The sequence below is a fragment of the Rissa tridactyla genome, chromosome 2 (assembly GCF_028500815.1).
Source record: "Rissa tridactyla isolate bRisTri1 chromosome 2, bRisTri1.patW.cur.20221130, whole genome shotgun sequence".
Lineage (NCBI taxonomy): Eukaryota > Metazoa > Chordata > Aves > Charadriiformes > Laridae > Rissa > Rissa tridactyla.
The window spans coordinates 95,121,091-95,173,837 of record NC_071467.1 but is presented as its reverse complement, the minus strand read 5'-3'; the positions used below and the strand labels follow the sequence as shown (position 1 = coordinate 95,173,837).

General features: G+C 47.2%; 2 protein-coding genes and 1 long non-coding RNA gene across 3 annotated transcripts; 1 reads left to right on the top strand and 2 right to left on the bottom strand.

The window, feature by feature from the left end:
* Positions 1-1,767: 1,767 nt before the first annotated feature.
* LOC128905697 (transmembrane protein 14C-like) lies at positions 1,768-5,669 on the bottom strand. Its single transcript, XM_054192120.1, has 4 exons — positions 5,511-5,669; positions 5,046-5,147; positions 2,817-2,901; positions 1,768-2,584 (listed from the first exon to the last, which is right to left on the bottom strand). Exons 1-4 carry the CDS (start codon positions 5,584-5,586, stop codon positions 2,527-2,529), a joined length of 321 nt encoding a protein of 106 aa, XP_054048095.1. The 5' UTR covers positions 5,587-5,669; the 3' UTR covers positions 1,768-2,526.
* Positions 5,670-5,833: 164 nt separating this feature from the next.
* On the top strand, positions 5,834-10,171 carry LOC128906092 (uncharacterized). The gene is made up of 3 exons (XR_008465065.1): positions 5,834-5,889; positions 6,001-6,049; positions 9,380-10,171. It is a non-coding gene; the product is annotated as an uncharacterized LOC128906092 (long non-coding RNA).
* Positions 10,172-10,413: 242 nt separating this feature from the next.
* On the bottom strand, positions 10,414-32,806 carry GCNT2 (glucosaminyl (N-acetyl) transferase 2 (I blood group)). The gene is made up of 3 exons (XM_054192945.1): positions 31,662-32,806; positions 14,970-15,062; positions 10,414-13,790 (listed from the first exon to the last, which is right to left on the bottom strand). Exons 1-3 carry the CDS (start codon positions 32,581-32,583, stop codon positions 13,600-13,602), a joined length of 1,206 nt encoding a protein of 401 aa, XP_054048920.1. The 5' UTR covers positions 32,584-32,806; the 3' UTR covers positions 10,414-13,599.
* Between the last annotated feature and the right edge of the window lie 19,941 nt (positions 32,807-52,747).

Below are 52,747 nucleotides of genomic sequence, written 5' to 3'. Positions count from 1 at the left end.
ATAACAACCTTGACATGTCCATAATCAAAGCATGACAAGCATTAAGAAATTCTTGCAAACAGCAAGAAAAAACAGTAATAAGAGGCTAATAGGCTTTGTACAGTCATTGTAACTCAGATGCATTGATACACATTGAACTGTTACTGCAGAAATGCCATCTAATGCTTAAGAAATTTAGTATATGCTGATAAAGTTCCAGGGGAGTAAGAGGTATGTAAGGCTCAAGCTTTTCTCTCTCCCATTTGTCTGGATTACTACTGTTTCTCCCGAACATGAAAAGTGATAATCAGAGTTCTACAAGCAGTTCTTAATTCAAGCTACCGCTTTCCTAAAGCAAGGCTTAACACTTTGATCTAAGAGTTTAAAAGCTTATCAGTCCAGTTCCCTGCTTTCTATTGTCTTTATTCCATTAAAGGACAATTGCAGGCCAATTTTGCAAGTTACCTGATTTGAGACTGCCATTACACAATTAGAAAACTGCTGAAGCATCTGCTTATTGCAGGAGATGGATGGATGTTTGCACCTTACTTCCACAGAAAATAACTGCTTCAAAAGCAGTATGAAGAGGCAAATAACCCATACAGTAGTTTAGAGAAATATCTTAAATGCTGATGTGTGGCTTATTAACCTTTTCAAGTGAGAGCAAAGACATTCGGACACCTGCGTGCCAATGCTGGGTCCACAGCCTGTGATTAGGCACTTTAAAAGGACTATTTATAAGCAAACCATCTGCTGTCCTGCTCAGCCCTTGTTTCTATGCAGAGAGGTAGGAGGAAAAAGTAAATACGGTTGAGCACCTGAAGCCAAACTTTGCAGGATGAGGAATAAGAGCTCTAGGAAGGTGCCCCGAGTAGTTTTTCCCAGGAGACCTCATTGCCTGTGCTCAAGCCGGCTCTAACTCAAGCTGTGTGGCCAGGGGCAAGGCTGCCGAGAGCCCTGCCGGAGCTGCGTTGCAGCCGAGTCCCTGCCTGGCCGTGTCCCTGCTGATCTGGAGCCCACCCTGCTTGACTTGGCATCCCGGCTTGACCTCAGCCCTGCCTCACCACTGCACTGCTGGCAGAGCCTAGCCACCGCCACCCCACTGGCTCTGCACTGCCTGTTTTACTGCGACAAGGAAGGAAGGGGAGAAGACCACAAGATGTCACCCTCCTGCGAAGGTACTAGCCTGATTAATTCAGAGAACTCTGACCAACTCCAGAGTCATCACTCTAATGGATCAACCCCACTGCTTCCATCTCTCCCAGTACCAGCCACCAAAGAAGAAAGGCTGAAGAAATCAAAGCTCAGGATCTGTGCAGAAAGGGAAGTAAGTTAAATGAGAGCAGAAAAGGGATACATTACCATCCATGTGCAGCTCCCAGGATTATTTCTGTACGGCAGGTTTATATTTAGAACTATTTCAGGCATCAAGGGAATCAACTGAGGACAAAGACTGATCAACTGAGCCCTTCAGTCTTTAAATAAACTTTCATAGAGCATTTTTCAAATCTGAAATAGATGATTCCTCTCAGAAAAAAAAAAAAAGAAAATAAAATTACTTTAATAGAACACTTGTCTGAATGTGTAGTGTGTAGGCGTTTGTCCTCTACACCTCCCCCCAGTTCATGGGATTTTTATATCTACAAGTCACTAGAGTCAGGGAATGGAATAGAGGTTATTTATACAATTCATGTTTGCCAATATATCCAGACACTGCGGGAAAGGCACCGAACTGTATAAATCCAGATGAACAAGTAAAGTTAAAAACAGTTGTGCAGAACAGAGAAGTTTGTAATAATAATTTGTTCGTTTATTTAGAATAACATATTAATCCTCATGAAATGCAAGACTATGCCTACAATTCAGCATTATCTAATACAGCATATTTTTGATTTATGAGTTACAATCTGTAAAAGTGAAAGAAATGACATTTAGCTGCGCACTTTCGCTTACAAGTGATTGCAAGAACAGGTTTGCGTTCATTGCGTTACAGCAGGACCTCGACAGCCTGCTCCGTGATTGTGTTTTCTGGGACCGGGTTCTAGCACACAGTGCTGGGAGAACAAAGTCCCTGACTGACAAACATCATGATTGGATAAACTGGCAAGGAAAGGGAGAAGTAATGTAATAAGCACGTTTGTTATATTAATTACTAGTGACAAATTGGCAACTCCCCTCCCCTTGTTTTAGCGGTATAGATGATTTTAGAATGACAAGTCCAGATGTACATTTAAGTTTCAATCCTGCAACTGTCCGTGTGCAAGTGCCAAGAGGTCTTTGCCTACAGCAAGTTGCAGGACCAGAAGCTAAGGTAATGCTATACTCATATTTTCTTGCTTCACAGTGCAGAAACTGTTAAGACAAATACCATTTTGGAAGACGTAGCAAGGGATCTCAATGTCAGTCCTTTAAAAACACAACCCACATGTGTTAGGATATGAAAAATACAATGGACAGACAGTGCCTTTTCCACTTTTGTGCAGCACATTTAGGCAGTTGCATTTTCAGGCTTCTCAATCAGGTATCTTCAAGTGACTTGATGCGGACTTAGGGCTTAAGAGGCTTCTCCATGATCTGCAATCCAAGCCGTCCAACCATCAGTAAACTGTTGAACAGAATAGTTGTTATAAAAAAAAAAAAGGGATGGAGGACAAAATCCCATAAAGAACAAGGAGGAAGAAAACACTGACATGATTTCATTTAGCTGAACTCCGCCAGGAGATTTCATCATTCACAGAACTTGCCGCATAACATTTTAATCACAATATAATCCACAAATAAGTTAAATAAAATGCTTATTCAAAAACAGAGAGAAGAACAAAAGAGGGGTGACTTACCTGGCACCAGCAACTATCCCAGGCATTGCTTTTCTGGAGTTATAAAATCTCATTCCCATAACAGCAGACAAGGTTCCAGACGCCACTGTTGAAAAGAAGCCCAGTCAGATCCATTTGAAACAGAAACACCAGCAGAGCACCGCAGTGCTTGGACACCTCGCGGTGCCAACCAAACAGGCATATGTCTACAGACAGGAATGCCTCCCTCCTCGCCGCAGGGAAGTGTATGCAAACAGAAATTTTTCACTATGAGAGTGGTGAGACACTGGAACAGGTTGCCCAGGGAAGTTGCGGATGCCCCATCCCTGGAAGTGTTCAAGGCCAGGCTGGATGGGGCTTTGAGCAGCCTGGTCTAGTGGGAGGTGTCCCTGCCCATGGCAGGGGGTTGGAACTAGATGATCTTTGAGGTCCCTTCCAACCCAAACCATTCTACGATTCTATGATTTTACTTCTTTTTGTTAAACAGTAGAGCTGTTGCAAGCTTCTCAGCAGCTTTGGTAAGCGTGCTCCACTGCTCAGTAGAAGCGAGTAGATCTCACCAGGGTTGAGACTACTGTCTAATCACCCACCACCTCCAATCCTCTGGGCAGGTCACTCTCCCTCCCTCAGCTTCTCCTGATTTGCAGAATGACTATTTACTTTAATACAGATAGGCTCAAAACTGCCAGAAAGCTGGGACAGTGACAAAGTTCACTATGTGGGAGGCAAATATTGTTACAGTTCCTGTTTCTCTGTGACATTCTGATCTGGAAGGTGGCACTAAATTCTACAGCTAGAAATAAAACAACCCCATTTGAAAATACACATTAGTAAACAAAAAGCAACTTAAGGGATCAAACTGAAAAGCAACTAACATTTTAAACATTACTCCAATTTATTTAATCTCTAAGTCTGGGAAAAAAATCCCATCGATATTCACATAAAAGTTACAGGGCCGTTGCTTCTTCTTCGAAGAAAGGCAGGTGGAGGTGTTTTATAACTTTCTCCAAAGCTTCAAGATTGTTTGCATCAGACAGGGCAAAAGGTATTCTAAAGATATTCCATCAAGGTTCTTTTTCTGGATTTCTACCCGTGACGCAGTGTGACCAACCTCAAGCTCAGTGGGAGCCGCAAGGGCACACTGCAGCAGGACTGAGGAGGACTGGATGAATAAAGAGTTGTCCTACACTGGGACGTAACACCGCTTTCAAGAGGTCCACCTGCAAGCGCTACATGCACCACATCAGGGCATAGCGAAACTGCTCACCTTTCTGCCATGACACTGCCTAAAAAACTCACGCTGGAGATGCACAGAGCAGAAGAGACAGTTCACAAATGGAAACTTTGCTCCATGTTGCACTGCGTTTTATGTTTCGTTCCTCACTGAAAAGGCGGTTTGGTCCTCCGCAGTATCTACCACGGGCTTCCTAAAGCCTTTCAGCACATTATGTGATCAAGTCCTATTGGTTTTAAATAGTATTAAATCACTGTAATACTGTAGTATCATAACACTAATAATACTACGGCGTAGTTACAGAACAAGGAACCTCAAGAGGTCATCTAGGCTAACCTAGTGCCCAAAGGCAAGATCAATTCCTGACAGACACTGGTTTAACCAGTTATTAAGGTCCTGCAGTGATGGAAGCCCACCTGATCTCTTCCAGTGCTTCATAATACTTTCAATTGGCATTTTATCCTCCTCTGTCACCTGAAGGGTTAACTGCAAGCTAAACTCACAACTTCTTGTCCCACCTACTGTAAGCAAGCAGAATGTATCATTGCCTCCTTTCTTTTACGTACTGCAGACTGTTTCTTCCACAGCTTATGATGCATTAAAACATACACTGCTCTTCTGAGACGCCTTGCAAGCCAGTATTCCATAAAGCCACACAGCGCTTGTCACAGTGCTGTCACTATTGCAAAAATGCTTATTCCATGGCCACAGGCTAAAAACCCTGCTTCACAACCGAACATTTTTCATGTATGTTTCCTGTGCCTACATTAGTTTAACACGGTATCTCCTCTGGCAGAGGAGACAGGTATTTCTCACCAATGCCGGCTTCAAGGACAATCTACATTTTAGGTTTACACAAATACCTCCGGGCTGTGGGACAGGAGCTCCTGCCACCACCACTTACAACATTTGTACAAATAGAAGGGCACAGATCAGCTGAAACGCGCTAAGAAGAAAAGGTTACTATTCCCACTGCTACCGGTAACGCTCAGTCCTTGGCTGCCCAGCGAACTCACCGAGGGAGAGCCACACATTCTTTGGATCTTTGGACTGCTGGTAAGCGCCTAGTCCCGCCAAGCCACCAAAGAGGAGCCCGGCAGCTAGAGACGGGACGCTGCCTTGGATAGAATGAAAGACACAGCAGTTAGTAACTAAGTATACGCACAAAGCTACCCTGCAAACCAAACAAGTGTCCATCGCTAAAATAATCCACATAAACAATCTAAAAAAAGGATACTGGAGTGGGGTTTCTTATAACTAAGACACTTTGCAGGCCTCGGCACCATTTCCCCACAACCCGGATTCGGGGGATCGGCCGGGGTCACTCCCCGCCGCGGCCCAGGGCCGGCCGACACCCCGCCGCCTCCCGGGGGCCTCAGGTGGGCCCGGCAGCGACACAGACCGCCCTCCCCAACCGCTCGGACACCCGCCGGGCCAGGCCCAGGCCCGGGACACCCGCCGCCGCCGCTACCGGCACCTACCTGCCTTGGCGTAGCCGACGACGCCGCCCGCCGCCACCAGCGCCGCGTAGCCGAAGCCCAGCCAGTCGTACTCCATCTGCGGGCAGCGCCTGGCCTCGCCCCGCCGCCCCCCGGCTCCGACCTTGGGCCGCTCTCCCCGCCGCGGCGCCGCCTTCCCCCGCAGGGCCCGCCCGCTGGGCCGTGACGGGCAGCCGGAGGGAGGCCGATCGACCCGGCGGCCGCGGAGGCCGGGGCCGGGGCCGGGGCGCGGGGTGGAGGCGGGTGCGGGGGCCGTGCCGCCGCGGCCCCTGCGGGGCTGGCGGGGTGGATGAGCCGCAGTGCGTCCCGGGCCTGCGGTTCCGCGGGAGAAAAGGTCTTTAATCACCGGTTACCGACACGGGTAAAACAGGCTCGGCTTGGGGAGGTTAATTTAATTTATTGCCAATTAATAACACACTAGGAAAGTCAGAAATAGAACGAAATAAAACCATCTTGTCCCCTTTTTTTTCAGGCTCACCATCACTCTGGACTCCCCCGGGGGATGGGGAATGGGGGTTGCGGTCAGTACAAAATGCCTCATCTCCCTTGCTCCTTCCAACTTGCTCTCTTCCCCTGCTCCAGCGTGGGGTCTCTCCCGCGGGGGACAGTCCTGCACGAACTTCTCCAACATGGGTCCCTCCCACGGGCTGCAGTTCTTCACGGACTGCTCCAGCGTGGGCCCATTCCACAGGGTGCAGTCCTTCATGGACAGGCTGCTCTAGCGTGGGTCCCCCACGGGGCCACAGGTCCTGCCAGAAAAACCTGCACCTGCTGGGGCTCCTCTCCACGGGCTGCAGCTTCCTTCAGGGCATGTCCACCCGCTGCCGTGTGAGGTCCTCCACGGGATGTGGTGTGAGTATCTGCTCCACTGTCATCCTCCATGAGCTATAGTGTGGGTATCTGCTCCACCGTGGTCCCCCATGGGCTGCAGGGGGACAGCCTGCTTCACCGTGGTCTTCTCCGGGGGATGCAGGGGAATCTCTGCTCCTCCTCCCCTCCTTCTGCTCTGACCTGGGTGTCTGCAGGGCTGTTCTCTCATGTTTTCTCACTCTCTGTCAGCTGCTGCTGTGCAGTGTTTTTACCCTTTCTTAAATATGTTGTCACAGAGGCACTGCCACCATCGCTGACGGGCTCAGCTTTGGCAAGCAGTGGTTCTGTCTTGAAGCCAGCTGGAGATGGCTCTGCCCAACATGAGGGCAGCTCCTGGTGTCTTCCCACAGAAGCCCTCCCTGCAGCCCTCCCGCTACCACAACCTTGCCACGTAAGCCCAATACAGATATCAAAAGAAGGCATCTGGATCGCCCAGAAGCTCTGCTGAGCACAGTGTCACATGCTGAGTGATGGCCGTGATGTGCTACAGGGCACAATCCCTGGCATCACATGGAGCAGCCACCCCAGCACTGCGCTGGATGCAATCCCAGCTCCCGAGGGAGGGTGGAGGGTGTAGCTCTCCCGTTCTGGGGCTGCAGAGGTGCCTGGGACTGGTTGGCTGGAGAGCAGCTTTGGGAGAAAGGCCTGGGGCATCCCAGGGTGTGAAAGAAGTTGCTCATGAGGCAGCAGCATGCCCTTGCAGCAAAGAAGGTAGACGGTTGAGGGAGATGATCCTTCCTCTCTGCTCTGAGGTGAGACGCAGCTGGAGCGCTGGGTCCAGTTCTAGGCTCACCGGTGCAAGGGAGACATGGACATACTGAAGCAGGTCCAGCAAAGGTCTATGAAGATGATTAAGGGCTTAGAGCATCTTTCATACAAGAAAGTGGTTGAGACAGCTGGGACTGTTTAGCCTGGAGGAGAGGAGGCTCAGGGGCATCTTATCGATGCGTATAAATATCTGATGGGGAAGAGTAAAGCAGATGGAGGCAGGGTCTTCTCAGTGGTACCCAGTGATAGGACAAGGGGCAATGGGCATGAGTTGAAATACAGGAAATTTCATTTAAATGTAAGTAAATCATTTTCATTGTGAAGGTGGCCAAACACTGGAAGAGGCACTCAGACAGGCTGTGAAGTCTCCATCCTTGGAGATACTCAACACCCGACTGGACACAGCCCTGAGCAAGTTGACTGTGCTTTGAGAAAGGGAGTTTGGACTTGGTGTACTCTGGAGGTGCCTTCCAACCTCAGCTTGTCCATGATTCTGTGTGACACAAGCTCTGTGAAATTGGTGCAAGTTTCCCAGCTGATCTCTACCTCCTTCCTTCCCAGCCACGCTTTGGGAACTGAGCGCTGAGGTTTGTGCTTGTGACAAGATCTTTTATGTATTTTACAGAAAGGAAAATATCATGAGGCCCACCTGACACAAGAAGCAAATTACCTTCTGACCCCTGGCAGAGCTTGTTCATTAATGTGTACCCAAAGGTTTACCGAACTTGGCAAGTTTCAAGGCCTGCCTGTAGAACAACACAAATGACTTGTCGATCGTGCTTTCTGCTTTGTGGGGTTTTTTTCCCCAACTGTACTACTGATGGTAGCTATTCTTGGGCCTGGATGTATTTGCAAGGAAAAAAAAATCAGAAGAGCTGAAGCTTGCACACTGCAAACTATGGTCAGACCAATTCCTTCACAAGGCAATGAACTTTCCTCCACACTTGCTTCCATAAAAGACTCCGGAGAAGAGGTGTTCAGGCTAGATCTTTGTTCTGTTGTATATGAATGGTTAAAAGACTAGCACAAACATATTTTCACCAAAAGAAAGTTATTCTGACCAAAAGGTCATCAGGCTTTCGCTAAACAAACAAAACAAGATAAAAAAGGGCCACCTATTGCAGTTTTATGAGCTCTATGGCAAACCAGCAGTTTGCCCCTGGTTATCTGGAAAAGAAGGCTTACACTGAACAAATGACGCTTACCGAAACAGTGTTTTTATTCTATTTAGCTCATCAGCTCTTCACATTCTCAGTTCATTCTCTCACGTGCGGTTTTCCTTTTCCCATCTTTTTTTTTCCTTCTCTTGCCTCCTGCCCACTTTTGTCCTCAGGCTTTCTCTGTCTTGTCAGCTGTCCTCCTCTTCCCAGTGTTCTCTGGTCCCCCTTGCTCTGAGCTCTGTCTATCCTCTTAAGACCCCCTCTACTGCCTGTAGTAGTGGGTGCATGGAAAAGACTAAGAATATGGATCACATTTGCTGAAGCTTGCTGTCTTTTGTGGGGGCAACCTGATTTGCATTTTTGTGCCAAATATTTGTGTTTCAGGCACATCATAGGGTTTGCAGTGGAACCTGAAGCATCTAGCCAATATAGTGCTAATGACTGTCCGCAGTGACTTGCTGATCAAAACCAGGCTGGCTCCTTTGTTTAAAGCAGGACCTTTGGTCTTGCTTTGGCATACCTAATCAGATCAGATAGTAAGGTTTACCTGTTACCTACTTGATGCCATTGCTTTGCCTTGAGTACCTATTTCTAGGCCTATTTCTAGTACCTATTTCCCGCCTCTTTCAGGTGCCCCTCCCAAAAATGACATTCACGCACCAGCCAGTTTTTTATCATTCCTAAAGAGTGCCTTCATGCTCACAGAGCAAACCACCACCGTGCCACCTTAAAATACCTGCTGGCAGTCAGCAGCCCTGAGCCAGCAGGATTTGCTAGGCAAAGACCTTTTCTTGGATGGTCCTCTGTTAGCAGAGGTCTGAATCTTCCCTGGCTTCTCTGGCGTGGGGAGAGGAAGGAGATGGCAAGCAAAACCGTAGCTATAGGGTGGCACCATGAATCTGGAGCAATGAAAATCCATCTTCATTCAAATCCATTAAGAATGGACTTATTTGCAGAGGGTCAGCCTCTCTGCTGTGGAGCAAAGCCAGCAAAACATTTTTTTTAAGCCGTATGTCAAGATGTTATGTCCATTAGATATTTGTGTGTTCACAGGCTGGTTCCTGGTGGAAGCGGAGGATGCTATTGTATTGCTGCACGTCACAGCATAACGCGGCATCTTGACCTCTGAATCAGTGTGTGCTAACCGGCAGATCTTGGCACCATCCTCCGTGATGTTTGCAGCACCTGTGGCTTCTACTTAATTCATTGTTTGGCGTTGCTGATGTCACTGCTGACTTCACAGCCCACAGAAGTCAGGTCTGCCAGAGTCTTGAATTAGAAGCCAGCGACTGACTCAGAAGCCAGTCAGAAGGCAGTCCTACCGGCCACTTTAGTTTTATGCCACCTGTGGGTATGCAATGATTCATTCATGTGCATCAAAGCTTCAGTCTGGCACTTGTGGATGCCAGAATGCTGGGTTTGTGGTAGCTGTGGGGCCCATAAATTGAGACAAGGTTTGCAGGACAGGGAGTGGGATGTTGCGAGAGAGCAAAACAAACCAGACCACAAGCCCATTAAAGAGTTCCTGGCTTTTCCTCTGTTCTACAACTTCAGTGTCACCTCTCCTTTCTTTTATACCATTTCTGTTATTCGTCTGGGGAGCATTGATTTTGGACTCATATTAGTTGGCTACTGTATGACCTCTCAGGTGATGCCTGATAGTAGTGGTGAAACTGAAAACATGAATACATCCGCATTACTTTCATTCCTTAAGTGAAGTTAAGAGGATACCCTGGTGAGCCTCTCTTTTTTCCTTTTTTTCTTTTTTCTTTTCTTTTTTTCTTTTTTGTCACTAGATTGACTTGAGCAGCTGCCTGGCTCCTAGTCCTGGGATCATCGCTGCCACCTCTTCTTTTGGGTCGGCAGAAGTACTGCTTGGCCTCTTGGTAGAGGAATTGATATAGCTAGGGTGTGGACAAATATAGCAGGAGGGGGAATGGGAGGGCTGGGAGTCTTGTGGTTTAGGCTGGCTTTTGCAGCACCGCTGCCAGACATCGAGCCACAAGCTAGGCCTCAGACTCGTTCTCCCTTCTCTTCAAGAAATCCTGCTTGGGGACTTTTGTGGAATTTAATTCAGGCCTCTAGACAGGAGCCCTGGAGCAGCATTTGCGCAGATGCCGGGGTTGCGATAGCAGCCTCAAGCCCTGCAGTGAACGCGAGGAGGAGCCACAGTGTTGTATCTTGCTTTTCTTGGACCTGCTCTCACAGCTGTGCTCCCGGGGACTCTTTTGCAATTCCTGCAACCTGGCACGCGCTGACAGACATTTTTGGCTGCTGCGCACAACTCCAATGTTGCAGGCACACGCGGAGCATACATCTTTCTAGGGGCAGGGGATTTTTGGAGGTATTTGGGTGTGTTCAGTTGAAAGGGAAATAGCGTGAAACCTGCAAGTTATTCACAATGGGGAGCAGCAGACCAGCAGCCATGGCCGTTGTGTAAGCCTGAAACCGCAGCTCCTGCTAATGTCGGCTGGCTCTGGGGAATGCATGGCCACGGGGTCTCCATCTGCATCAGCTCTGCTTGTCACCCCACGCTGAGCACTGACTGCACCAGGTCCGCACCTGACCTGCCACCCTTTCTGCTGCCTTGCATCACCCCTGAGAGATAATGAGTGTCTCAATTCTCGTATTAACTTCAAGGTGCTGCACTGTGGGGTGGAAAACGAGCACCTGGCAATGCCTGCTGGACCTGAAGTAATAGTGTGTCTTAGGAAGATGAAAGCTTGGGAAGAAACTCTCAACTCTCACACCCAACAGCGACTTTAAAACCCTGTAGGAGAAAGTTCCACTTAATTTGAGACCTAGCAAGCACCACCCCTGTCAGCTCGTACACCCCATTGCAAGCCCAACTACGATGCTGTACAGCCACAGGGCAAAGTACTCCATGTCTTGCGCAACTACGTACTTGTATTAATAGACCAGTTAAACAAACCCCGATGATAAGTCCAAGATTGGTCCTAGGCTAAGACAACAGCAAGCAAGGCGTGAAGCAATGGTGATGTCTCTTCCCTACTGCTGACAGAAGGTGCAGAAGTGCTCCACCAAACATCCTCTCCTCCCTACCTCACCTATAGAGTGACAAAAGAGGAACGCATGCTCCTTCTCTCGCTCATTTTTAGTATTTTGAATCTCTGAGGTGCTAGGGAATGAAGGAAAAATGTTGCAGTATCTAGAACAGGCACAGAAGTTTGCGGGGTCATGGAGCTGCTCATACATCAGGTTCAGAGTACAATACCCTTTTATATTCGTATTTTCAAACTGCCAAGCTTATTGCTTCTGCTGTTGGGTGATATTTTGCCATTTGCCTGCAGAGTCTGAACAATGAAAAGTAATCTTGTTTGTACTCTGTGCCACTTTAAATATTCACATAAAATGATGAGAATGCCTTTATTTTATTTGGGATATTTCAACCTGCCGAATATTCAGCTTAGTAAAACAAAGTGGGGGCTGATTCCAGACCTCTCAAGTTGGACACCCTAAAACTCCCTCTTTAAAAGAATGACTCCAAAATACTTCTCTCTTCAGCTGCCACCATGGCAGCAAGTTAGCAAAGCCCTCTTCTTCTCCCCTCCCCCCAAAAAAACCAAACAGGTTTTCCACCAAAGTTCTGCTCTGGAGGTAAATTCTCAGTGCCTTTCTGCAGGGATCAGCATTATTAGGTGTTGGCAGCTCTAAATGCAGAATAAGCTGACTGAAGCAGATCCCGCCTGTTCAGACCCTTCCCTGGGGGTTACCAGCTGTGCTTCAGGATGTCTGAATGTGATGTGTTGTCATTTCTGAACTGCTGCAGGTTGCAATCCAGTTTGCTAAAAGACCCTGGAATTAGGAATGGTTTAATAAAGTTGATGGTAAATTGCTGTTATTCAAGAGGTACTCTTTGAGCCATCTTCGCTTGTTCAGAAGAGAGACAGGAGAGCAGCACACACACTCTCCTTAGACTCAGGCATCCCGATTTATACTGCCTCCATGCTGCTAATCAGGTCGCTCAGCAGTGCTGCTAAAACGCCCCATAAATGCAACCGTCATAGCTACAGGAAGAAGTATTCATAGTTTTGCTTCCTTGCTTTGTTTTTTAGAACACAATGACTGATACCCGTAACTTTTGCCTTCCGTTTGCCATACAAAAATATTCCCGAGCACTGATTTTTTTCTCTGCGATATGCCTAGTCTGTTGAGATTTTGTGTGCTTGAAAGTTTTATGTAGACTTGGAAGGGAAAATCTGCTCAGCTATTTGTTGGCCTCCCTCTAGTGGCTGTTATCGGGGAATAAAAATAGGGCTGTGATGAAGTGGGCCCCAAGGTTAAGTATGTGCATTAAACATTGTATGAAGATGAAAGGAAGTATACTTGGGAAGAAGGCTTATGCCATAGCGACATATGACACAGAATTCCTGAGTTACTGCCAAAGCTCAGTTACTGTTCTTTCAGTCCTGAAAATATTTATCTTGCTACTTCCTTCCCTGCTTTCCATCTCTCCCTCTGTGTCCTTACATATAACAATCTAAGAACACTGGTGGCCCACAATCTGCGTGTAGAGAGGTTTGGTGTTTTTTTCCAGTCCTGTTAATCGGCCAAGACAAATATGCAAGCCCCTGTTTTTCAGACATGGAGATGGGCTCCTGTGCCTGAAAGCCTATCTGATTTTTCTAACCACACCCATTGATTTAGTAAAAGATGCTGTTTTCTCTTACAAACCTTGTCCCAACAGGTATATAAATAACAGGTAAGATATGGGAAGTGCAGCGTCTTTATTCCATTTCCAGTGCTTTTCCACCAGTTCTCTGCAGTAAATATCAGTATCTTTGACAAAAGGGCATCTCGTGTATAACCAGCAGTTGTGTTCTTGCTTTTAAGATCTTTCTGACCGTGACTCATTACCTTTTTGCTTACCAAATGTGAACATTTGTCTTTTAGACACAAGAAGTGGTAGGGATGATACAGTCTTATAGAAAAAGATAGCAGTGACAGTGTAGCAAGACAAAAGTTGGGGCTGGAAAACAGCCCATTAAAAATGTCAAAAGTACAAAGATCCTCCAGCTGCAACAGAAGCTTTTCCCTGATGTCTCTTTTTGGATCTTTTGCACTTTGGCCGCCAGGTGTTAAGTGGGAGGTGAGGTTTGCAGGCAGGATGAGACAAGCTGACCCGAGCTGCATCTACAGAACACCCTAAGGAAACCCATCTCATGAGTTCGTGCTTCTGGCACAGCAGAAATTAAGATTGCTGCTGTTCTCTTGACTGCTTCTGTTGGTGTTGTAGCCTGGGGTTTTGCTAGCTAAAAATACCAGTTGGGTTCCACCTGAACCTCACTCTGGGACAAGGTTCTCTGCCGATGTCTCAGCTCCAGGCACTCCACAGTCAGGGGGTATGTTTTAAGCTCAAACTTATTTGCAAACATACAGTTAGAGTTAAAAAGCCACTTGAGGTCACCTGTTCCATATATGCAAATCCCTCTGACATAATGGCCTGCCAAAAGAGAAAGAAAAAAAAACAATGTCAAAATCAAGGATCCAAATCATTCTTTTTTGAGAAGTTTTATCTGCAAAGCCACTGTAAATAATTTCCTACACAAGAAACATGCCAAATGGCCTACAGGACGTGCAATGGGAATAAGTATGAAAAATGGGATGAAATGAAGAAAGTTACTTCAGAATATATAGTGAGCAAAATAAGGAGATAGTTCAGAAAAGAAGTGTTACTACTTGAGACTCTTTCTCAGACAAGGCTGAAACACACCAAAGCGTTCCTTCTGTTAGTGAAGAGAAACTCATACTTCTGCTCGGACTAGATTTCCCACTAACTAATTCCGGCTGATATTGGTGTAATTTCACTGATTTCAATGTAGTTATGCCGATATAAAACTGCTGCAACTGAAGTTGACTGAAGTTCTCAAAAACTTTCCCCTCAACACAAACAACTATGTTATGGATTAAGAATTCTTGAAATAAAATTCGTATCATTAGCATTTTGGCATTCCCTTTCTCATTCCACTTGGATATGTCAGAATTAGTAGCAGTACGCAATGTACAAACAAGTGACTGAAAAATTGAGCGTGCCATACAGAAGATTATCTACTGCTAATGTTACATCATGAAATAACATGACATAGGAAAAGTCAAAGCTCAATCATCATTGCCAGCATGCAGGTCCTTAGGTTCCTCGTCAGCTGTGGCTCTGGCAGGCATCAGTGCCCATTTGAGAGCTGGGATTTATCCGAGTCCACACAGGACACCTTCCATGCACACTGCCGCTGGCTCTAGCTCATCTGTGTCCCAGCGAGAAACATACACGTGGGCTATTCCCACCCACCTGCGAGAAAATTCCCCCAGGGCCTTCAAGAGAATAGTCAGCTAACTCATGTGAGCTCTAAGCGCTGTCAAATATCCACCTTTCCAAGGCTGATATATTCAATAAAATTCCTGATGAAGAAGCAACTGTTCCAGCTTCCTCATTGTTTATGTGGCTACTATCATTCATATATGGACTATGAAGGAGATGACTCCTTTTTAATGTCTTCTCTCCAATCAAGTGCTGTCTAAAAACGGTATCACATTATGATCAGAGGCCATAGGAGTACAGAAACAACAGTCGAGTGTTTTCACTGTATGAACAGGAAGAAGAAATAGAGAAAAAAGTACACATTACCATGACAGCCTCCATGGCTCTCTTCCATATCAATCCACTTCACGGCTTTCAGGTCACCTTCCCATGAAGCGTTGGGCATGGAGCCTGGAACACCTGCAATTAGAGAATAGAAAATCAAATAATTAGTTCTTTTAACAGCTATGTGTTCAGGTTTATGTCCACTCTCTGGGACCTTTCTCCACAGAACTGGGATGTGTATGGAATATGTATCAACAGATGCCTATCTGCTAGCCTTTTTGTCAAGTTTCTTCATTGAAAGCTGCTTTCGTGACATAAACAAGATGTCAGCCCAAGAGACCTAAACATTTCACTTGAGAAATAAAACCCCTCTTTTGCAGCAGCCTCAGTGTGATACTGCATGCATGTACTCATGTCACCTTCCCAACCAGCACTGCCTTCCAAGGGATATTTGAACACTGAGCCACCGACACCTAGTATCTTCACGTGAATTTGGTGGTAAATACTTTCTTTTTTTTTTTTTTTTTTTTTTTCCAAAAAGAGGCTAACAGAACAAATTCAAGCATGATACAACTGGATGGACCTGTTGAAACTCAATTATAGCCTGTAATGTTATATAATTATATATATAAGTCTAGGCAGGTCACAGGACCTATCTAGGAGATAAACCAGTAAGAGGACCTCTCCTCATCAGTAAGTGATCAAGTCCTGCTATAACCTGGCAAACATCCATTTTAAGTAATTAAGGGGGAAATGCTGAAGAGTAAACAGGCAACATGTATGCAATGTGTAGGCAACTGCTGTGAGTCAAGGGGATTTCAGTATCTTCAGCACAAAGCAGTAACTATACCAGACCATTGCCACGGGATGACGTCTTTGCCTCTGAAAGCAAGAGCAGATCAGGTAGGTACAGCGAGGGAAACCTTGTGCCTGGTCTGTACTGCAGTATCGTATTCAATTCAGTGAAAGAAGTTCATTGAAGTATTTTCTAAAACTGTCTTCAGAATACAGAAAAAAAACCAAAGCCCCAAGGTATAAAATAATAAAAGCTTTCTATGAACCCAACCCTTTCAGCAAATTTTATCTTTCTTATTGGCTCAATCAGTCGTTGAAGAACAAAACAATGATATGGACTGTGTAACTGCCACCTGATGTACAAACCGCTTCGCTAAGAAAAGCTGGAAAAGCCACAATTTCTCACTGTAGCACAAACACTTGTATATAACTTATCTGCCTGCTTGGAAAAAACTAATCATCTTTTCTTCTTTCCTGCCCAGCAAGCAATGACGAATGCTGTACCTGAGCTATCAAAAGGCAGAACAGGCAACGTGTGGGGAGCCAGCAGGTACAAAACCACAGATGCTATTTCTGCTTTCTCCAAACGAAGCTGAAAGCAAAGGAGAAGACTGACTTGCTCAAGTGCAAAGAATTACTGCAGGGTTACTGCTGAGGATTACCTGGCACTCAAGCTTTTTAACAAACGCGGCAGAAGTGCCAGCACTGGCTGGTGGCGGTGACCGGGGAGGAGAGGATTTGTACCAACCTGGCTGCTCCTCGCGTGCCCAAGGGGGTGACAAGGCAAGCTGGGCATCGCCGCTCTGTGCCGCTCACGCACCGCTGAAGCTCAGCCCCTACCCCACAGCCCCCCGTAGCAGATAGCCCTCCTCACTAGCAAAACTGCGATTTTCGTTGATCTGTGTTGTACACATAGGGGCTGGGGAGTTCAATAGTGATGCCAGTATTAAGTATTATTACTATTAATAATTACTATTAACCCTGCTACTACCCTAATCATAGCTGATGCAAAAGTTAATCTGGTTTAACAGATAAACATGTTCAAATGTTTTTCTTCCAGATTTTTAATAGGGATGTTTAAAACCTGTTATTCCTACTTACTCCTGTTTTCTTTTTAAAGGAAACACGTGTATGAGTGTCAGGGAGGGAACCATGCAGCTTTTTATGAAAACATCTTCATGACATTTGTATTATTATCTGTCATTTGTACTAACTCTGTATATTGAAAGACAGCCATTTTCCTCGATTTACAGTGAGATGAGAATGAAGCCTTTTAGAGCTTATACCGAATGCATAATAGCACTGGTTTGCAGTTGTGGGACCTGTGCAAAGACAGGGAACCTAGGCCCTTCAAATACGATTTTTAACTAAAATAAAATTGACGTTTTAATCTCCAGTTCTGACCTCTCTCTTTCTTTAAGGGTAATTAGCCCATCTTCCTGGTTTTCCTAACTTCATTTAAAATGTGTATTAATATAGGTTATTTACTTTGCTGGTTAGCTACAATCCTAAACAGGGTGATTTGCCAGCGGTTCTGTAAAGCACAATTTCAACTGGTGACTGCAGCACACGCAAGAAGCCCTCTGTGCCGAAACGGTAGCTGAGAATGTGTCATCATCCTAACTTTGGTGATTTCTAAAAAATAAAGGCGAAAGCAAAGTAAGATTTTGTTACTACTTTGGTTTTTTCTGTTCCTTTCCTAGATGGCAACAAGTACAATACATGGTTTTTTTCTGTTCCTTCCTTAGATGGCAACAAGTAGAGTCACCATAACGCAACAACTGTTTTACTTGTGAGCTTGTAAGAGAAGTGCAGGGAAGGAGAAACGAGATCCTAAAGGCACTGGATAATGTCAGGGGCGGTTGAGTTTGGAGTTGGGTTTTTTTGAGAAATTGGATGGGAGAAAGGTTAAACATCAGGGTTGGTTTTTCTTCTGTTTGCTTGCTTTGCTCTGTGTTTTTAAGGATAGCTTGTTCCTGGTAAGTAAGGGTGGTGGTTTGCAAATAGCGAGTCATGACTTTTGTATCTGATGCAAAAAAACTGTATGATCCAACAGCAGAACCACCATAGCACTTTGCCATAAACAGAGATATATGTGGCAGCTATAACCAGAACTTTGTGACATTATTTCTCTCCCTCTGTATATTGGGCTGTTATCAAATAAAATAACATGCAAAAAAATGTGGGTTTGTCCTGGGGAAAATTCGGAAAATATTACTCCTCCGCAGAAAGCATTAAGCTAAGATAACACTTTATAAAAAGACAAAAAGAGGCAGTGATGGCAGGGGATAAACACTTTAAATGGCCTGGGATGTGCATTACTATCCCAAATTAAAAACCTGTTCATAACAGATGGCAGTAAATGTGGTGGTGTGCAGAAAGACTTGGAAAATGCTGACACGGTGGGAAAGCAGAAAAATGACGGACAAAACAGGAACAATCCCAGGACATCCACAAAAACACTGGAAGGCACTGCCTTCCAGGAATACAAAACTACTGACTTCACATTATTCACCATCTCCCAAATTGAGTAAACTAGGCATTTTTGTAAGTTAATTAAAGAGTGGAGGAATGTGTAGCTCAGCACTGGGAAAAAAAAAAATGGATTTACCATATTTTCCTTTAAATATTTGTTTGAGCGACTGATTTCAGATTCAGAAGATGTTCGGGGGTCCTATTCTTATAAATACAGCTTGTCTGAAAAGTGGTGCTGATGGTAAAAGTTAATATAAACTTCATCATGAGTTGCTCACTCTACTTTTGTCCAGCTCTCGTTCTCCCACTCCATCAAGGTTAGTGGAGTTTTCTCCCCAAAAACAGGGAGGAGGGAAGGGAAGAGCCACCTCACAGGCAGCGGTACTGAGCACTGCCCTGGAAACAAGTTTGCCACCACCAGGTCTTAGAAAGAGCCACCAGCAGAACTGCAGTGCTCGCGTGTGAAGACAGACACGAGTGACTAGAAAGATGTGCCAGCCCCTCCGATGCCTTTAATTTCATGTCTTCCCACGGTGGCGGAAGTTTGGAGGCAGGAAAAACACTGCTTCAGAGCCTGGACCTCACTCACAGCACAAAGGCAGCAGAGCCTGCTTCTCTGCAAAGCTCTTCCTGGTTTTTTGCCAGTGCAATTCCATTGAGAGCTGATCTGTATGTGTTGGCTCCAAGAGACAGCCCACTCCCTTTCCTCCTTGCTACTGTGTATTAAGACAAACATAGGCAGCTTACACAAAACGAGTCACTGCGTTGGCATTTCGGTAACACACACATAAACCGACATTGGGCTGGGAATCTTGCAGCATAAAAGGCTGCCTGATTTGCCTTGACCTTCCAATCCTGTACCTGTGATTCCAGGATCAAACCCACACATCAGTTCAAACCTAGCTGCCCATGGGCTAATCTCCGACAGTCCACTGAAGCAGCCTCGTTGGCATCTCTCTCTAGGGAAAGGGACAACTTCTTTACACTTACGTGCCACCAACTGATCCAAGCTTTTCTCCTGCACTTTATAAGCTGGTGCACAGGAATTTGTACTTCAGAAATCTGCCTGGAATGGTGTACATATCACCCTCGGGAATATTATTCTGCAAGACCTGTTTGAAATCAACTACAACTTTTGCTGGACTTCGGGGCCATGTATTTATGTTTGGGAAACATGCAGGACTTGGGGTGGGCCATGTATAGGGGGGCAAGTGCATACCCTCTCCCCTACATGTGAAGGCATGCAGCCCACTAGTGTGTGAGAGGGATCTGGAAACAAATCCCTTTGATGGCTTTTGGAGAAGCAAGATGGTACAAGGAAGTACATATGGGACTAGTAAGACAGTGTGGCCAAAGACGATGGAAGCCAAGTGGATGCCAAGCTGTGTCCCTAGGTCTTCATGGACCAGGGCAGCTGCTCCTAAGCATGAAGACGTGCGGTGTCCTTGAACCCAACACACTGCAAAGCCCACCATCCCTGGGACCTCCCTTACCCTGTTCTCCCTAGAAGACAGGTCAGCCAAGTGGATAAACGTCCGGGACACTAAACGCAAGGAGGCTCATTGCTTACCACTAGTGCTGACAACACAGGCTGTCACCTGCATGGGTGTTTCTGCATGTGAAACAACAGGAGTGGCGACAACCTGTTGGTGGGCACCAGCAAGAGCCACAGCTGGAAACACCTCCATGGAGAAGAAAGCCATGGTGGCCACCACAAAGGGCTGGCACCATGCAATGGCCAAGTGGCGGCAAGTGCTGGGGCAGGGAACTCCATGCCCTCCCTGGACCTGATGCCCTACCTGGGATCCTGTTCAGCGTCACCCAGAAGTGCTCGTCAGGGCTGTAGGTGTCCTCAGACCATGCCAGCAGATCGATGGCATGCTGGTCCCGCAGCACAAATTCCACGAAGGGTCGGGTGACGGCCACGTACGCAGAGCCAAAGTAAATGGTCAGGTTGTGGGGGGGGGGCGCCTTGCGCAGCTGGGGGGTGACCAGCCTTGAGGTTTTGTGCCCGGTTCCCTCCCTGTGGACGTATTTGGTGCGTGCAGTAACATGGGGTGGTGGCAGCACCCCGGGGGTGATGTTCTTGCCCCCAAAGCTCTTCAGCAGCCGGACGATCTCCCGGTTGGTCTTCAAGGGGAAGTCCTGGCCACAGGTGTTGAGGAGGTAGCGCCAGGGCACGGCCGAGGCCAGCAGGTCCCTCATGCAGTGGAGGTCAGCCCGCAGGCGGGAGATGCCGCCGTAGACCACCTGCTCCGCCCGGGAGGCGAGGAAGGCGTTGGGGAAGCAGCCCACCAGGTGCCGCACCGCCTGCTGGAAGGGGGCCGGCGCCTTGGCATCCACGTGGACACAGTAGACATTTTGGGGCATGTACACCGCCCTGAAGAGCCGCTCGAATGTCTCAAACTCCTTGTGCACGGTCATGACATAGGCGAGGGGGAAGGCGGCCTCCTCAGCCGAGAGGGCGCGGGTGATGTAGTGGCTGCGGGACACGTAGGTGCTGCAGGGGGCTGCCCCCAACCATGGCTGCAGCTGTGGGCCCCTCAGGCAGGGGGCCCGGCCGGCCAGCAGCGTGCCGCACGCCCGCTCCAGTGCCATGGCTGCCTGGGAGCCCCTTCCACCCATCCCTCGCCACCCGCCATGCCACAGCAACATGGCAGTGCCCAGCAGCCCCACGGTGGCCACCAGCAGCCCCACCACCACCACCACCACCCGCCGCCACCGCATGGCCCACGCTGCCAGTCTCGGCCCACCCCTGGCCTGGCCAGCTGTCCCGGTTTGAGCAACACAGGACTAATTCCTCTTCTAATGCTTGGGAAAACTGCGCTTTTAGAAGACTCGGGTGTCTGTGAAATATTGAATTTGTGAAAATATTTACTTTGTAGCCAGCTATGGTACGCGGGTTTCAAGGTCTCAGTGTTTCTGAGTTAGCCAGGTGCGGGGATGAGGAGGAGCAAGACCCGGGCACTTGACCCAAGCTGGCCAACAGGAGTATTTCATACCACGAACATCACATTCTATATAAATAGAAAGTTTTCTGAGGAGTTTTCTCTCTCTTCCTTAACGGCAGTGATCCTGAGAAGTCCTCGCCCCAGTGCCAGACCTCAGAGGCCTTCCCTTCCTCCAAAAGCCATAGCGCTCGTGGCGTCCGACATTTGCTGTCCCCTGCTGGGAGTGCACAACTTCCTGCTCATATATTTGTCTCACTATAATCCTTGTATATTTTATATTGGTACCAGTATCACTACTGGTTCTTTAGTATTATTAATGTTGATTATTTAGTCTTACTCTATTAAATGTGTTTATATTTCAACCCTCGTGTTTCCTTGTTTTTCCCAATTCCCCTTCCCAGATGGGGAGGGGTCATCGGGTGAGAGAATCGTTGTCTAAACAACCATAAATTGCCCTAGGTTCCTCAAACCATAACACCGGCACCTCCTGAGCGGTCCCACACCAAGAGGAAACAAAGCAAGGCCGACCCATGAGATGCACCCCCGCCAGACGCCTCCCACGCTGGGGAAGGGCAGCCTTGCCACCACCCATGGCTGGCCCAGCACCCTGGGGTGCTCCCTGCATCTGACACGTTTCCAGACTGAGCCCCCAGGCTGGCACGGGCACTGCTGGGGACAAGGGGATGCACACCCCATGGGGCCCACCATGCCCTCACGGCCCTCCTGGCTGCATGAGAAGTCCCACTCTTGGACACAGGGCTTCATTCCCAGGCTCACTCACAATCTATTTTTAGGCTTTCCAGAAGTAAATTAGGTTTGTTTTCGAGTGGGTTTTTTTTTCAGCTTTTGTCATTTTACAGAGCTGCTCAAGGGAGAAATTAGGGTTAAACTGTCAGTGTTAGGAGGATGGAGAAAAGCTGATGAGCAAATGTAGGTACAATGGAAACGATCGCCTCCTAACCCTGTACAGCAACAAAAATTTGTCTGACTGGGCTCATGAGACAGCATACAAGAACAATCTGCTCTGAAATCCTGGTTTGTCTGTTTTCTTGTTTGTCCTGCGAGACAAGCTCTCCCACCTGTCCATGGGAGGGAGGTGGCTAGTAAAGATATGGGGGAGTCCTCAGAAGAAGAGATTTTTCTTTTAAGATCAAGTTGAAACAATGGACAAAAAAACGCCACCACCCCTCCTTAAAAATGTACAAAGGCTCAATTTTGTATTTTGCCACCATAAATTTTCATTTCATTGGGATATGCAAATGCGAAAATGTGTGTGTGGAGGGGTGAGGGGTTAACTAAAATAAACTCAAGACTGTCAAGCTTTAAAGCAGACCTCAGAACCTGGAGAGAATGAAATAAAACTCAGGAAAAACAGAAGCTTATTTGAAACTACTTCTTTCAAGACAGCAGTCTGAATTAAGGCAATGCATGTCCTCTCCTTGAGCTGTGAGGCTGTTGACAGTCATAACAGAGCTAAACTGCACCTACTGTGTTGAATCACCTGATGGATAATAAGGAAAGCTTCTCATTTCTGGTAGCTTCATTTGATTATATGTTTTGAATTAAGTTTTTCTGAGCTGTTATTGACCCATAAACTAACTCTAGTGTCTTTGGTAGGGTTAGGGGCAGTCCTGCATCAGAGGAGCTGAACTCTATGGGGCTGTTCAGGAAACACCTGCTTCCTGGAGTGGGAGTGAGCTGGACCTGTAGGGACACGCTGGGCATCGAGGACAGCCAACAGGAGAGCCGCTCTGCAGGAACTGCTGGTGCCCACCCTGGCACCCGTTCAGGCATGGCTCTTCCAACTTCCACCCAAGCTGCCCAGGTGGGTGCTGGCATCGGGGTTTGTCTCTCAACACACATAACACAGCTGTAGGCGTGGTCAGATGAATTTGCTCGTAGGTGAAAGGAAGGGACAGGTTCAGGTAGCCTGACTGGAGTTCCCCTCTAACAAAACCAAGGGCTGTTGGCAACTCAGCATCTGGGAACGTCAAGAAAAGTCTCTGTTACTGCAGCTGAGCTGGAGTTTAGCTGCTTACATGCATGAGTTGTGACAGACATTACCTGATGACAGAATTTAGAAAGAAAAAAGTTCTTCCTTAAATTACTGTCATCTGATTCTGTTATTCAAGGAGTTTTTCTGTTCGAAGCCTATTACACCAATGTCAGATAGTTGTAAAGACAGAGAAGCAAGGGAAGGAACACAAGCCCATTTACTAGCTGTGGCTTTTCAAAAAGACTTCTTGAAGACATATCCTTCCTTATCCTGTTGTCACTGAGTAGTGTTTTAGTGAGAAGCAAACGATTGGTTGAGAAGCAAGGTATTGTTCCTATTGAAAGCAGTACTTAAATTCCAATGACTGCGGATTGCACAGAGACCAAACCCTATTTTAAGTTATATCTTCTCAGATTAACTACAATATCTGAATGGTGGATAGAGCACAAGAGTAATTGTTGAGGAAATTCTGCCACAAAGTGATTGCTGTGAGTGTGTTGCAACACCTTCCCTTAAGCAGGTTTTTCAAAAGAGGAAGGTTTTGATGATGAGATTACGACAGCTTTGCAAGCATGAGACTCAATAACAGTCACAGGAAAATCCCTATATTTTTGTGCCTTATTGCTATGAGAAGTTCTTGCTCAATCAGGAAGTCTCATTAAAATAATGGAGAACATGAACAAGAGAGCAAGGATTAGTTATATGAGTAATGCTGCAGACATAGGTACAAAATACTTTCTGGAACACGGCTTATTCAACCAGCATCACTGTCTGGAATCATATCAAAAAACTTCTGCGTCTGTCTGTCTGTCTTTTGAAGGATGGGCACTAAGCTAAGGAAAAGGAACAATTTTAACAGGCAGAAAATAACCGCAATATTGCATATTAGTATGATGCATGTGTAGTGGAGAAGGTTGTTCCAAGAGCCTGTCTACAAACTACAGTGGGAGGGAGAGGTACCAAAGTAGTTTTGAGTGATTAAGTTGCTGTAGTGAGAAGCTCAGTGCAAACTTAATTGTCTGGAAAAAACACAGGTCTGTGTGTTTGTACAAGGAAACAGCCATATAAAACCTTAAAGATAAGGAGCTGGATAACGTGATTTATTAATTTGCTAGCAATGCTACTCAGAATTTTCTGGTATTACTCTTGTATCTCACACCCATATCCAAGGGAGGTGAATGAGATGTTCCTTGAGAGCCACCAGCTCTCATTTGGATGTAAAGCTACTACTTCAGATAAACTGCAGTGAAATTTTAACAAGGACAACTTCCATCTCTCTTGAGAACGTACTAGCTTGACTCACAGCATTACCTGCTACATGCCTGCCATTACCTGAGACATACCGTCTGCCAACTATTTTCCTTATTTTTCTGTCTACCATTCAGCTCCCAACCGTGGAGCTGACATCAGGATGGTGCAGACATATTTTCAAAGTTTTGGGGGTGGTTTAGCACTCCACTCACAGACAAAACTATCCAGCATTTTCATTTCTTCCCGATCATTGGTAAAATGAATGAATATGTTAGCAACCTTCATCCTGCCTGGAGAGAGCTGGGGTGAGTCTGATTCTTTGCACTTAGATAGACACAGTATGCAAATGTGTCAAAAACACTTAAAATTGTGCTTGGCACACAGCTGGAAAAGTTCGCACAAGCTGGAATGCAACATCATCTTCCACAGATTCCCAATTTCTGTGTCAGATTGTCAGCAACAGGAGAAAAAACCTCAAAGATACCAGGCTGAGGTTGCGGATGTCCCCAGATGCCTGTGCTTGACAGGAAGCTGCTGGAGGCCTGGTGGTTCTGGGATCTGTGCATTCAGATCAGAGTGCGGTCTGGGTTTGTGGGCTTGCACAGGACACTGTGGGCTAGCCCCTCTAGTAATTGGCTACCTCCTATTCACGCTGATGCAAAGTTTGTCTAGTTTTGCAGCAGGCAGCAATGGCATGCTGTGTACCCAATGTCCCTTTTGGGCTGGCACAAGAGCAAAAGTGTGCTTTTTTTACCCCCCGTCTCTGGGACATATGACCCACAGCAGGTCCCCATTCTGCAGGCTTCTTGCAGAAACCAGGAATAAAAGTGGTTCTGCCCCGGCACTTTCCTTGCAGAACCCCAGCTTGACTTAAACCAAGTGACTGCCAAGCGCCACTCGTGATCTCTGTGGAGGGATGTGCGTGACCAAGGCGCATCCCAGAGGTGGGACCATACTGTCCATGGGTGGCTGGGTGAATTTTGTGCCAGCCAGCCAGAGAGCAGGGAAGAGGGGCGCATTACTGTGGCTAACGGCTGGCATGGCTGCTAACCATCTTGCACTCCATGTAAGGGCAGATGTCCCCCGAACTAGTTGCTGTTGCTCTCTGCAGTGACAGGAAACAAAACATTGCTGAGCATGGCACCATTGCTGCATCGCCAGCGTTTTCGGGGAGAGAAAGGAACCACATGTTAGGAGTCTTATCATGGGAGCTTAGAAGGGCCGCTCTCGCAGGGCAGGACACATCTGCAGCCTTGCTCAGTTGCCGGAACATAACTAGGCACAGGACAGGAAATGAGTGGGTGATTTCTCTACCAGACACTTGCTACGTGCAAAATTTGCCTCGCAGCTCACAGCCTGAGGGGATTGCTAAGGATTTAACAGCCCTTATATTGGGACTGGCAACACTCGTTGCATCTCTGCAAAACTGAGATCAATGCCCCTGGCAAGTGATCCCCCCAGAGCCTGGTGTCCCCCCAATACTTCCCTGCCATACGTGCACCTGAGTTGGAGACATGCGTACTGGGATGGGGTTATCGACGCTGGACTTGGGGTAAGGTCAAAAAAGCAGTGTGTCTGGATATGAATGCTCTCATGCAGGGATTTTTTGTGGCATCCAGGAACAAGGATCCTGGATGACAGTAATGTTGGTAGCACGTTGATATTTTTGGTTGTTGCTGAGCAATCAAGGCCTTTTCTGCTCCTCACACTGCCCCACCAGTGAGTAGACTGGGAGTGCACAAAAAGTTAGGACAGCTGACCCCGATTGACCAAAGGGATATTCCATGCCATATGACATCATGCTCAGCCTATAAAGCTGGGGGAAGAAGGAGGAAGGGGAGAAATGTTCAGTGTTACGGCCTTTTGTCTTCCCAAGTAACCGTTACATGTGATGGAACCCTGCATTCCTGAAGATGGCTGAACGCCTGCCTCCCAGTGGGAAGTAGTGAATGAATTCCTTATTTTGCTTTGCTTGCATGCGTGGCTTTTGCTTTACTTGTTAAACTGCCTTTACTTCAACGCAGGAGTTTTTTCTCACTTCTACTCTTCTGATTCTCTCCCCCATCCCAACTGGGGAAAGTGAGCAAGTGACTCTGTGAGGCTTAGTTGCCAGCTGGGGTTAAACTACGACACAACTAAAACGTTAATTGTGTAACCACAATCAGCAAAGCAAATGTATCTGTGCAAAGCCTGCATCCAGAGCGCTGTGCTCTGTCTGTGCAACACAGTGCCTTTTGCAGACACACCGGCTAGTTGTGTGGCAGCGATTCCCCAACCGATTCCCTCAGTGACAATGCGATGTGAAGCGTATTCCTGAAGTTCTTGCTCCTCTTGTTCATAGCCCTCAGTTGTGCTGATGCAGTTTCTGTGGAGCCACACAGTGAAGCCTGGGGGAACGGTACCTTGCTAGGAATAATCCTTCCCCAAAAGCATCAGAGTGGAGACGCAAAACCCAGTTTCTCCTGGTGGTAGCTGGGTTTCTTGTTATGCCTAGATTGCTTGTAGTATTTGGCCTGCTTGGATATCGTGGTACAACACTCCACTGCGCCTGTGTGCTCCCAGAAGAGTCATTCCCAAACTTCTCTGCTTCTCCACCCGATTTCTTGAGTCTTGACTGCAATTCATTTCTAAATCCAGCTGTAGCAACTCCTGCCCCTAGGAATGGAGAGGTCCTTCATATCCGCTAGTGAACAGAGTGGAGGACACCTCAGGGCTGGCTCTGGTCAGAAGCCCTGTGGAGTAGAGGATGCTCTGCCAACATCTCTTCGTGATTAAATAGCTAAGACCTCATTTGCTTTTTCAATGGTATGGCACCTTGATGCATGTTGGTTAAGTTTTGAAGCTAAAGACAGCAACTATTAAAATGCTGCTGCCCCACCACAACAACAGAAGCTGTTGCACATATTCTGGTAAAGCAGGTAAGAGGCAGCACCTCGGGTATGTTTCCCAGGCTGCAGTAACAGTTCTGGTCTCTTTGCAACAGGGCAGAGAGGACAGAGCCCAACTAGGCAAGAAGCTGTCAAGAGGGACTCGGAAAGAGTCTGTATAAAACAGGACATTCTTGGCATGCCTGAATTTGGGAGAAATTCCATAAAATGAAACCTGAACAAGAAACTTGGAAAACAGCTGCAGGAGACTAGGAAAGAGACTTTGCACGTGCACAAGTGTGTTCAATCACAGCTTTGATAGAAGGGGTGAGGATGGTGGTTAATGTACTCTGGGAGATGAGCCTCTTACCTAAATAAATACTGCCGGCCCTGGTGATTTATTCACTGTCCCTGAACGTCCTGGTTGTTCATTCCCACTAAGCCCCTCTGGTCCTGCCAGCAGAGCCATTTATAGGACTGTGTATTAATCCAGGGCAAGGATCGATTACAAATAAACTCTTTTACATTTTCGAGGCTGGCGTTAACCTAGGTCATTTAAGACAGAAAGACCATCTGTATAGATGAACCTGGTGCCAGCAGCACCTAGTAGAAAGGCCAAAGTAGAAAACAGATGCTATTTTTGCAGGATATTGCAGTAAACTACCCGTGGCACGCAGATGACATTTGTTCATCAGACTATGGGCTAGCCCTTTTAACATGTTTATTTTGGCTGTGAGGATGCACTCTTGAATATTTCCTTATAGCTTACTTGTCAGTTGGAAGGTGTGCACGGTATAATTTTTAAAATTAAAGCAGACAAAGTTACGATTTTTTTCATTGAGATCAACATGAGAGAACTTCCTATAAGTAAAAGCTTTAGCACAAAGACTTGAGCACGTGAGTTTTAAACAGGCAAAGTTTGTAAGAGTGATATAACCCATGGGACTTTTAAGTTAAAGCTTCTATCTCATATCCTCATTTCCTACAAATATGTCTTAAATGCAATAACAAAAATTTGTTTGACTAGCAGTGTTGTATTTCCCAAATACATCTTGTCTGCATTGGAATGAAAATTGTACAGAAACTGTTGATACTGATAAAATACATGCAATGCCTTTAAATATTTCTGCCCTATCCTTCCAAGCTCGGATGTTAAAAAATGCCTGTATGCAAGTGGCATTGTAGAAGGTGGGTCGAGCCAGGCTTTGACTGAAAGGGGAAGGGCTGGTTCCTGTTCCTCCTCTCCTTCCCATTTTCCTCTCCTTTTTGCTCATATCTGCATGTTCACCCCCATCTTTAATTTGTGCTGACTCCAGTGCTGACCAGATTCTACACCAAGTCAATTCAATTCAGAGACTTAGAAAAAAAGTAGATTGTTTTTCTTTAGATCTAGTGTGTTGAAATGGCAAAAGTCCCGGAACAGGACTGCTGGGCAGAAAGCAGTGGGAAGGGATGAGCAGGAGAAAATCCCCTATTTTGGCAACAATAAGGTTTTAGCACTGAGCCGTCTTGTGCAACCTCACCCGTAGTACAGAAATGGGGCTGACGCAGAAGCGACAGTGCAACCACGCTCAGTTATTCTGCAGGTGAGACAATTCTGAAAAAGCAGTTTAATCCACTGCATTAGACTGGAAGTCAGGTGTCAGTGCTCCAGTGCTGCTTTTGCCCACGGCCTGGTTAAAGACACTGGGAATATCATTTTGCTCCTTTCTGCCTGCTTCTATGAATGGGGAATAATAGCACCGATCTCCCTTGTAAAAGCGTGTTGGTGTCTCTAAATGAGAAGTGCTGCTGTTACTCATCCTGACCTTTATTTTCGCACTTGAGCAATGTGTAAGTTACTAGTGTGTGTATGTAAGTTACCAGCATACGTCAATGTACATAGTGCGTACCCTTGAGGGATTATCACCTGAGACTGCCTGCATCCCAAATCATGCATATGCTGTGACCATATCACATGATAGCAGGGACAGGACCTTGGCTTGGAAGAGGATTCAGTAAACATACCCTAGGACTCAGTAGCATGGACTGTGGATGCACGCCTCTCCCCACCTCAGCCATGGTGACCAGAACCTACTTTCTGCTCTATGTGAGCAGAGAGGAGAAAGGTGGCCCAGTGGTTACGCTGCTGGGCTGGGACATGGCTGTTAACCTGCACTGCAGTGGTATGTGCTTCTTGTGAGAGCTGGGGGAAATGATTTAGGGCCAGTCACTTCAGGCCTAGATACTTTGCAAATACTTTCCCCTAATTCCCCCATGCTTCTTTTCCTTATCTCAGAAGTGACTTTCAAGAATTCTCTGTCACACAGGAGCCACGTGGGAGAAAAGTGGCCTGACAGAAATACCAAAGGTAACTTAAGACTTATTTGAAAACCAACAGAATGGGAACTGAAAGTCTTTAGCCTTTAGGTGGGGCTAAAAAAAAAAGTAAATCTTGGTCTTTGTTGCATGACTCCGGTTAATAAGCATGCTACTTTAAGATTCAGGGACCAAACAATCTTTTTTTATCTTTTATCTGAACTGAGATTATCATGGCTATCTGAAATCACAAATATCTATTTGGTTTAGTTCTTTCATGATATGCTGTACATCCAAACTGGTCCTTAAATGATGTCTCCACTTGCCTGGAGGCCTCCAACTATTTGTACTAACACCTGGACCACTGCCTGACACCATTATCTCCCTTTGATATGCCTGAAAAGCTAAAAGGAAGTGGCTTGGTCAAACTTGGACGTGAGGTTTTTGTTAGAGCTGGGAACTGAGTCCCAGGCTAACATTCCATGCACTGATAGAGACGACTTCTCATCCCAGCTCTGGATCTGACTTGGATACGTTCAGGTGCACGTCTGACACCCTATGCTATGCTTACAAGTTTGGATTCAAAATCCTGGACACATCAGCCCCTGAGTACATCTGTCAGATCTGCATGGCCACTTTTGGCCAGGTACCCTAAAGTGATGGCAGGGAAAACAAGGAAGAGGAAGAAAACATATCTGTTGTGGAAATGTTTCATCTTTTTCGGATTCCTCTTTTGGATGCAAAGAGAACACACACAGAAAAGTGTTACGCCAACGTGCAACACTGGAAAGCATATGGTGATGATCATGGAAATAAACAATGAAATACGCAGCCTATGTAAACTACACAGTGCAGTACAACAAATGGCAACCAGCTAAAGCTTTCTGAATGTGGAGAACATATCTGGTCCCAGGTTGCTTTTGAGGCAATAAGCTATAATAAGATCACAGCAACCGGCTTCCTGGAAAAGTCAGCTAGCTACAAATAATATATGCTGATGATTATACCGTAAATATCTCAATCAGTAATCGTTTGTGCATCATGTGCATGCCAGTTGTAAAATACAATTATCGGAAGATCAAGCGCTATTCTCAGAGAGTTATGTGATCATTTGAAAGCAGGCTGGCCTTGCAAGATGGACCCACAGTCTGCTGCTTAAGCTGAAGTAGACATGCTCTGCCTCTCTGTTACTGCTACCTGTTCTCGTTTCCCACAAGTTTACAGGAGGGAGAGGGTGGAAAGGAAAAAAAAAAAGACAAGAGAAGAAATTCATCCTTGCTTCCATTCCTTATATCCTTGCCTAGGGCTGCTGTGAAGCTCTAGGGAGTCAGGAGCAGTAAAGTCCTACCCAGGTACTTCTAAAAGCAATGTGCATGGGGGAGAAGTCCTGTGCATCTTCTGACCCTTTCCCAGTTGTATGAACAAGGTAAAACTAATTGTAAATATATAAGGTAAAGATGAAAATACTGGTTCTGATTCTGTTTCTCTGAACAAATCGTTGACTATGTACAATGGAATTAAGGCAATAGTTATGAGTACAGGGATTTTTTGCAGGTGTTACTGGAGAGCTGGTGTGTGTGCACATGTGTGTGCCCGCAGAAAAGCACATGATGACTAAAAGCAGATTCAAGCCTGAACTCAGATTTTCTGGCTCTGGAATAATAGATAGAGAGGGAGGAACTGACTTCTATTTGTGGAAGAATAAAATTCCCCCCAGCAAAATTAAGATCTTCTCTATAATGCTTACATAGCTTACATATTTTAATCTTTGTTCCTTCTCTTTTCTTCACCTCAGTTTTTACAGGTAAAAGGCTTAAATCAGCTGAAATGTCCAAGGATTTAAATTTGCACTTAGATCCCCTGGGCTTCTTCCTGCTCAGATGCAGAATGGTAACGCACATCCTGCACGGCACAGTCACCTCTCCCCCAATGGTTAAAAAGGGCAAGTAAGCTTATTTGATAGATCAGCCTTTTATATCCATTATGATCAATTTATATCAATTAAACTTTGCATCTAGGCTTTGTCAAAATCATCCTCAGATGTATGTCTCTCTGTGTGCACGTGTGTATCTACAGAAAACAAAAGTGAAGGCACACTCACCCGGGATCCTGTTCAGCGTCACCCAGAAGTGCTCGTCAGGGCTGTAGGTGTCCTCGGACCACGCCAGCAGATCGATGGCACGCTGGTCCTGCAGCACAAACTCCACGAAGGGTCGGGTGACGGCCACGTACGCAGAGCCAAAGTAGATGGTCAGGTTGTGGGGGGGGGGCACCTTATGCACAAGTGTCCTCAACATGAAAGAAAAGAAAGAGTATAATTGCTCCCTGTGGACGTATTTGGTGCGTGCGGTGATGTGGGGGGGTTGCAGCACCCCGGGGGTGATGTTCTTGCCCCCAAAGCTCTTCAGCAGCCGGACGATCTCCCGGTTGGTCTTCAAGGGGAAGTCCTGGCCACAGGTGTTGAGCAGGTAGCGCCAGGGCACGGCCGAGGCCAGCAGGTCCCTCATGCAGTGGAGGTCAGCCCGCAGGCGGGAGATGCCGCCGTAGACCACCTGCTCCGCCCGGGAGGCGAGGAAGGCATTGCGGAAGCAGCCCACCAGGTGCCGCACCGCCTGCTGGAAGGGGGCCGGCGCCTTGGCATCCACGTGGACACAGTAGACATTTTGGGGCATGTACACCGCCCTGAAGAGCCGCTCGAAGGTCTCAAACTCCTTGTGCACGGTCATGACATAGGCGACAGGGAAGGCGGCCTCCTCAGCCGAGAGGGTGCGGGTGATGTAGTGGTTCTGCGTGATGTACTCCGTGCAACTGGATTCGCTGAATGATGTTTTTAAAGCATTTTCCTTCAGAAAGGGTGCCTTATCTTCAATAAGTGCATTACAGGCTTCTGCTAAAGTTGAATTCACAGAGAGGTTCAGCCTCTGAAGAGATTTTTGTGCATGCAAATCAACAGCGTAGAAAACAAATGGAAGCGAAACACTTAGAACCAAAACAGCAACGAAGCAGTACCTGAGAATATTCATTGCTGCTCAGAAAGAGAGTCTCACTTGAAATATTGCAAAGAGGTCAGATCAGACACCACAAAGAGCTTGTTTGCTGGCTGCGCTTGCTTCCTGCCGGAGAACGCATGCGTCCACCTGATGCATAGTATGCAGCTGCCCGGCCTTACTTTCAATATTAATAGTTTCATAGACATTGTTGCTGTGGAAGCAGCACAAGTAACGAACAACTTGCAGACAGAAGCTGCTTCATGGCACCCTGAGGATTAAACAGACACATTGCATAATTACTACCTTGGCAACGAACAGACGGCACTACATATTTCACAGTGTCCCTGAATTGAATTTATGGGTATGTTCTTAACTGCACCCTCCCCACTCTCCTTGCATATAGCTGTAAAACTTCCTGTGCGTGCACCCTGTGGCAGGAAAACCTCATATTTACCTCTTGCATTATTCTATTTTTTTACTTATAGGAAGTATTTTTTTGAACCACCCAAGTGTATCAGTCATCGCTGCTTCAGAATTACGAAAGGCTTGTTCAGCATACCATGCTACTGTGTAAGGCCACCAACACTCACGTATTAGAAGCAGGACAGTCTTTTTTCCTCTGTGTAGAGTTATATCAGAGCCATTGGGTTTTTTCAGCAATGTTTTCTTCATTTGTAAATTTGAAATCTGCCAAATAGTTTCAGCTAAGGATGAGTTGTGATGAGCTCTGGGCTTACATCCATCAGAAGGAGCTGGGTTAGCGAAACCTGCTATTTAAACTACTTAAGCTAACCTTAGGCTTTCTGATGAGACATTCTTGTTTCTAAAAGTCTTGCATGCATTTGGTATAACAACATGTTTATACAATGAGCTTCTGGCATGGCTCTGACTGAAGTGAAATACTTGGTAACTCTCCCTCTTCTAACTCCGAGTCTGTTCATGTGGATCTGCTGCCATGAGACAGCATGACTGGACCTTATTAACTTTTTTCAACATCACATTATTTTGATGCAACATGAAGTAATGCTGAGGAAATATCAGATGATCTGAGATTACACCGATAAATGTTTTGACTGGGTAGTCCAGCATGCTACAAAAGCAGAAATACTATCACCAACCTTCCAGCTCATGCAGACAAGCCACCTCAGGCGCTGGCAGGTCCCTCACAGAAGCTGCGCTTTCCTCCCATCCTGGCCCCAAACACTGCTGGGAGTCTCCGTTCAAACAGATTGAAGGCTGCAAGCAGGAGTTTCAACCCATCAGGTACAGTCACAAGCTGTAATGAGGAGAGGAGCAGTCGAGAAACTTTGTAAGGACTTGTGGCTAGATTGTCCCCCAAGAGGCTCACCGGTGCAGGACAGACCTGTCAGTCAAGCTTACCCGCTGATGGCAAGCAGCAGAGCAGCTTCTCACCAGGGTGTCAGCAGGGACAGGTAGGGACAGCCGTGGTCACACTGGAGATCCAGTGCAGCCTTCTTTGTGGACACCAGCACCTTTGGAAGGAGGACGGCTCCGACGGAGCTGAGGGGCTGGAACAGAGATGTGCAAAGTCCCAGGAGGTAACGGAGACTTGCCTGATGAGAAATCATCTGGAAAATGCTGCCACAGCCCAACGGTACAGCTTGTAGTGTTGTACTGTACTGTACTGTACTGTTGGGGATTCAGAGAGATGAGCAGATGCTGAGACCACTGTCCAAGTCCAGCAAAGAAATGTACAGCAAACACCACCGTGAAGGGACAACATATCCCAGTGCAGTGACTGGTGAATGCTGTCCTGATGTGCACAGACCTGCCTGGAGCGCTTCAAGCCACTGCTCATTCCTAATTTGATTGTTACAGTGAGTTAGGAGTGAACTAGGAGTGAACAACACTCACCTGTTTAACACTTTAGTAGCACAAACTGCCATGACCACCAGTGACTATAAGGCCAGCAGCCCCTTGCTCTCCTCTGTGCACTCCATGGACCATCGAGTTCAATGTCTTCCCAACTGCTCAAGTGAGCCAGCTAGCTACAAGAACCATTTCTTCCCCTGTGCCATGGTCTTAACATGAGACCTCCATCCAGCTGGAGTTAGGAAAATGTGGAAGGAGGAAAAGGGGGGGCAGGTGCCAACATTCCTGCAGGAGCCACAATTTTCTTGGAGAAGTCTCAGCTGGGGGCAGAAAACACAGGTAGCTTTTCTAAAGTATCAAAGGCTGAGGTCTTCCAAGGCATTTAGATGCCTTTGAAACTGATGGCTCAGGTGCTTTTAAAACTCTGTTTTAGGCACTGTGTAACCTACTACACAGCTAGGAAGACTTTTAAGAACTTAAAATATATATATTTATACATGCGTGTGTGTATACGGAGACTGTTTTTCTCTTAGGTGTTGAAGTTTGCAGTACTGCTATGGTCTGTAGCAAACAAGTAAGCTACATGCAGAAAACAAGAGATAGTCCTGCTCATCATAGGAGTGAAATGCAAGATTTAGCTTTTCCTTGGTGGTGGTGTTTTTCTTGCACAGACGTTGCTGCCAACACCGTTGCGGCAATCCAGGCTAACCATGATCGTTTGGTACTACGAGCTTTCAGGGAAGGAAGGCTGCATGCGTGGTTCTACTTCTTAATCCTGGTACCTCAATTCTCCAGCACAGTTAGTATCAAAAAACCTGAAAACATGCATGCAAATGATTGCGGTGGAAAACCAAGCTTTCAAAACTTTTTTTTTTTTTCACTAGTTCTACCTTGTGGTGATCTTTGTGAAGTAAGATCCACACCTGCAATTATAGGCAGAAATCACACATAACACACACACACAAAAAGGGCAGGGAAACAAAGAAATAGAGTGTGCAAGTCACATGAGCCACCTCGATGGAAACACTCTTTCTCAGGTATTAGTGAGTTGTTAATTTTACAGGCTCATCATAAGTTCAGATGAAAGAGAAGCCAAATCTAGATGCAAATCTGAACCATATCATGGCAAACGTCAGTGAAAGAGCAGCAAAGTGGCAGTGGACTTCATGATGCCCATGGCTTCTCCTGTTGTGGATTGTATTGGGCCTCTGCATATTTTGGGTGCAAAAACAGAGTTACTGGCCAAAATGATAATAGAAGATCAAATACACCATGCTATTTGACAGAGGCTGCATAAAAGGGGTCTGCGCTAGTAAAAATAAAACTGTTGCTGACTGAGACTTGCAGTGTAGCTCCTCTTTATTGTTCCCTGGACCTGCATTGTAGCAATTCTCATTGTAGCATGAAAGGAACTTTTGGTGTGGCTCCTGTAGCGGAAACACACTCCCCAGTAGGATTAGCAATTGAAATGGCTTCCCTGTGGATGCATGGGAACCGACCTTTCCTGATAATGAGGATATTATCTTCGGAATATAGTTAGTACTCAGTAAACTGCTCCTGGCCCTAATCAATATAGGTAATTGGTTTCAGCTAATTTGCCAGCTAATTAAAAAGCAAGATGCACAGGCTTTACACATTGGTTTCGAGTTCCTGTTTGGCCTCGGTTAGTAGTGACAAACATTATACATTTCATGTCTATTTGGAGTCACTTGGTATTTTCTATTCTATTGTTAGGACAAAACCATCTGTATCATGACATTCCTTTTCATGACCCTCGCATGCAAAGCTGTCAGTTTGAATTGGCACCGTTGCTAAAATCACAGCGAGGCCATTGTGAGCAAACAACTTCTCCTCAGTGTGGTTTTTCTGGTTAGGAAATGCAGGTAGTCACGGTGCGCTGTTTTGTGCCTAAGTAAAGGATCTCCTCATCCATCACACCTTCTTGCACTAAGATGAAACTTGGTGTTGTGCTGCTCTGTGCTGAGTCTTGTACTGCTCTGGGATGCCATGCAGTGTGCACGGTCTCCCCAAAACTCTCCTCTTGGAGCAACCCTGCCTGGAAGCAATCTTCTCTAACACGTGCCTTACACACACGCCCTGCCTGAGCTAGAAGGTATATACATACCGTATAACACAGGGAAAGAGAAAGCAGTCTTAGCACAAGAGCAGTTAAAGTTTATTTCTATCTCTTTTCTTCTGCCCTCTCTTTTTTTCCTGTTCAGAGCAGCCCCTGGCATTCCTGCACTTCCCAGTCAGCCATGATCTGGTGATTCGAAGAGAAAAAAATACGAGCCTACCTGAAACAGGAGCTTCCAGGCAGACGCACTGACACCGGACAGTCACAACGCAGCAGCACTCGCAGCAAATGGGAGGAGAGATGCAATGACACATCAAGGTAAACAGTAGCTCAGCTCACATGGTCCGGTAAAATCATCGAGTAATCTAATCGTACACAGTCAGTGAACACATCTGTCTGCGCAAACAGCACGGGCCAGACAGTACACCATCCCATCCGCTTTTGTCTTGCCGTGCTCCCAAGCTCCAGACGCAGAGCCTCTTACACTGTGGGAACTTCGCTGCTTGTCTGAATTTGCAGTAGACTTTTAAGATATAAAGGTTTCAGGAACAGGTAAGCTGCCTAGTCTCTAGCAGAGCGCATTTTGCAAGTCAGACTTGCTACTGGTCTGAAGCAGAGCACTCTACTGCTCCCTTCTCCAATTAATTTCCAGCGGGGACACGTACTCGCCTCTGTGCAAACTACTCCTCATCAGCTGCTCAGGAGCAACAGCACGGCATTCTCTTCCCTGCTCAGTTATCTTGCTGCGCAGAGAAAGCAAGACGTAATTAAACATGTCCTAATAGAGGACAGGCAGGCTGTGGTGGGGAAGTTAGTTTTCTTCTGTTAAATATGACTGGATTTTATAGGTGACGCTAGTGTAGTCAAGGCATGGGGAGAGATCTATTTTGTTACTGCAGATTAATATATGCATTAATGTACAGTAAAGTACAAATGTACACATGCAGCTATTATTTGCGCTGGAGGAGTGTCCAAAGGTAGCTTACACTGGAGTTTGCAAATATTTGGGCACTTGCTAGCTTTATGAACACAAACTCGAGGTGTTCCCTCAGTGGGTGAAGTGGGGCAGCTGGTGCCAGACCCTTAGGGAGGTGCCAGGTCAGGGCAGTGTCCCTGCAGCCCGGCCTCTGCATGGCCAAGGGCCGGTTCCCAGCTGCAGGTGCCTTAGCAGCTAGAGGAGTAAAGCAACTCCATCTGCAGGTTGGGATTGATCTCCTCTGCCAAACAAGGCGAACCACAGCCTTGCCTGCTGGTTCATGTGTCTGGCTGTGCCAGTGAGAGAGCAGCTACACGGGTCACTCCTTTTATTTATTTCTAATGGCTCCACTAAACGTTTAGCGTTATCATGCTCTTTATTCTGGCAATATAATTTGCTACCAGATACGAAATGGGCAGAGAGTCCATAGGGATCTAGGGACCTGTCAGGAATGACAGAATAGATATGGTTGTCATTTTAAAAAAGGAAGTAGCCAGAAAGTTTTCAAATATGTAAAAAAGGCAAAACCAGAAGCAAATCCTGATGCAAATAGAAAGGGAGTAGCCGATTCTTCATGTTCTCTGTGCATAGGACAAGAACTAATCATCTGAGATAACATCAGGAGAGGTGAAGATCAGACATTAGGAAAGCTTTGTAGTGATAAACAGTTAAATGTGGATTACATTGTCTGGAGAGGCTGGAATTTTCCTGCTGATGGTTTTCAGGAGCAGGTTAGGCGTAGCTTTTTCAGCAGTTTTGCAGGTCATACTGGTCCAGACCTGGTAATTTTCTAGGTCTTTCCCAGCTCTCTTCCCTATGATTGTCTGTATTACAGTATCTCTTAGCTTGGCTGTAGCCGGGCTGGGGATCCTATTACATCTAGGAACTGTTAACAGAAGGACTTTGTCATCACTTAGAAATATACTCGTCATCTCTACTACTTACCATTAGCATTGCAATTTTGATAAGCTCAGGGTAGTCCTGGACCATTCTAGAAGGAAAAGCATTTGTATGAAAATTCTGTGATTCATCCTAAGCACAAAGAAAAATAATGTAATAAATGATAAATCTGTAACTGTTTACCTATTGACAGGTATTTCACCTCTCATGTCTTTTCTCATCAGAACACAAATTAGCTTGATGCCTGTCCTATCTCTTTTCTTAGTTTTCTTTCAGTGAATTATCAAGATCCTCTTCCAGAGGGCTGCGGTAGTTATCTGTTGTCCTTAAAGTCTTCCTGGCTGGGACAGACTTTTTGTTAGGTTTAGGTAGAATCGAGACAGGACTTGCCTTGAAAAAGTCTCTTTCCCACCCCACCACGCTGGTGAGCAGCAGTGAGTTACCACCTGGTTTGTAAGGGCTCCAGAGTCTCCCACAGGGCTTTAGTATTGAAAGCGTCCCCATCACGCTGCACTCCAGGTCTGCTCAGGAGGTAATACTAGACATCCATGACCATTAGAGCTTGCAGGGTTCTTAGTGAGTAACGACAAGTCACAAGTAACTTGTGACTAGTGACAAACGCTGGCTGCCAAACTGGGAAAGAAGTGGGCCAGTGCTGTGCAGCTGCAGTTTTCTTCCCTCCAGCAGAAGTGCTGCGTTTTGTAACCCAAAGTACAACATTTTTCTTAAGGCTTAGCCTAAGATTAGCTTCCATTGCCTCCTTTTCCCTCTGGAGACTTTACTGTGTGCCAAGGTCTCCTCTTCGTATAACCAAAAGTCTGGGCAAAGCAAGTTGATGTATCTGCCTCACACTATGTAAGACTCAAACTTGCACTTAAAATTGCCACTGTCCTGCTGTGAAGACAGTCTTTTTCCACTGTCCTTGCCATCTACACCAATTAACCAGTATTACCCTTTTCAGAACCAGCCCCGCTTCAGGCTCTATTAAGTTTCCCCATCCATCTCCATGTCTTTTTCCTGATTATCTCCTAGAGATGCTGATGTACACACACCCAAAACAGCGCTCAGCAGAAGCCCCAGACTCCACTCCTGGGTGTTTCAAATTGCCAAGCACCTTCCTGTTTGCTTTTGGTTTGGGTGGAGGCTCATGCTTATGTTTTGGTCCCTTGTTCTACTGCTTCTGCAAAAACTTTTTATGGCTCTCTTATGGGAAGGGCAGTTGCTGCAATCACCAATCACCGTGAGGTTGAAGACAGACCCTGATGGCATTACTGAAGCTGGGACAATCTAGTCTCCCCATATTGGGTCACTGGAAGGCTGTAAAGAGGCTAGAAAACTACTGGAAATCTCCTGCCTTGCACAACAGCACATTCCTCAGTTCCTGCAGCCAGCCTCTTCTTGTCTGGTCCCTTCCTCCTCAACTGCCTCTCCCAGGCCAGAGTTTTCTTATTGGGTTCCCCAGTTACCATACATACCTGGCATGGGTTTTATGTCCTGTGACTGGTTATTTCACAGTGCTTTCTGGGACCTTCCTTTTGCAGCATACCTGGACCCTGCCTTGAACTGCAATTCCACTCCACAGTCTCAAAGTTTTGCAAGTGTCTGTTTCTTTTCTTCCAGTTTGGCTCAATTTCTCTGTTTGGGAGCTACTTACAGCTTCTTGCCTGTTGCTCACACTGATAATGCTCCCTGGCCTGAAACCCAAGCCTATATTTAGGTTAGTTTTTGCTATACTCCTTTTTATTTGCAATGAATGTGCACAAAGGCTTCTTTCCCCTCACCTACAGCAAGCAGAAGAAAACAGGCTGCTTTACTCCTAAATCCCTGCTCACACCATCTCCCTGTGGTCTCTGTTCAAGAAGTGGCTGGGTAAGTTCATGAGAGAGAGGACCATTCTTGAATACACAGCAACCATCTCCATCTTGGGAAGACCCTGGTCTGCAAATGGTTGGAGCTGGCCTGGAAGGCCGTCAGGAGAAGTACCACATTTCCTTGCCTTTCTCCTTTGCTCTTCCATAGGCCTCAACTTCTGGCACCTGCTGGGGACATAATACTGGGCTGGGATGTTATGATCCTCCTAAGTTCCTGCTCTCTCTCAAGAAGTGCACAGACAGTTGCTTTTCTCACTCTCAGGTCCTTTTCATATACATGCATATAGCTCAAGACAGCTGCAAACACTGCCCTGCTCCAGGCCGGTTGTTGTCAGTGGATACTGAAGTTTCTCCAAGTTAGGTCTTGCTCAGGACATTACATGCAGTCATTGTCTCAGACAGCAGCTTCTGTTGTTTCGGTGGTGACTAAACGGTATGGGAGTTCAAGTTGTTCCTGGTGGTTAGCCTGAAGAGACCGCAGAAAGGCACACTGCATCCCTCAGCAGGCTCTGAGTTTTCTTACATACCCAGCTTGCCGTGGCCAGCATGAGGCCACCATGTCCTCTGTTCAATGCAGCAGTTCTTGAGTGACTTGGCTTCTCTGTCAGAAAACAGTGGGTGAATTCATGTGCCTTGTGTTCAGACAGCCCCATCTCAAAAATTTCAGCTGGGCCATCTCATAGTGGAAGTAAGACTTTTTCCAGGGGCGTTAGCTGTGGGATCTCTGGAGTTATAGCCACATTAATCGTGAATTCCCCAAGAAACTGCCCTACCCCATTAAATACACTGGCATATTTTTTAATAAGGTCACCTGCCTTGTGTCGAATGAGATGGAGTAATTCCCACTTTCATTACCAGTTTGATCAATTTAATATCCAGCCTGCTCGGGGACTGAGCTCTAGTGATGCTGCTCTGTGTACAGCATAAAATTCGTGGTGGTTTGCATCTTATTTGATTGGGTCTAAAAGCACACCATGTTTGTCGGCGTTCCCCTGCTTTACCTTTCTCTTGCAAAGGTGGGTTCTTGCTCTCTCTTCCTTCAACCAGTCCTGTTGTTGTTGCCACACCAATGTGGAAAACTACACAGCCAGTTGGGGAGCTATGGATGAAGCCTCTGCATGTTCTCGCTTTCTGCTAGGACCTGACTGCTTCCACAGGGGCACCAGGAGGGTGGTCTTCTTCCTGATGGCTGCCTGGTCTTAAGTATCACATATTCCACCCTGGTTTCAGCTGCATAGGCACTGGTGTCATATATCAGCTCTCTGTGGCAAAACCGTTGCAGGCCACCATACTGTCCCCAAGCAGTCTGTCCTTGGCATTCACCAGGAAGCACCTTCTGTCCTGTGGTGAGAATCTCTGCTGTGGCAGCAGGACCAGCAGTTGTACTGGGGCTTGCAGAGTAACCTCTGTGCTATTCCATCTATCTGGCTTTTGCAAAAAGAAAAACAGTCCTTCTGACTATTCTTAATGCAAGCACTTAAACCCAAGCAGTTGGTTTTGGGGATTTTTGTCCAATTAGTATTGGAAAATGACGGTCATTCATTGGCTTCTTTGGGTTGGGCTTTGGTCCTTTGCGACCCAGCTGATTCAGAGGATTTCCCGCTGGGCAATAAGAAATGGCTGCACGGCCAAGCCATGAAAGTGGGTGGGTGATAGATGTGTTCCAAAGGCCAGACCAGACCAGACCAACGTAAATATTGCAAGTTTTCTTGGGAAAAGAATGACCCTATATTTTTGCCGATTATTTTTGCCAGTACTCTTCTGCACTGGCTACTTAATGCTTGAGGTTTTGGGGAGCACCCTGGCTAGCAGCATCTCAGGAAAAAATTCTAGGGCCAGGCGAATGCATTAGAGAGTTCATTTTGTAATTTACTCAGCTCTGCAATCTATAAATCAATAATAAAGCAAACTTCTACTAAAGCACCAAATACCTATACCAGAAAAACAAACAAACAAAAAAACCCCAAACACCTCCAAATACAAGTAGGATTTAGGATCCACTGCCAGACATTCTCTGAAACAGGGTGGGTGCCCTTCAGTTAGCGCGCCATCCCCAGATTACTTTAAAAGTTCACCTCCTTCTCCACAACATCCCGGGTACCAGCAAACTGGTGCTAAACTGTAGTGATGCCGCAAGCTATCAATAAATGACGTATTACATCCAACCACTAGGTCGCTGCCCAAGTTTGGGCCAACTGTCGAGCCGCATCATCAGCGGGTATAGAGACCAAACAAACTAACGAAGGTGCCCCCCTCCTCCGGCCGGCAAGCTTTTCCGCTGTCACTTGTCCCCTCTGCCACTGGGTGGCAATGCTGACTAAAGTATCGACGAGGTTTCGCGACCGGTAGCGGAGGCCGGGAGGAGGTGGTGGAGGAGGAGGAGGAGGAAGAGGAAGAGGGGGAGGAGAGGGCAGCGTCGTGCCGAGCGCGTGGGAAACGCGTCCCGCTGGGACATCGCACCCTTTGCTGTTACTTCCAACCTGACAGGAGATGCGGGGTTCACAGGGAATGACTTCTCAGGACCCTCGGATATGGAGGACTTGAATCATGGGAAACTAATACTTGGTGTCGAGGTTTTAAGTGTAGGAAGGGCTTGCCGGGCAAGAGCGACTAGGAGTCACGCATTGTCACGGCTTGCCAGAAATTGCCCAATTTTTATACTTAAAAAACTGTACTTAGACTTTGTAAAAACGACTTTGTAAGCGTGGCATTGCTGAGCTCAATGACTATTCAGTGAACTCATTTGAATGTGCATAGACAGGGCTTGCTTGAACTGCTGCATCAAAGAGAAATGCTGAAATGAGTCATTTGTGAATCACAGCTTATTTTCTGTTGTTAACTCATCTGGAATCCCATGGTGATCAAACAGCCTTTTACAATGTGTTAATACATCGCTACTCCATGTGTTTAGCAACAGCTCAGTTCCAATAAATTGTAGGTAGTCACCCATTATAAAGAGGTAGTGTTTTCTGCTGCGTGTAAACCAGCTGGGACGAACTTGGAGGTGAAAACGCATGCGAAAATTCGTGCTGTTCCAAACACTCTTTTCCATGCTGTTTCCACTCTGATTTCCTACTTGCTTTCTGTCTCCCTGCTTGGACAGGCCAGCCAGAAGAGACTGCCTCGAGGACGAGCCCTCCTGTCCTGCAGCAGGAGCCAAGCCACTATCCAGGCACAGGAATGGAAGGGAGGCAGGAGAAAAACACCCTCGACAGCAGTTTAAGGTAAGGCCCTGGTTTCCAAATTGGTGGCAGTCCCCATCCTACACCTTCAGCTCCATGGGCTTGAGGGCTTAGGCCGGACTATAATCAGGAACTGATCTGCGTAAATTTGGAGGAGAGTGAATCAGTCCAGCAGGTCTGCAAAAAGTTGACAGGAGGCTGAGGAAGACTGTGTGAATCCCTCAAGGCTACTATTGTCATTGAACTCTCCATGGTGTGAAACCACAGCCTGAGGTGCTGAGCTTTTCCCAGGAGCAACTGAGGCTCAGGAACCAATTCCCTTCCGCCAGCTCTTTTATTGGAGTGAGCGGCTGGCGATGGAAACATCTTCAACCAGCACAGCAAGCTTCACCACAACCCGTCTGTCAGTGCCCTAAGCCCTGTCTGCTTGTATATGAGTTACATGGCCGTAAAGGCCAAATTCTCTCTGCCATCAGCTACTTAGGCTTCTTCTGTCACACATAATTGTAGCTCAAAGGTCCTGAATAATTGCATTCATATTGGGCCTGATCCAGCCCCCAATAATAATCTTAATAATGCTGCTCTTAACCAGCCACATGAATCCCTTTCAATCCCCAACGCAGGCTCAGTCATGCTGTAATTCAGTAGAGGAGGCCATTCACTGAAGGGCTAATTTAGTTTAAAATGCAGACAGCCTATTTATGGGACAATTTTTTGTTCCTGCTCTAAATTCTTATGCTCAATCAACAGCCTGTAAACCGGGTCAAGCCAACACATGACCCATTAGTGTAGGCAGTTGGGGCTTACAGCCCTTAGGACCTCTATTTGTGCTTTGCTCCCTCACAAGCAGGATAGATCCCTTCTTTAGCTAACGGGCCCTGTCGTAGGGGAAAAATATAGAAACCCTTTTCCTGCACTGGAAATCAATTTCACGCCATCCCAGGGTTGAACTTGACCCCACACTCATCCACTCAATTAGCCATCAGCTTTTGCAACCAATGCTGGCCTTCCAAAACGAAGAAGCACCACTTTCCCTCTGCGCAGGAAGAGCACAAAACAGACGTAAGCAGAAGAGCTACACCCCGTTGAGATGAAGACCATCCTCCCATCATCTGTGCTGCCCAGAGCAGGATTCCCAGGAACATGGGGGAAGGCTTTCCTCCTGGGGAGGGTCCACACGGACGCAGGACTATTAACAAAGCTCAGGTTCCTTAATGGGTCTAAAAGAAGATTAAGAAGTAGCTTATTGACAGGTTTTGAAACTCAACCTGTAGCATGTTGTAAGACTGGGCAGAGGTTAAGACACGCTTGTATCCCAGCAGGGAGCTGGGCAGCAAGGCAGATAGGTGTCTTGGGTCCTTACCCAGGACAAGTCCCTTGATTTAAGCACCCTCCTCCCTTTTCTCTCGCCAAGTTATTTTTAAGCTGGACGGATAGTTTCAGCAGTGCGCCTTACCAAGAGCTTCGGTGGGGCAACCCGATACTGTGTGAGGGGAGGGGAAGGGTGGAAACAGAACAAGAAATCAGGGGGAGGGAGGTGAGAGATGCCTTTGGGGACAGCTTCTCTTGGTGTGGGGAGCTGTAGCCTTAGGGGCCAGATTTACCTGTAGCAAGGGAGGCTGTGGGGGAAGAGCTGGTGAAAGGAGTAATAAGCACCCCAGGTGGGAAACAAAGGCAGGGTAAACACCCACCCATAAATATAGGCAGGGCAGGCCTACATCTACATTGCCTACAGCTGGGGCCATCTGTCTAAAGGCAGGGAAGGGTGAGATAGGCGTCAGGAGAGGAGGGCTTGTTGTAGGTTAGCAAGGTTAAGTGTGAAGCAGGTGATTCTGATTCCGGGGCAAGTGATAGCCTGTCTGCATTTGCATGCCATATTTTTCCAGTGACACTTTGCGGAGTGCGTGTGTTTTCTGAATAGCCCCAAATAAACACCCCACCCCTCAGACATGTACCTCTCTTACGTGTTTTGAACTAAGTACTGACAGCTGGAAGACAGGAAAAAGGACAAAGACTTCGGAGATTCAGTTTTATACTGAGACCTCTGACAGGGTAAATCTTGCCAGAACTCAGGCTGGCTCGGTTTCTTTCCTCTTTGTCCAGCTGTCTCACAGCGTCCCTGTACCCTTAGGCGATTCACTTCATTCCTTTGTGTCCCAGTTATCTTGAAGATGCGTGACAAATAATGCCACCTAACTCACAGAAAAAAATATTTACAGTTCCTCTTAGGATTTTCATAAGTTTTTATGCTGAATTTCCTTTGCTTTTGCCTTTGAAGAATGCAGGGGTTTATACTGCAATCCGATACAGAGGTACAGGCGTGTATTTCCCACAAGCACAGTATTGCCTGTCCAATTTGTAAATCTGACCCCTTGAGAGCCTAGGATACTTCAAATGCTTTATTTTTACTTCTTTTCTTTAAGGCTCTTTCCAGTCTGCACCTCATGCATAGTGGGAGATATAGGGATGTAGAAAAGATGATGATAAATGTCATGACTCCAGGAAGTGGCACTCTAAAAACATTAGTCACTTTAGATGAAGTTGCCAAAGAGGGCAATTCCGGCACCTAAAGGAGGACAGGTAAGGAGGGGGAAGTTGCACAGCTCAAATTAGGGTCAGGCTGGTGGGTAGCAGTGTCCCAGGCCGCCCTTGCAGAGCTCTCCCACCTTCAAGCGTGGTTGTTTCTGGTGCTAGGTTAGAGGAAGAAAAGCCTGGGCTTGTTCTGCCACTGGATTTCCCAAAAAGGAGACGCACAGGGGCGCCAAAGACTCAGGAAAAGGAACCTAAGCTTGAGCCTTTTCCTGCGTGGCTTTTTTCTGGGCCGACTCCTCACGCCGAGGAGTCAGGCAGCGGGGAGGGCTCAGCTCCGGAGCGGGTAGTGTTAAGGGAGCAGCTTATCAGCCCCGGCCTGATTTCATTTGCCAACGCGCTGGGGCTTCGCAATCGCTTAAACTCGCCTGGTGTAAACAGGCTGGGTGGCTGCTGGCTGCTAATAACCCTGCGCCTCTCCCAGGAGGAGTCCCAAGGAGTTGCCGCCGAAGGTGTGGGGGCCTGGCTCCCCTCGGAGGCTGAGGCATCACTTTGTCCTTCTTGCACAGCGCTTCAAAAGAACAGCCCCAAACTCGCTCCGAACAAATGGCCCAGCTAAATTCACTCTAGTATTGTAATACCGCCCTTTGGAAAATAAAAAGTTTGCTGTCTGATCTCTGAGTAACTGTTTGCTTTCATGGGTGCGATGATGATGATGATGGTCCAAACCTCTTTTGAGGCAGTTTGTCCCTAGGAGTTGCGTCTGGCGCGGTGGTGTCTGCAGCTGCTGTAATGGACACCAAGGTGAAAATTCCCGGGAGGGCTGTAATGTGGGTGCACGTCAGCTGTAACCTCCATCCTCCAACCGCACCCTCGTTTCCCTTTGGAATAGGGAGGAGGCCAGCGTAAGAGTGATTACATCAGCTCTTGACTGCCATTAGCTTGTACACACATAGCGGGTTGGTATTCCTTCAGTGGCTGTATGGAGCAATTATACCAGATTATCCAATACATGGCCTGCTCTTTCACTCACTTCCAGAGGTTTTACTCCGTAGCTGTCAGGGAGGCAGGCAGCACACGCTGGTACAAAACACCACATAAACACAACCGAGCCAAGCATACTAGACCCACAGTATAGGCTGCCATGGAAAAAAAAAAGCCACACTGTTCACTGTTTTGTTTTGTTTTACTCTCCTCCAAGTGATACATCTTAGTGACAAGTTGCTCTGGCCGTACAGCATTGCTTTTAATACCATAAAGTGTCGTGGGGTGTAGGCATGTGCTAGGACAATGGCTAGAGCTAATGTTAAAGGCTAAATGTATTGCAGCTGCATGCAAGCTGGGCTAGATTAAAGACTACAGCTTTGGAAATTTCTCATTTAAAAAAAAAAATCGCTTAGAGGTTGGTTTTTTTTTTGTGCAGATTAATATTGTTTTGGACATCAGAGCCTCCAACAGTCATTTTCCAGTAATACGGCTTTTTGTAATTATTCGACACTTTAAAATATACGCCTTGCAGACAGCAGTTCTAATGTCAGCATAGATGTATCAAAGTAGATTTTATTTAAACTCTGCTGTGGGTAATACCAAGCTTTGTTTTTTAAACATGTCTTGGAATTATTAGGGTGTTTTATTCAATGCGCTAAAGAATGAAATTCTACTTCCAATATATCATATCATGCCGGAATGGATGCAACTCCACGGTATCATTAGAGAAGCTGAGAGTTTCGAACACGGGTGCCCAAGTTTAGCTATAAAACAGCACAGTTAGGCATCTGACTGCAAATGACCTGTTTTATATGGATCCTGATCACCTGCTGCTCCTCTTGATACCACTTTCCTGGCTGTGGGATGTGTTGTCACCAGCAGTGGGAGGAGCAGATACTGGTCTGGTGGTTAGTTCAGTCCTGGTTCTTGGTCTTCTTTTCCTTTCCTTCTTTTCCTTCTTTTCCTTCTTTTCCTTCTTTTCCTTCTTTTCCTTCTTTTCCTTCTTTTCCTTCTTTTCCGTCTTTTCCTTCTTTCTTTTCCTTCTTTTCGTTCACTTGATCTCCAGGAAACCAGCTGCAGACCTCGGGGAAATTCCTTATCTTCCCCTTGCATCGGTTTACTTATCTGTAAAGCAGATAAAGTAATAACACTGCACCTCTCGAGGGTTTTTGAAGCTTATTATACAGTAGCGAGTGCTTTGAGAAGGAAGTCATTATAAAAATGACAGTGTTAATATGACATGAAGGTAAGTAACATGGAGGAGCCCCGTTCTGCCCCACGCAAGTTAGCGGAGCTCTGTTATTTGCTTTAGCAGAAGCAGGGATTTGGCCTATGCTTAAATGACTTCCATTTGTTTTTCTTCTTGAATGCTAATATATAGTTAAGAGATAGCATTACAAGGAAAGCTTATTCCTGCCTATGTGTAAATATTTAGCAGCTGAATAGGCGTTATTTAGCAGGGCACAGTTTCTGCTTCTCCACAGCTTCTAGGGATGTTAGTACAGACTCATTCTAAGCTGCTACAGATCAGAAGATACGCCAGAATTACCAGATCAAAATCCTTCCCATATAAGTGTACACATACAGAATTTATTTTACTGGGCAATTAAATGTGTAAGATAAATATCCCTGGGGGAGGAGGGTTGTTTGAGGTTTTATGGCATATCTTATTATAGGCTGAGTTTCGAAATCTTAATCCAAGCAAAACTCTCCGCGTAGAGACTTAACGCTAGAGCGTAACTTTGTGTTTCGTACTCAGGATATGTGCAGTTGGGTGGATATGTGCAGTTGCATCAGTGGATTTTAGGGCAGAGGGGGGAGCGAAGGCGCCGAAGCTTCGCCTAAAGAAAAGGAGCCCTTCCTAGAACATTTATATTAGCAATAACACTTTGATCGGGTAGGTCGTGTTGAAGGGCTTTAGGCAGCATACTGTTTTCTGCATTTCATCTGACAATTTTATTGATGAAAAATTAAAAATAGATGTCAAATAAAACTTATTTGTGCTTATTTTGGGGTGGTATGGTCAGTAAAACTGCAGTCTACTGCAGCCATGAGATTGTTGGCAAAATAGTTGCCTGTGCAAAAGCTTTTTTGGAGGACATGTGAGCAGTCAGAATTGCCCAGAAAATACTCCAATTTTATATCCGAGCTGCAAATGCAACTATTTTATTAAAACTGGGTGGGGGTTTTCTTCTGTTTAGAAAATGAAATGTACAACAGAAAAAGTGGCCAGGTTGGAATACACAAATAATCAGATATTGACATGCTTATAGTGGATAGATTTCTTTTTCTGAAGACAAAAGCGTCTGGTGCCTTTAGCGTGGATTTATTGTGCTTTACAAAAAAGACAAATTTCTCACAAAGATTCGTATATGAGACCATACAACTGCTTCTGCCGTAATAATAAATAAATAAAAATAATAATAATAAAAAAAGCTGAAGCACAGAGTTTTATCCTACCAATGCTTCATTCATAGAGACTGTCTTTTTAGGAGCTCGTTTTCTGGCGATGGCAATGATAGTGCCCAGCCCTAAAGGGCCAAGGTTGAGAAAGAGGTACCTGGGGAAGCTGAATGTACCTGTTACATTTCCATAGGACATCTACAGCATGGGAATCTGTACCATGTGGTTGCTCATGCAAACACCTCAGTAGATGGATTGCGCTGGTACCGCAGTGTGCGCTCCGGTTTAACTCTTGATTGCTTCCCGGTTTTGCTTGTTTAGTTGCTTTAGCGTAGACAGTTTAGCAAATAAATATTAAAGGGGCAGGCGAGACCCACGTGCTCCTTGGAAAAACTGCTTTTTCTCCCATCCGCCACCCCCTAAAAAAAGTTTTCATCTCGCTTTCAAAAAGTTGCACTCTGATCTCCCCTGCCCCTTCATTTGGCATTGGGGAAAAAAAAATTAAAAATAGCTATTTATACGCAAAGCTGATGTCCAAACTGCTCATCTCCCTGACAACACTCTGGGGCTTGAAAGCGCCGGGCCGGGGGCCCCGGGAGTCTCTGGGCGGGGGGCGCAGCAGGGGACGAGCGGAGAGGTGCGGCAGTGCCGAACCTGGGTGCACAGCATCTTTACCTTCATCGTCATCCTCCTCCCGCTCCTCCGCGGGGGCGCCGGCTCCGCGCTCGGTCCCTCGCCCGCCCCACGCGTGACGCTCCGCACCCCCCTCCAAAGCGTGTCCCGGAGCAAAGCCGCGGCGGGGGGAGCGGGAGGAGGAAGAGGAGGGAAGGGGCTTTGGCTTCGTGAGGTGCCGGGAGAGGCTGAAGCGACTTGTTGCACTCGGTGAGCATCTCTCCCGTGGGAAACGGACTGGAAAGAAAACAAACTCTGTTAAAATGAGCTGCCGGGTGTCGTGGTTCGGGAGACTGCACTGTGGGCAGGACGGTCACGGGTGGAAGCGGAGGGATTCCTTCTCTTATCCTTTCTTTCCTCCCCTTCACACCATCCCCACGTCGCGCACGGGAAGGACCTCCCCGGACCCGCCGGGGAGAGGGCTGAGGCTGCTCCACCCCGGGAGCCGGCTCCCCCACGGCAGGGCATAAAAGCAAGACGTAACCCCCCCCCTCCCCCCCAAATAAGCCGAGGAAAAACATCTCCGCGAAAAACAGAGACGCAGCACCCCCCGCCTTTCTCCGGCACCGGCCCCCCAAAATTCATTGAATCCTATCGGACCGCAAAGTGCGAGGCGAGGAAAGGCGGGGGCGTGTCCATTTTCTTTTTTTTTTTCTTTTTTGTCTTAGTTTTGTAGGTTTTGGGGTGGTTTTGGGGGTTGTTTTTTTTATGCCCTGACGGATTTTGCCTCTTCTGCTCCCCCTCTGCGCAAAGGTGCGCTCGGGAAGAAGCCCCGTCACCAGGGCGGAGGACACCCTCAATCCGGGGGCGGGCAGCCGGTGCCCCGCTTTCCCCCGCCCCCATAGAGCCGAGGCAGACCCACACCAACCTCGCCTTTCTCCCTCCAGAAACACCGGCGCCAGGAGTTCAGCCTGGGAAGAGGAGGGGAGAGGAGAAGGGGGGGGTCCCTCCCGACACCCCAGGAGGGGTGCAAGCCCGCCCCACTGCCGGCCGCAGCCCCGGGACCAGACGGCGCGGAGCAGCGCCTCTGCCGGCCCTGGCTGGGCTGCTAGTGGCCCCACGGGCACAGGCCGGCCACAGCCAAAAATTAATTAAAAAAAAAAAAAAAAGACAAAAAGACGATGTAGGTGGCAGCGAGCCGGTGAAAATCAGCCGCGCCGAGCGTCTCCCCAGCCGGGCGGCATTGGGGCAGGGAGAAGGGAAAAGCAACAGTGCGAGGAATAACCAACTCTCAACTCCCCGCAGAGCGTTGGGAGCCGGGTTTATCCCACCGCTCCTGCTCCCGGGGGCAGGCAGGAGGGAGAAGGGGAGACCTGTCCGGCGGCTGGGGGCCAGGCAGGTGGGGATATTCCCGGCTCAGGGGTGCAAGGAGCCGCCGGTAACTCAGACCGGCTGGGGAAACTCGGTACCGGGCTCCCCGAAATCATCTCTTCATAGAATCATAGGATGGTTTGGGTTGGAAGGGACCTTAAAGATCATCTAGTTCCGCCCCCCCTGCCATGGGCAGGGACACCTCCCACTAGACCAGGTTGCTCAAAGCCCCATCCAGCCTGACCTTGAACACCTCCAGGGATGGAGCATCCACAACCCCCTGTTGTGGTTTCCTAGCTGGGAAGAGATGTGTGTCAGGGTTTAGCCAAAACAGTGCTGCCGGCGGAGGGGAAGGGGAGCGGGCAGGGCTTTGCCCCGTCTGCTGCCCGCACTGTGACACACGGGGAGGGACCTGGCGCGTCCATCAGGTATAAATCAGAGGCGATGGAGTTCCGCGGTGACTCTCTCCGATGTTCCACGGAGCCAAAATCACTGCCGAGCTGTGAACCAGCCGGTGTGACAAAGACCGGGGAAGAAAAAAAAAAAAAAAATTAAAAAAAAGCTGCATATGTCTTTGTTGTAAAAGAGACTGTTTCGTCGGGGGAGAGAAGTTTCTTCAGCCTCATCTTCCCTTCGCGCGGGGAGGAGGCAGGCGGCAGGGCAGGCAGGACGAGGAAGACACCCAGAGCTGGCACCTCAGGGATGACAGAAGCCCGGGGTGGGGTGGTTTCAGACCCCTCCACCTTTACCCGTCGGATTTGCCCTTAAGGCTGCGAGGGAAAGGAGCCCTCTAAACGCCCGGGACAGGGAAGCCGAATTAACCCCCCCCGAAGTGCGGTCACCAAACGCCTCGGGGAGGGAAAAAGCAGCGCCCCGCAACCCCCGGGGTCTGCAGCACACCCAGTCCATGCCTTCCTCCCCTGGGCTAAAAAAAAAAACACGCAGGGATGAGCCCGAAGCGAGCCAGGGCTGCCCCGTAGTCCCAAAATCCCGGTCCCCGCCCCTGCCCCGCCGGCGGGCTGTGCCGGGGCCGCCTCTCTGCCAAGTCCCGCGGGGCAGAGCCGGGCTGCGGGACCAGGGTCCTGACCGGGGAAATTTAACCCTGCGTGGGGGGAGGTGGAGGCAGGGAAGAAGGGAAAGATCCCAGCGGGAGGACAGCAGGAAAAGTGGCGTCCAACTTCACCGGCAACGTTTCGCCGAAGGCCACCTTCAAATCGGATTAATTCCCCGCAAAAAAAAAAAAAAAAAAAAAAAAAGCATTTTTAAACAATCGTAACGGGGCCAAAATCGCCGTCTCCCGGAGAGGGCTCGGAGGGGCAGGGTTGCCGGGAAGCAGGGAAAGGAGAGGCGGCGGAGTCCCACAGCCGCAAAACCGTCGCGCATCACCCCCATCCCTCTCCCATTTTTGCAGGGGGCCGTCGTTGCTCCGCGTCTTCCCCGGGAAGGAGCCTCCGCG

Excerpts from the sequence above, each read along its gene's own strand:
- LOC128905697 (XM_054192120.1), bottom strand. The coding sequence starts at position 5,586 with ATGGAGTACGACTGGCTGGGCTTCGGCTACGCGGCGCTGGTGGCGGCG. Across the intron at positions 5,148-5,510 it reads CGTCGGCTACGCCAAGGCAG|GCAGCGTCCCGTCTCTAGCT; the intron begins GTAGGTGCCGGT and ends ATTCTATCCAAG. Across the intron at positions 2,902-5,045 it reads GAATGTGTGGCTCTCCCTCG|TGGCGTCTGGAACCTTGTCT; the intron begins GTGAGTTCGCTG and ends TCTTTTCAACAG.
- GCNT2 (XM_054192945.1), bottom strand. The coding sequence starts at position 32,583 with ATGAATATTCTCAGGTACTGCTTCGTTGCTGTTTTGGTTCTAAGTGTT. Across the intron at positions 15,063-31,661 it reads GACGCTGAACAGGATCCCGG|GTGTTCCAGGCTCCATGCCC; the intron begins GTGAGTGTGCCT and ends CTCTAATTGCAG. Across the intron at positions 13,791-14,969 it reads GAGCCATGGAGGCTGTCATG|GCCATTATGTCAGAGGGATT; the intron begins GTAATGTGTACT and ends CTCTTTTGGCAG.